This window comes from Brassica oleracea, chromosome C3, assembly GCF_000695525.1.
Source record: "Brassica oleracea var. oleracea cultivar TO1000 chromosome C3, BOL, whole genome shotgun sequence".
Classification (NCBI taxonomy): Eukaryota; Viridiplantae; Streptophyta; class Magnoliopsida; order Brassicales; family Brassicaceae; genus Brassica; species Brassica oleracea.
The window spans coordinates 12833549-12905637 of NC_027750.1; the positions used below are offsets into that span (position 1 = coordinate 12833549).

Genomic DNA, 72089 nt, shown 5'->3' on the forward strand with positions numbered 1-72089 from the left:
TTGTGTATTTTTTTTGTCATTGAATTACAGGTGGTTCTTACACATTCTTCTTTTAACGTGTATCTCATATATCGCTAAGACGCAAATAAAACTCCCTATTATTACAAGGAATAGTTAGCAATTAATTTCACGCATTGGTGGGTTTGTGTCCGGTCGTCACGGGAGAGTTACAAAAATTGTAGATTTGTAGGTTAAATACACTGCACATATTTTTTTTTAAAAAAAACTCTGCACATTGCAGTCTGTAGAAGTCATTGTTTCATGCAAAATACAGACCAGATCAACCGTTAACCTTTAATTTGTATCTGATTTTTAAAGAGATTAAAACAGAGATTTTAGCATACTAAATAATAATAAAAAATATTCATTAGTAACTAGTATATCATATTTAACTTACACAAAATATATAGACTATATACTTATCTATTGACAAAATATTTAGACTATTATCTATCGGCTCTATTAAATTTTATCACATATTTTAATAATTAAAAGCATCGGTTAATAATGACTGATGTTAAAAGAGTTCCTCAAAACAATTCTATAATTGTTTTAAAATAATTTAATCTCTCTCTTCTCTTTTTATATTTTTCTCCATTTCTCTACTTATAGAAGCTGCTTGAAAACTAATTGATCCAAATGCCCTCATAGGGTGAGGTATAAACCATTTTAAATTCAACTTTTTAAAAGAGAAGACTCCTTCCAACAAGATTTGAAATTGTGATCCTTTAGAGCAACTTTAACAATGAGTTCTAGTAGAATTCTTAAAATTAAAAGAAAATGAAAAAAATAAAAACATGAGAGAGAGTGCATAAAAGTTCTTAAGATTGAACTTTTAAAAACCTCATAGGAACCCAATATGACAGAAGTCACTCAATTGTTTTCTCACTTGATTAAAAAAAACAAATCTTAATTATGTAATTATAATAGTGATATTTTTTTTCTTTTAGAACTCAACACATATTCTTACCGATAAAGATGCTCTTAGATGATAAATAATCTAAGAGTTCTAGTGGTGTTTATCAATTTTATAGGCCATTTTTAAAGTAACGTTAGTTCTATAAATATGGTGGGTTTAAGTAGTTTATGGACGTTTCTTTTATGCAGATATTAGTTATTTTTGGCTCAATTCTTCTGTTGTGTGTTTGGAGCCCTTGGATTTCTTGTAAATCTAGAGAGAAAGTGTATTGGAAACAGTGTGTTCATTGTATTGACAACGTCGAGACAACGTCGGATACATATACTCGTTACAATATCTTCTCATAAGATTCAACTATATCTATAACTACTCAATCATTATCTCTAATACATGATACTTATCTCTACAACCCAACATATCTCGATCACCTTCTAGACTGGTTTAGTAGACCGTACTAAACCATACCACTCTTAACACTCCCCCCTCAAGTTGGTGCGGGTAGATTGCGAACACCCAACTTGTTCATTAGATAGTGAAATGTCGAGCTTCCCAACGCATTTGTCATTATATCAGCTAACTGTTGAGTTGTCCGAACATGTCGCATCGTAATCAGTCGATCTTATACTGCATCTCTAAAACTGTGGCAATCTGACTCGATGTGTTTCGTCCTCTCATGAAACACTGGATTGGTGGCGATGTATATAGCTGATTTACTGTCGCAGAAAATCTATGTAGGATCATTGTGCTTGACTCCCATGTCTGCTAGCAAGCGCTTTAGCCACTTCAGTTCTCGCAGGGTTGCCGCCATTGACCTATACTCTGCTTCTGCAGAAGAATGCAAAACTGTATCCTGTTTCTTAGTTTTCCACGAAATAGGTGAATCCCCCAACAAAACTATGAATGCATATAATGATCTTCTCGTGAGGGGACACGCTGCCCAATCAACATCGCATAAAGCTCTTACACGAAGATCACTTACCGCTTTCAACATTATCCCTTGTCATGGACAACCTTTCAGATACTTAAGAACTCTCACCACTGCATCCCAATGAGCTTCTCTCGGTCGGTGTATCACCTGAGATAAAACGTGTACTGCATAACTCAGCGCTGGCCTTGTGATTGTGAGATATACGAGATGTCCTACCACCCTGCTGAACCTCTCTGGATCCTTATACAAAGGTCCTTTATCAGCCAACAACTTGTGGTTCTGCTCCGTTGGAGTTGATACCGGCTTACAACCCAACAACCCCGATTCAGAAACTATCTTGAGAGCATATTTCCTTTGCGTGAGGAACATCCCCATCGGTCCTCTTGCCATCTCTATACCAAGAAAATGTTTTGCCTAGATCCTTCATCTTGAAGCAATCACTCAAATATGATTTGAACTTCATCATCATGCTCAAGTCATTACTCACAAGTATTAGGTCATCTACATAGACCAAAACTCGCAAGCTTCTTCCTCCTTTGATAAACGTGAACAACGAGTAATCAGAATAAGATTGCTTGAAACCAAACTTCTTGAGGGCAACAGTAAGCTTCACAAGCCAGCATCTTGGAGCCTGCTTCAACCCATAAAGAGATTTCCTCAACTTACACACTTTCGTTGGACTATCACCATAAAACCCAGGCGGCATCTTCATGTATACTTTTTCCGTCAAATCTCCATGCAGGAAGGCATTGTGTACATCCATCTGATGTATCTCCTAATTTTTCGCAACTGCTACTTCCAACAAAGTTCTCACCGTGGTTATCTTAGCAACCGGCGAGGAAGTTTCGCCATAATCTCTTCCTTCCACCTGTTTGTTCCCACATACTACTAATCTAGCCTTAGGCGTTTCCATCGTTCCGCCGACATTGAACTTGTATTTGTACACCCACCTACATGCTAATGCCTTCTTCCCTTTAGGTAGCTCCGTAACATCCCAAGTTCTTTGCTCTTCCAAGGCGAGAACTTCGGTCGACATTGCCCCATTCCATATAGGGTCTAACATCCTTTTTCCAGTTTCGCAGTTCCACATACGATGAAATCGCTGCAAGAAACGTTTGGTGTCTCTCAGAGAACACCACATCAGTAATATAAGCCGAAATGGGATAAAAGCACGCAGAGTTACCTTGACTCGTTTCTGAGTTCCGAGACGGAGCAAGATGAACTGGAGATGTGTTATGTTTATCGGGAGCGCAATGCGCATTGTATGTAACGTAGTCACACAGTTTTACGGAAGGCCACAGAACTCGTTGACCTCTCCCAAGACTTTCCTCGTGAACTTGCTCTGTTTATGCGCCTGCAGGAACTACATCGACTTGTGATTCTGTTGCTATGTAAATCTAGAGAGAAAGTGTATTGGAAACTATGTGTTCATTCTATTGACAACGTCGGTTACATATACTAATTATAATATCTTCTCGTAAGATTCAGCTATATCTATAACTACTCAATCATTATATCTAATACATGATACTTAACTCTATAACCCAAACATATCTCGATCACCTTCTAGACTGGTTTAGTAGACCGTAGTAAACTGTACCACTCTTAACATTTCTCAAGCCAATAAACTCTGGTCACTTTCTAAGTGCTTTCTAACTTCCGTTTGAAATTTTTTGTTAATCATCTTACCAAAAAGCCCGCGACAATCCATAATGCTGAGAAGAAAAAGAATAATGCTGCAAGGATATTTTAATAGGTATTATTACTTGATAATGGGCCTAGGCCCATTACAATCAAACCTTATCTCCGACTCCCGGAAGCTCCTCCTCCAAAGGCCAACGTGGATCACTCCTCTCCGCCACATACAAAATTCGAAACAAAAATCAAAATTCAGACAATGATGATCTCTCGCTGTCACTCTCCATGTCTCTAACCTAACTTACTTTCTCCGACCAATATCATGGCGTCTGTATTGCCGCCGTCACCGTCCTGCTCAACCATACGCACGCCAGTTCGACGCTCGCCTCGAACAGGAGGAGCTTTCGCCGTTTCTGAATTGAGGCGATTGAAACAAAGAAGAGCGGTTCTGCCACCTGTCGCCGTCAGTCTCGGCCACGTCGCTGATGTTGTGCGCAATGACGTTGAGTTTCTCAAGAATAAAATCGGCATCGGAATAAAATGGGCCAACGTGGCTTTCCGCGTCCCTGAAGTGACTAAGTCCGCCGAGGAAGTGTTTTGGCTCCGCCATCTTGAGGATTCAGCTTCTCCGCCTCTGGAGCAACCGTCTTTGCCTCAGCCTTCATACTCAGGTAAAAGGTTTTATTTTGAAGTATTTGTAGCATTAGCCTCTTAGTTAGATAGCTTGCAAATTGCAATGACAGCAGATTTGGGGACTTTAGGGTTGGGGTGTTAGGGGAATCTGGTTACTTGATCAACAAGAATGCTTGTTTAATAAAAGGACTAGATAAATACATTGTTATGTGTTAGTTGTAAGTGAAAGCAGTTTTGATTTGTGCTTCAAATGAGCTTAGAACTAGCTCATAGAGCTTTACTGTGCAAGAGCTAGAAAGGAAGAGAAAGAATTTAGATTGCCTTCAAGATGCAAAGAGGATTCGATTGATGTTTCATACAACAGAGGAAAGACAGTTTCTTTGTGGCAACCCTCAAACATGACATTACACAATATCATAAGAAGCATATGTATAGTATAGTAATCTACTTGGTTGAACCCCTAGGTACATGGGCTAATGGACTTGTCATGAGTAACGATTTACAAATAATGGGCTTCTTTGTATCCTTCAGTAGTAAGCATTTGCTGATGCAGTTTGAACCGTTTGGCAGGGCTCACCGGGGTGGATTTGTTAATGGCTGATGTCAAAGCCTTGGAGGCATATGCTGGTTACATTTACTGCCTTTCTAAGATGTGGTCAAGACCCCTTCCTGAAGTTTATGATCCACAAGCTGTTGCAGATTACTTTAATTGTAGGCCGCATGTTGTCGCCTTTAGGCTTCTGGAGGTATTTGTCAAGAGTTTTGTTTCATTCTGCAACTAATCACTGAATCATTTTAATGTTTGGTAATTATACTTTAGAGATATTGATGATCTCTGATGAGGTTTTCGTTTTTGTATCTTCCACTGAAACTAAAATGACCTCTAGTTACCAAACTGTTTTCTTTATCATAGTAAAATTTTCAAGAATACTAATTTCAACTCACTTTAGTATTCTTGCTTTCTTTGAGAGACAGAAGTGTGGATGTGGTTTTAATTTTAATTTTAATTCTAATGTGTAGGTATTTTCTGCGTTCATGGTTGCTGCCATCAGATTACGGACATCATCGGAATCAGACAAAGGCAAAAAATTGGAAGCTTCAGGGCAGAAATTTGGGATGGTACTGAAAGAAACCATGCTACATTTGGGCCCCACTTTCATCAAAGGTTTGGCGACTCACATCTTATTTTGAAGTATCAAACTATCTATCACTCACCATTTACAGTTGACACTTTGCTCTGTTATGAATGATGCTTCCTTCTTTTCTGCTGGTTCAGTTGGTCAATCCCTTTCCACAAGGCCAGATCTCATTGGGACTGAAACCGCCAAGGTCAGATAGAAGTTATGTTTATGTTCTTGCGTTTCTAAATCTCTGACTGTGTTGGTTTTCATATGTTATTAACTAGAATATGATTTGGAACTGCAGGCACTGTCTGAACTGCATGACAGAATCCCTCCCTTTCCATGGCCGGAGGCTTCAAAAGTCATTGAAGAGGAATTAGGAGCTCCTGTTGAATCATTCTTTAGCCAGTTCTCTCAAGAAACTGTAGCAGCAGCATCCTTTGGTCAGGTATTTACTCTGGTTTCTGTCTTGCAACAAGTAAGCATCATATGAATCAACATGTTAGAGGCAAGACTAATACTTGATATGCTATTTTTGTAGGTCTACCGAGGAAGGACCCTCGATGGTTTAGATGTTGCAGTGAAAGTTCAGCGTCCTGATCTGAGACATGCAGTGCTACGCGACATTTACATTCTGCGACTTGGGGTTTGTGTGAAATCTACCAACTGTTCTCAAATCATTCTGCTTGAATAATGCATACTTATATGATGTATCCTTTTGTTGTTGCAGTTGGGTGTATTGCGAAAGATAGCAAAGAGAGAAAGTGACATTCGTGTATATGCTGATGAGCTTGGAAAAGGTTTGGCCGGAGAATTGGACTTTACTTTAGAGGCTGCCAATGCATCTGAATTTCGGGTACTGGCCATTAGGTTCTTCTTTTTGTCTAGACAACGTTAAGAATCAAAGTTAATGCTTTCTGCGTCTTTTGATAGAGAAGTAGCTTCCTTTACCTCTAAGTTGCTAGTATCTCTATCTTCTTTCCTTTAACAGTAAGCGTCTTGTTTACTCTGACTGACTAAAGTACTATGTTTCTTGAAGGAAGCACACTCACGGTTTTCCTATATACGAGTTCCAAAGGTGTATCAACATCTAACGCGCAAAAGAGTTTTGACCATGGAGTGGATGGTAGGTGAAAGCCCAACCGATTTACAGGCAATAACTACTGGTTACTCTGAGAATGACACTCAGAGTCATGAGAGACAAAAACTGGAAGCGAGAAGACGCCTTCTTGATCTGGTAAGTTAATGTCATAACAACCTCCTGATATTCTATTTTATGTTTACTACTAAAGGCATGTGACTGTTATTAGATTTAGTTTGACATTACTACAATTGTGGTCAGTGAAAAAAAGTGGAATCAATCTTGCAGTTGCCTTCTGTTGGTGGAATCAAAATTGCATTTTCAAAGTAGTTTTGTTTTGATTTTTTTTTAGTTGTTAGAACCATTTTATTGGAATATACTATGCTTTAATGGCTTTGATATCTCTCTTAAAATTTTATTTTATAGGTGAACAAAGGAGTAGAGGCAACTCTAGTACAACTCCTTGACACAGGTATCTTGCACGCAGATCCACATCCTGGAAATTTGCGTTATACGACATCAAGACAAATAGGGTATCTCCTGACTCATTCATCAGCGTAGCTTAAAAAAATCTGACTGTGACAAAGTGAGTTTTATTTGATAACAACGTGTTTCTATGCAAAGGTTTCTAGACTTCGGTTTAGTTTGTCGGATGGAAAGGAAGCATCAGCTTGCCATGCTCGCATCAATAGTGCACATCGTGAATGGTGATTGGTCCTCTCTTGTTGAAGCGTTAGGTGATATGGATGTCACCAAGCCAGGCGTCAATACGCGTCGTTTTACGCTGGTAAATATTTGGTAACTCAAATATTGCAATGTATTGTTCTTATAGATATGAAGAAATTGCTGTTCTTATATCTGAATATGGTTCTTAAAAATGATAATACAGGATCTGGAATTGGCGGTGGGAGAGGTTGAACTTAAAAATGGGATTCCTGATATCGAATTCACTAAGGTGAGACATGTTTTTCAAAAACAGTTGTAAGTGCGCCTCCATTGACCCAAACAATATATTTACTCGTAGCTCATACAAATGACAATGAAACCAATCTTCTGAGTAAGTACTAGTGGACTCGCTAATTTTTATATGAATGCTTGTAATTTTTCCAAGGTGCTTAGTAAAATAGTCCAAGTGGCCCTGAAGTATCAGCTACGCATGCCACCATACTTCACACTTGTCCTGCGTTCTCTTGCTTGCTTGGAAGGTACTTGTAATCCAATCCTTGGTTTCTTTTTGAATGATGGTTTTGATTTATCGTGGGTAGAATAAATGAAATGCCACTCGAGCATATTTTGAATATGTCAAGAGACAATCCACCTTTTGATCTGGTACATGCATCTGCATGGATCAAATTTATGTGTGTTAATGTTAAATCATATATTTTCTCAACCTGGTGTCCCTTTGTTATATGACTCAGGTAGATAACAATAAACGTTATCCAGGAAGTGATCTTCGATGACAGTATAGTCAGATAGATAGCTTTATTTTTCATCTCTTTCTAGCTATGCTCGGTTTCCATAACATGGCGATTTGCGTCATGCTTTTAGTTGTATTCATGTTTTTCCAGGTCTGGCTGCATCTGGAGATCCAAATTTCAAGACATTTGAAGCTGCATACCCCTTTGTGGTTCAAAAACTCCTCACTGAAAATTCAGCGGCAACAACGAAAATTCTTCATTCGGTAATACCATAAGTTCTTAGTGCCAATTAAGGGACTTCTTAGATTCACAGCAAAAGGAAAAAAAACATTGTTTACAAAACTAAGTCTGGTCTCTCTGGAATTGAGGCTTGTTGATTTTCACTATGCATTCTCCTCTAGGTAGACTGAATCAATTTTTCTCAACTTTTCTGTTGGTGTCTGTAGGCAGTTCTTAACCGAAAGAAGGAGTTCAGATGGGAAAGGGTTGCTCTTTTCCTGAGTAAAAGCTCTGTGAGGTATAGTGAATCAGACATTTGACCCTCATTATTTGAATTATGTCTAGTTATCTTATGGCGCTGTTGCATACAGAGGTGTGCTATGTAATATGAGAGATGAGAATTTTGGTGCCTCTCTGTTTATTATTTTTTAGTATTTATGTCTCTGTAATAACATATTTGATACCTACTCTAGGAAAAGTTCGCCATTGTTAACACCATCAAGAGATGAAACATCTGTTCATAGCAGTTCCAATCAAACGGACAAAGATGTTGACACTGTAAGTCTGGTCATGAAGCTTTTGGCATCCAAAGACGGTGTGGTTCTTAGAAGACTCTTGATGGCTGCGGTTAGTATCAACATCTGTGGTTGAATTCAATATGCTTTATTTCTAAGGGAAATGGTCTTTACGTTATGGTTCTCTGCTTTGATAAACAGAATGGAACTTCACTGATCCGGACATTTATTTCAAAAGAAGCACATGCCATCCGCCGGAAACTTTGCACAATGGTTGCAGATACACTGTACCAATGGATGGTCGGAATCTCCGGAGTTAATTCTCTTAAATTCATCTGGCTTCCAGACCCACCACCATCTTCAGGAACCAACATTACAGTAAAAGATTTCAAAAGTTTGATTGAAGACAAACGTGTCAGAGTGATACTGAGAAAGACACTTGAATCTGCAAAGAGTGACCGAGTGTTGACGCTCAAATTCTGCTTGTCGTCCTTTGTTATGTTTCTCACCGCCTCTGCTCTTGCTTGCCATCGGTTTGTGATCTCAGTCTCTGAAGGTTACGTCAACTACTTGTCTCTGTCTGCACCTGTCGCACTTCGTACCTGAACAGAACCAGAAGCATCTGATGTATATTGTTGTCAAGCCCCCAGGTAATATAGTCCTTGGTAGAAGGGTGAGATTCCATAGAAAGTCTCCAAGATTCGAGTGTATAGATTTGGCTCCATGTATAATACTATCAAACAATTATTGTCGCAGATGTAATGAGATATGACTATTTTATTTTTTCTGAACAAATGAGATATGAGTATATGTTACTATTACAAGCATCATATTCGTGACATCAAGAACCTTTTGCTCTGCTTAAAAACGCTTGTCCACATCTGTATGTTTTGGAACATAACAATAGCAAATTTGATGAGAGAGATGTCATTTAAAATGATCTGATATCATAAAACGTTTTGATTTTTGTGCTGACAGCAAAAATAAAGAAGAAAAAAGAACGAGATGTGTTCATTTCAAAGTTTATACCATTTACTGACTGATCAAAAGTATAGAACTCGTATCACTTCTTAAAAGTAAACTCTGGCAAATCAATCTTGACATGCTCGGTAGTCTCTTTCTCTTCTTTAACAGGACTAGTTACGTCAGCATGCTGATGCTGACTAGCTATATCAGCATGCGGATGCTGACTGTTGCTGATATCAGATTCTGCAATCTCAAGGTGGGGAGAGACATTTTGAGATTCAGGATCAAAGAAATGCTGATGTCCATGGCCATGGCCACCAAAATCAGAGAATCTAGGAGGAGAAGAAGAGGCAGTGAAGCTGGTTTGATAATCAAGGCTGCGATTATGACTGTGGAGGAGATGCATAGGTGACATGCCATGTGTTGGCGTGGCAGGGCGGCTAGAGTGAGGTGTGTTGGACCCTGAGGTTCCATGTTTGGACTGTTTCTTGGCTGTCTTGTGCCATCTTTTCAATGCATTGGCTACCCTGTCATTGAATATGGTCGGCCTCATTGAAGTTCCCATCTGAAGTTACAATTAAGTGTTAGAGAATCCTACATAGACAACTTGAGACCTAACAATACGAGAAATGCATCAATCTAACGCATTGCCATTTGATGTTGAGTTAAAAATATCTAAACACGTTGACATGATATCACAATTAAATTTGATCTATACTAAGCATGTTATCGATGCTATAGTTTTTTTTGTTAACAATGGAAGTTTCGCCTTTAGGTCCATAATTTCTTCGAGGCTCGGAGTCCGCATTTAGATATTCCAATTAAAAAAAAAATAACCCTTTATTCCAAAGACGGTTTGAATGTATCAAACACAACTTTTAACAGTTTGGATTATATACCTGAGTCACAAGAGCATAGAGGGGTAGAGTGATGTAGCTGCATACAACTTGTATCAATACCCTGTCGTATACAACAAGATGAAGTTTAGTAAAGATACTTAATATATGTTCGTGTTTTATGTATTAGTTGAGGAGTTTACAAACCCCATGGTGATCCTGAGTGCAATATCTACGGTTTTGTGGTGGAAGCAGTTCTTTAGTGTGAACTCGTACTGCAAAATTAATAACAAAACCAATCATCAATTTAATTTATTGAAAACAACCTTTTAAATATATTTTTTAGAAGAGCGGGATTTTTACTCACAGTGCTCCAGACGAAGAAAGCCAGTTGAAATGCATTCTGTGAGGAAAATGCATAAAACTATATCTTATAGAAAAACCACAGCTCAAACATACATAAAACACACATATGATTTGATTAAATTAGTTAATACCGTGAAAAGAACCAAATGAATGAGGAAGAGAATAAAACGAGGACGACCAAACCAAAAGAGATCATCACCAGGTTCAACCACAGGAGCTCCTTTAACCACATCTCCTTTATCTTGAATCCTCAATCCTAATTTCGATATTATCACTTGAAGTTTTGCTCCTACTATTAATATCACCTTCATTTCATTAAACATACTAAACCCTCATTAATACTTATATCACGACTGCATAACAAAACCAAATGAAAAGTTTGAAGTGATGTGTTTGTAATAACTTACAAACAAAGGGATGAAAGGCAGCCAAAAATAGGATTCCGATCCTATTATAATTTTTAAAAAGAAACACAAGTTTTTTTTATCAATTAATAAATGATTTTATTAATTATTTAAAAGATATTATAAAGAATTAGGACCAACCATGTGTATTAGTCAGTATGAATAAGACAGCAATGCACCATATCACCGGGCTGCATTTCCATTCACAGACAATAACTTATTTAATCAGAAATTTGTAATATTTTAGAAAATTAGTTAATAATTGGAAGAAAAAATCAATTATTTTGATCTAAATATAGAAAGTGACTAACCTTATACCGACAACAGCCTTGAAATCTTCTTCCAGAGACCTTTGAATGTACTTTTGGAAATCGAAACGAGCTTCACTTCCTGCTGGCATATGCGCCTGCACCCATTCAATAATTTTAAGAAACTTAAAATTTGATTCTAGAATTGAATAAACTGCAGCTTTATATATTTTATTATAAATTTGGTGCTTTTTGGATGTAGTTATATAAATTCTTCTGTAAAATTTTGGTTGTAGGTTTAAAAAGATTTAATTATTTACTTCTAAAATTTTCAAAGTTAAGATATAACTTATAAGTTCTCTAAGTATTTTGTTTTTAAGCTAAAAAAACGATAGCTTCAAAAAATCTTTCTAAATCATAACTGGAAGAAGTTTATGCTTTAGAAAAAAAAAAGTTCACTGTAGAAATATTTTACAACATTTCTACACCACTTTCCCATCATCAGTAATATTTTTTGGGGATCAAGACTAGTAAAATGATTATTACTTTTTTGAATAAATATATATTACTCACCATTATAAAGCCATGTCTTAGTGTAAGATAATCCACTTTTGTCACTGATCCAAAGAACTGTCTGAAGAAACATGTCTGCATGCTCCCCATTTATCCATTATTTTTTGTAAGTTAAAACCAAATTATAGGGAAAAAGATAAAGTAAATTTTTAGAACATATAATAAAAACTTACAATCCAGAGGGTAAAGGAAGACTTGCTCCATATATTCAAATGTCTACGTCCAAATGATGTATCTCTTGCAAATCTGAACCTCTCTGGATCTACAATATGTAATTGCATTAAATAAGAGGAGTACAGAACACATGTCGTTAACAATAATGATGGTACGGTCTTGCGTTAATTTGTTTGTTGTAAGTCAAACAAAAGGCGTGGTATCATTGGATATTTTACACATAGATCTGATTATATAATTCAATAAAAGTATATGAGCATGAAACATATTAGCGTCTAAAAATATCAATAAATTTTGATTCGATTTGTTATTGGTTTCGGTTTGAATCGACAAACTTCAACATCCATAATTTTGCAAAGCAAAACAAATATTAATATGCAACATTCCTAAAAATTAAAGTAGATTACAAACATTAATAGTTTTGAGGAACATATATCTAATCTGATCCTACTATACATATATACATATTATATATATATATATAAATTAAATAAATAATATATTTTATGTAAGTTTTATTATTTATTAAATTTATTATTTTATTAGTGTTTTAAAAAATAAAAGTAATAAAAAAAGATATTCAAACACCAATTAACTATGGATCAAATCGGATCAGATACTTTATTATTCGAGCGAAATGAACCGACTCACAAAAACCTTTAAAAATCAGGATGTTCCATTAGAGCAGTTCCAACCATAGTATTACGAAGGAGTTCTAAAACTTAAAAAAAAAGAGATAAAATCAGGAAAATAAGAGAGAGACTTAGAAAAAGTTCTTGAAGTAAAAAAATTTAGTACCTTTTAGGAAACTAAAGCAACAGATGTAAACTTTGTTAGTTTTTCAAAAAGTTCTAAGAAATAAATATATATTTTTTTGGTAGGAATAAATATATAATTACATGATTAGAATACTAATATATTTTTTTCTTTTAGAACCCTTCACCACTTCCACCGTTAACGGTGCTCTTAGTGTCCAACCGAGATATGGATGAATAAGCAAATCCAAGTGATACGTGATGATGATGCTAACGTTGCCAAAGTCAAAACACCGACGAATACATCGTTATCTGAAAATACTCATTTTTGTTTTGTTTTCTTTGATGATTACTGCTGCCAAAAGAAACTCTATGGAGATGAGATAATGGCTTATATGTTTGTGCTTACCATTGGCATATTGGTATTCAATTGTTTTGGTCTCTCTTTCCCATGATTTCCATTTCTTCATCTGCATATTACATCACGAAGTTAAAGACATACATAATTACATATATACATACACACACACATATATATATATATATATATATATATATATAATTATATATGCATTTGTGAAAGTTGTAAAAATATCATGTACCTTGGTTTTCCCCAAAGCATAGGTTATAATACAGTAGAGAATATGAAAAACAGCGAGCACGAAGATGAATATATGCAATTGGTGGATACCATACGCAGATACTAATGCTACTTTCCCCTGAAAATAATAATTCGCAAAAAATAAAAAAATCAGATTCATATAGTATCTGTTAAACGAAAAGGAGGAAGAATTTTTTTAAAAGGTTAAAAGTATCAGTAATTAAAATATAAAACATGCCTTTTCTGCGCATTTGTCATAACCCTTGGTGGCTAAACTTCGACGAGGACTATAAAAGTCGTTGAAGTCATAGTCTTCAAGAACCTCACGACCATCGTCAATATAATCTTTACCATATTTAGCGAGCTCTTGTTCTCTACTGCAAGGATGCCAAGTCGCAGCAATTCTTTCTGGGATGCAAATTTGGGAGACTGGTGATTGCAATACAACAAGTAAAAGCGATATGAATCCCAGTAGCATCAATTCTATTTTCACCACAAACCAAAAACCAAAAACAAACAAAAGTTAGTTGGAAGTCCAAATAGAAAAAAGATAGGTCATATTGTGATACAAAGCTACATCCAAACCTATGATAAATAATCTTTATAGAAGATTAAACTTGCCTGCTTTAACCTTTTCAAGAGCTTCATATAAAGCCTTCTTGTGCTTCCTTTTAAACCACTACAAAGATTGAAAAAAAATAAAAATAAAAGACTATATGGGAGTTACGGACTGACTTTTGATTTTCTAGTAAAGAAAAAAAGAGAGATGATGTAATAAGCTTTGAAGGCCTTATATAATGAAAGTATCTTGTAGTTTCTTATCACTTGGAGAAGAGCAAACAAGAGAGAAACAAAGAAAAAGAAATATACGTACGTGACCAATAAAGTGTAAGAAATATTCGATCATGATAGAGATGAAAAGAATAACGAAGCAAACAACAGCAAGAGCCCATGTTGGTGTCTCTTCCAATGATCTATCTTTTATTGCCATTACTTTCACTTCTCAAAACTCTTTTAACTTTCTGATCATTAAAGGGCTTCACAAGTTTTGTAGATAAGGGGAAAAGGAGAGAGATAAAGTGATATGGCTTTTGTTCCTGTTATGTCCATATATATACACATGTTAAAACTTAAAATAAAACAAGGTATTTTTTATTATTAACAAAACAAGATTCATATACACAAGACTGTTATTTAATCTTTGCAAAGAGAATATACCAAAGACAAACAAGTGAAAGCTGCAATATATATTATTTATAAATAAACAGGGGAACGAAGACTTTTGACTAATTCAAAGACAATAATTTGTTAAGGTTATAATATGAAAATGAGGACTTGAGATGAAGAGGCTTTAGGAGTCTGGTCGCATTGTGTGAACGTCCACATTGCAGTAGTTGTGAAAAAGACCGAAAGTTTGTTGACGAGACCACGTTGATCATGATTGTATATGGACATGACTTCTCCGAAGATCAAATAAATGATTTTTGGCAGTTATTACGAATGTAAGTATTTGTAACTAACCAAATATTTATCTTTCAACATATCAAAGATGATTGAATGAGATTACTGCAGATAAGAATTACAATTTCGTACTAATTAGTATTGAGTATTACGTATATTCTAATTTTTTTTGTCTAATTAAACTTTTGATTGTGAACCTTGATTGAAATTTCAACAATCTTTATCTCAAACCAAATACCATACAAACTCTTGGTCTCCAACCTTCAACAGAACATGGCACACATATTATATCAATACACACCAACAGAATTATCAACTTAACCTTTGCAATACCTTTAAGAATTCTCCACCTAATTTCTTACAAGATCATTACGAACATCTAATCTTTGTATCACCATTAGTAAGAAGCTGTCGACATAACTCGTCGGTACTCTTAGTTGCGAGATCATCTTGAGGATGCTACTCCCACAACCGAACATCAAAGATCTTTTGATTGCTTTCTGCCATATACCTTTTCTTTCCATCCATGTAAAGCTCCTCGAACATGAAGAGTATTTAACCTTTTTGTAGATTTTTGTTATTTCAATTTTAATATCAATTGTTAGAGGGGTTTTCAAGTATATATTCAACTCTATCTTTACTGATTAGTATGATAATATTTATTTTTAAAAAATAATGCAAAATCCACATGGATTTGTTTTAGAACTCATTTCCGATACTCATCAGAATTTGAATTTACTTATATCATAGACATTATTCGTCTAAACAATTTCTTAGGTAACTAAACGATGCATATTAACGTGGCAATAAGAAACATTGGGGTAGCATTAACGGGAATATCCCTTGTAATTGAATATATATATAAGCAAATAAGTTACTCAATTCTTGTTCACCATAAGACAATTACGCAATCCTTATACAGTTTACAAAATATTCTTTTGACACAATGAATTACTTAACGTGAAGAATATTTTCGTTTGGGGTTGGCTAGGTAAATGATTAATGTTTCTATGCCATACCATGGATTTTACTCTCGGAAATACACTTTTTAGCAAGTTTTATAGTTTTTGATGACTCTTAACAAGTTATATTGTTCACCAGGATATAGTGCTGCAGAACTTCATTTATAAGAAGGTAAAAAATTTCGTACATATGATGATGTAATTAAATTGTAGATTTTCATTTGATAAAGAGGAAATTTCTCAAATAAAAACAACAAAGGATTTGATACAGATCATCTCCCTCTCGTTGATTCGAAATATAATACTTTTAAATTTTATTAATAAAAAGAAAAAAACGAGGAAAGTTGATTTTTTTTTTGTTTTTACTATAGAACCTCTGAGATATTCTTTAGGAGCTAGGGCAAGCTTATTGATAGTATTTAGAAGGGATATCTAAAATTTTAAAAATAAAATTTATCAAAAAATGAAGAAAGAGATAGAATTTGGGCAGAGAAAGTTCTCTTCTCAGTTTTCTAAAAATAAGTTTTTAGACCCCTTTGACATATGTCACATAATAAGTACTAGCTTTTCTTTATTTTTACAAATTTAATTGAATAATCAAATTATTATACATATAAGAGTATAATATTTATTTAGATACTACATAGGGTATGTAACTAATGGAGGTGCTCTTATTAGTCAGAGGCCAGAGCCGTGCACACCATGTACTGAAAAAACTTTTGTCTCAGACCCCTAATAAATATAGTTATTTTAGGATCTCAACTTTCAGTATATCTATTGCAGTCTAGTGGTTAAGAGGTACTCACTCCCGTTCCCGAAATAAGATTTTCTAGATTTTTTTTATTGTTTCACAAATATAAATTTTTTATATTTTTAAGATATTTTTGTATACGAGAAACATTAATTACAAATATTTGAATTGATTATGTTTAGTTGGTGAAAAATAATTAGAAAGTGTATAGAAAAATAAATAAGTAATTAAATTGTAAAAATTTATTATATTCTTAATAAGCATGAAATCTTTAGAAAATCTTACTTTCCGTACGGAGGCAGTATGTTTTTCTGAGAAGGGGCCGGTTCCATTCATCCTTCTCTATTTTTTTTTGTTCTTTTGAGTTTTGCCTTAGGCATCATTTGGCCTAAGCACGCCACTGAGCCATTTCTTAATTTGTAAATAGTTTTCTTTTTTTCTATAAACAATAAAATTAAAATTAAAATTATTTACTGAACAATATTAAATTAACAGTATTTCATGCTTTAGATATTATTAATTTTCGGGGTTGGTCTCGATAAAGATATGTCAACCATTGTCATGACTAAAATTTATTTTCTTACTTCCAATCTCGATGGAACCGTGAACATATTAGTACGTAACGTAGGGAGTACGTGATTGTCAATTCAATTATTCGGTAGGTGTCCACAAAATAGCACTTAATTTCTATTTTATCCCGCCAAAAAATTTCGCAAGCAGATAATATACTCTTCTGTCTTGGAGGCGTGAATTGGGTGGTCAACTTAATCCTAGTGAATAACACAGAAAATTTAGATTAGTTTATTGTAATTTTAATGAATATATATATTGTAGGAAAATATAAAAATCGTAACTTACAGCTGGTTTATCTGGGAGATCTAGAGGGAGTATCTGCTATTTTTTTTTTAAAAAATAACAATAAAGATGTGAGCAAAGATGTAAGATGTTAAGAAAAGTTTTCATTAGCAAACCTCTCAGATATGGATTGTAACAACTGTCACCAAATTGTTGGTTTAAATTTTAAAAGAAAAATGAAAAGTTATTTATTATTTAAAAACTATTTTTTTCTTTTAAGATCTTGCCGCTGACGCTGATCTTAGTCTATCTAAGGATGAATACAAATCGAATGTCTGAGTTTTTTGAGATTTTCCAATCCATTTCGTCTGGGTAATCAATTGCAAATCTGACTTGTAGCTACATGTATATCTGAAATTTATATTTTAGCCAGATATCCGATTTAATTCGTATAAACAAAAAAAAATAAAAAATAGTATATAATAATAATATTTATTAAAAAAAAACTTATTTACTTTTTAAATTATAATAACTAAAATAATCAATTTAATAAATATAAATATTGTAAAACTTTCATAAAATATAATAATTATATAATTTATATAAATAGTTCTTTAAATATATGTATATGCATATATAATGGATTGGATCAAATATTCGTTCTATTAGTATTTGTAATTTGATTCGTTTCTTATAGATATTATATATTATTATTTGTTTTGCTTTGAGGAGTTACAAATATTCAAATTTTTCGCTTCGACTCAAAACATATAAGAAATCGATCAAAATTTACAAACATTTTATCTAATCCTAAATTTAGTGATACATGTTAGTTTATTGCATGAGACTTGTCACGAGCTAGTTTAATAACATTAATTTTCAAAAGTTTTTTTTATTGAAAGTGGGATTTGCACTTCTAGCAATGTGCATCTTAAAAACCTTGTTTAGTAGAATTGATAACAAAATAGTAGCAATATGATGTAGAAGCTGAGACGGACCCATGTGGTAATTAGGGGTGTCAACTGACACTTTTAAAATATAGAATTTTTTTGTAAGCTAGACATGAGAACTGTAGACAGCATAAATGTTTTTAATTGTATGAACTGACATCTCATAAACATGACTTCGACCCCTCTTGTGCACCTTTCTTGTTTTGGTTTTATCCATTATATATGGACTTTGGGACCCATTCTATTTTGTCCTTTTTAAAGTCCAAGCCATAAAAAGCCAATTTTTTGCTCTTAATATGCTCGAATATTTAATAAAGTGATTGACAGAATAGTAAATGATTTATATAAAAAGTAGTATATATAAGATTTTTTTTATTTTAAAATAATATATATAATATATTTGTAATAATTATGTTTTAATAATATTTATAACTTTTTTAAAAAAAATAGAGAAGTTGCCTTACATAGTTGGGAGAATTTTAAGTTTACTACAAATTTGATAACACTTTTCAAGATAATTTTTAAAAGATAATCATTTTCATAAACACATTTTCACAAAAATCAAAATGACCAAAATATGTTTATTAAAGGATAAATGACAGTTATACATTTTCCTAGATATATACTATTTTTGTTCTTTAAAAATAGTTTTTCTAGTGTTTTCACACGTAGTAATAAAACACGTTAAATCAATTGATCTTTAAACATGGGTGTTAAAAAAAAGATGCATAATTGTTTTCGCAATTTTCTCTTTTCAATAACTTTTAACGAATAGTAATTCAATAAATTCAAAATAATTTTCTAGAATATCACAATTTCTGCATAGAAAAAATAAAACACAAATCTTTGTGAAACAATTTTCTTTTTCTAAAACATCTATGAGGTAGAACAGATGGTGTATAAAATAAATAAATATTTAAATAATAAAAAAAATCATTTTTAATTTTTTTTTTCAAAACGTTTTTTAGGAAGCGATTTTTCTTTTAGTGATTTAGGAATACATTTTTGAATGTATATGATTGGTTCGACAGTGGCGGTATGAATTTAGCTGTAAAAATTTAGTTGTAGGTAAGTTGGTTGTAGCTGTAAAGTTGTTACTGTAAATTTTCTTGCAGAGACCTTTGTTGTATTAAATTTTGTTGTAGCTGTAAGCTATAGATATTTCAAAATAAATATATGATATATATATATACATATATATATATATATAATAATTATATATATATATATATATATATATATGTTCAGAAAGATATTGATGAATATATATATTTATGAATACCTTAATGAATTTAAATTATACTAGAGATTGATCCGCGCACCGGTGCTGATATTGGTTCTTACATTTTTATACATTGATATTTGTTTTTCATAATTAGTGTTATATATTATAGATGAGTCGTAATATAATTAATTCTATTCAAAAGACTTGGACCGAATCATGTAATATGGTTATTTTTTGTAAAAATATCCGAACCCGTTTCAGATACATTTGCTATTTAGATATTTTTAGGTTTCTATACATCAGAACCGGACTCATCCAAACCCAGAACATCAAAACAAAAAAAAACGATACCTGAAAGAACAACTCGTAACTAAATGGATAGATAATGTTCATGCAAAAGTGATTTTATAAACTATTTATGAATACCGTAATGAATTTAAATAATATATATAAAGTAAGATATTCTCAAATATGAATAATATCTTCATAAGTTATATGAAACTTTTTGGAATTTGATATCTAAATTATATAAATATATTATACATATTTAAATATGTATATAAATCAAATTCAGGAAGATTTCATATATATTTATGAAAAACTTCTTAAATATACATACAAGCTAAATTCAAAAAGTCTAATTACACGTTTATAAATGAATTCAGGAATTGTTTTTACAAATTGAGGAAGATATCCTACATATTTAAGAATGTATACCTAAATTTTTCAAAGAAAAAAAATGCTTCCCAAATATAATTTTGATTTTTTGAAAAATTTAAATATTTCGAGTTTATTATTTCATTTTTATTTTTATTTATTTAATTTATTATTAAATAATTAATTAAATTAATAAATGAATGTATAATGGGGTGAGTTCTGCGTTTATCTCATTTTGAACCATCTTTTCATGTTTGCCTTCAATAGATGGTCATTGTCACAAATTCCTAAAGTGCGAGGTTTCATTAACGAAGCAAAAGACTCTTGTACCTTCACTTTATAGATATATAAATATAAATAATTATTTAAATGAATAATAGTAATTTTTTTGTAGTTTCAAATTTTACATTTTTAAATTCGAATTTTTATATTATTTGATTTTTATTTTAAATTTCAAGTATTTCTTATTTTTAAAATCTAAACCCCAACCTCCAAAACCTCACCGCTCAAATCTAAATCTTAAGTCTAGATTAGTTAACCTTTAGAGTATAAATATCTATCTACCTCTTTAAAACTAAAGGTAATTGTGGTTTAGTAAACCATGAAAAATGATATTAAAAATGTGGGTTTTGAAGTAATTTCTCAAGTATAATTGTCATTTACCTTTTTAGCGAAACTTAATTTAGTCACTTTGATCTTAGGGGTCTATTGAGGAGATTTTACTCGTGCAAATAATGAATTTTATATAATATATACTAGAGTGTTATATATTGTTTAACTCTATAATCATATTTTTTAAGTTTCTTTTTCCACTATTAATACATAGTGAATTTTTATACATTTTACTTTGTTCTTAATTGTTATTAAATACTAATATATCTTTGAGTTTGGTACAATAAATTCGTAATCTGAAATAAAAAAATAGAAAATCTCTTTCAAAATATTTTTTATAATTTCTACAATTTGCATACAATACATTTCTAGAATTGATTTTGTTATACTATATAAAACATATATTTAGGGAATTTATATCTATAATAATCTATTATTTTGGGAACAATAAGTTCAGAATATGAAAACACAAAAATATACTTTAACATCTATCATTTTAGTATTTTTGGGAGTTTATAATTAAATATATTTTATTTTTAAATAATATAATCCTATTATTTTAGTAAATTTTTATACAAAGTATCATCTATCATATTATTTTAATAAATTTTATCATATGTTTTGGATGTTATGGTATCAAATTTTCTGATTTTTTGGTATTAATTAAATTTCAAAATATTATATTATTTTTGCGTTTTACAACATAATTCGAGAATATTATAATTTTAATTTCTTCAAATATATATATATATATATATATATATATATTATTTCGGATATAAACATACTTTTTTATATTACCGAATAAAGCAAATTAATTCTTATAAAGTTATTTTTAATATTTGTATATTTTAAGTGAAAATACTCTGTCAAAAACTCCATATAGAAAAAATTAACAAAAAAATTTTTGAGTGCATTTGCATCTTCTAAATGTTTTTCTAATAATTGTTGGTTGTATAATAAAGAGCTTAATGTTTTTCCAAATTCTTTCCGGTATATATTGTGAATCAAAGTCTGGCGTGCTCTCCCTGGACCAAAAGGACCAAAAAATTTTGAGTGCATTTGCATCTTCTAAAAATTTTTGAGTGCATTTGCATCTTCTAAATGTTTTTCTAATAATTGTTGGTTGTATAATAAAGAGCTTAATGTTTTTCCAAATTCTTTCCGGTATATATTGTGAATCAAAGTCTGGCGTGCTCTCCCTGGACCAAAAGGACCAAAAAATTTTGAGTGCATTTGCATCTTCTAAAAATTTTTGAGTGCATTTGCATCTTCTAAATGTTTTTCTAATAATTGTTGGTTGTATAATAAAGAGCTTAATGTTTTTCCAAATTCTTTCCGGTATATATTGTGAATCAAAGTCTGGCGTGCTCTCCCTGGACCAAAAGGACCAAAAAATTTTGAGTGCATTTGCATCTTCTAAAAATTTTTGAGTGCATTTGCATCTTCTAAATGTTTTTCTAATAATTGTTGGTTGTATAATAAAGAGCTTAATGTTTTTCCAAATTCTTTCCGGTATATATTGTGAATCAAAGTCTGGCGTGCTCTCCCTGGACCAAAAGGACCAAAAAATTTTGAGTGCATTTGCATCTTCTAAAAATTTTTGAGTGCATTTGCATCTTCTAAATGTTTTTCTAATAATTGTTGGTTGTATAATAAAGAGCTTAATGTTTTTCCAAATTCTTTCCGGTATATATTGTGAATCAAAGTCTGGCGTGCTCTCCCTGGACCAAAAGGACCAAAAAATTTTGAGTGCATTTGCATCTTCTAAAAATTTTTGAGTGCATTTGCATCTTCTAAATGTTTTTCTAATAATTGTTGGTTGTATAATAAAGAGCTTAATGTTTTTCCAAATTCTTTCCGGTATATATTGTGAATCAAAGTCTGGCGTGCTCTCCCTGGACCAAAAGGACCAAAAAATTTTGAGTGCATTTGCATCTTCTAAAAATTTTTGAGTGCATTTGCATCTTCTAAATGTTTTTCTAATAATTGTTGGTTGTATAATAAAGAGCTTAATGTTTTTCCAAATTCTTTCCGGTATATATTGTGAATCAAAGTCTGGCGTGCTCTCCCTGGACCAAAAGGACCAAAAAATTTTGAGTGCATTTGCATCTTCTAAAAATTTTTGAGTGCATTTGCATCTTCTAAATGTTTTTCTAATAATTGTTGGTTGTATAATAAAGAGCTTAATGTTTTTCCAAATTCTTTCCGGTATATATTGTGAATCAAAGTCTGGCGTGCTCTCCCTGGACCAAAAGGACCAAAAAATTTTGAGTGCATTTGCATCTTCTAAAAATTTTTGAGTGCATTTGCATCTTCTAAATGTTTTTCTAATAATTGTTGGTTGTATAATAAAGAGCTTAATGTTTTTCCAAATTCTTTCCGGTATATATTGTGAATCAAAGTCTGGCGTGCTCTCCCTGGACCAAAAGGACCAAAAAATTTTGAGTGCATTTGCATCTTCTAAAAATTTTTGAGTGCATTTGCATCTTCTAAATGTTTTTCTAATAATTGTTGGTTGTATAATAAAGAGCTTAATGTTTTTCCAAATTCTTTCCGGTATATATTGTGAATCAAAGTCTGGCGTGCTCTCCCTGGACCAAAAGGACCAAAAAATTTTGAGTGCATTTGCATCTTCTAAAAATTTTTGAGTGCATTTGCATCTTCTAAATGTTTTTCTAATAATTGTTGGTTGTATAATAAAGAGCTTAATGTTTTTCCAAATTCTTTCCGGTATATATTGTGAATCAAAGTCTGGCGTGCTCTCCCTGGACCAAAAGGACCAAAAAATTTTGAGTGCATTTGCATCTTCTAAAAATTTTTGAGTGCATTTGCATCTTCTAAATGTTTTTCTAATAATTGTTGGTTGTATAATAAAGAGCTTAATGTTTTTCCAAATTCTTTCCGGTATATATTGTGAATCAAAGTCTGGCGTGCTCTCCCTGGACCAAAAGGACCAAAAAATTTTGAGTGCATTTGCATCTTCTAAAAATTTTTGAGTGCATTTGCATCTTCTAAATGTTTTTCTAATAATTGTTGGTTGTATAATAAAGAGCTTAATGTTTTTCCAAATTCTTTCCGGTATATATTGTGAATCAAAGTCTGGCGTGCTCTCCCTGGACCAAAAGGACCAAAAAATTTTGAGTGCATTTGCATCTTCTAAAAATTTTTGAGTGCATTTGCATCTTCTAAATGTTTTTCTAATAATTGTTGGTTGTATAATAAAGAGCTTAATGTTTTTCCAAATTCTTTCCGGTATATATTGTGAATCAAAGTCTGGCGTGCTCTCCCTGGACCAAAAGGACCAAAAAATTTTGAGTGCATTTGCATCTTCTAAAAATTTTTGAGTGCATTTGCATCTTCTAAATGTTTTTCTAATAATTGTTGGTTGTATAATAAAGAGCTTAATGTTTTTCCAAATTCTTTCCGGTATATATTGTGAATCAAAGTCTGGCGTGCTCTCCCTGGACCAAAAGGACCAAAAAATTTTGAGTGCATTTGCATCTTCTAAAAATTTTTGAGTGCATTTGCATCTTCTAAATGTTTTTCTAATAATTGTTGGTTGTATAATAAAGAGCTTAATGTTTTTCCAAATTCTTTCCGGTATATATTGTGAATCAAAGTCTGGCGTGCTCTCCCTGGACCAAAAGGACCAAAAAATTTTGAGTGCATTTGCATCTTCTAAAAATTTTTGAGTGCATTTGCATCTTCTAAATGTTTTTCTAATAATTGTTGGTTGTATAATAAAGAGCTTAATGTTTTTCCAAATTCTTTCCGGTATATATTGTGAATCAAAGTCTGGCGTGCTCTCCCTGGACCAAAAGGACCAAAAAATTTTGAGTGCATTTGCATCTTCTAAAAATTTTTGAGTGCATTTGCATCTTCTAAATGTTTTTCTAATAATTGTTGGTTGTATAATAAAGAGCTTAATGTTTTTCCAAATTCTTTCCGGTATATATTGTGAATCAAAGTCTGGCGTGCTCTCCCTGGACCAAAAGGACCAAAAAATTTTGAGTGCATTTGCATCTTCTAAAAATTTTTGAGTGCATTTGCATCTTCTAAATGTTTTTCTAATAATTGTTGGTTGTATAATAAAGAGCTTAATGTTTTTCCAAATTCTTTCCGGTATATATTGTGAATCAAAGTCTGGCGTGCTCTCCCTGGACCAAAAGGACCAAAAAATTTTGAGTGCATTTGCATCTTCTAAAAATTTTTGAGTGCATTTGCATCTTCTAAATGTTTTTCTAATAATTGTTGGTTGTATAATAAAGAGCTTAATGTTTTTCCAAATTCTTTCCGGTATATATTGTGAATCAAAGTCTGGCGTGCTCTCCCTGGACCAAAAGGACCAAAAAATTTTGAGTGCATTTGCATCTTCTAAAAATTTTTGAGTGCATTTGCATCTTCTAAATGTTTTTCTAATAATTGTTGGTTGTATAATAAAGAGCTTAATGTTTTTCCAAATTCTTTCCGGTATATATTGTGAATCAAAGTCTGGCGTGCTCTCCCTGGCGTGCTCTCCCTGGACCAAAATAAAGAGCATCAATCTTCAATCTTACTGATATCCTTTCATCCTTTCATTCTTTCATCCTTGAAAGGATAATCTTCCAACAAGAGACGAGTCAATTAAATCTTTGTCTAGAAAAAAATAACAAAAAAAAATGAATCACGAATTACCCATCGAAAGAAGAGAAAAAACTGAACCCAAAATGTATAACTTAGTAAAACTTGGTGCAGCTACAAAACTTTGGACAACTTATTAAAAATTTAACTGGTTTGGATTGTATAGGACTTCGATTGTATATGATGAGGACATGATGGATCGTATATTGATTCTTGATGTCTTTTGTTAAACTTTGATTTTGTGATTGGTTAAGTAAAACTTTGGAAATTCGTAGTTCCTTAATATAAGCAATCAAAAGAGCTAAAATCGGTATAACAACCGGAACTTGATCATTTTTTAACAACAAAAACAAACAAACAACCAAACAAACAAACAAGAGACTTATGCAACTTAATACAAGAAGAAAAAGAAAACGGTATAGCTTAGTAAAATTTAGTGCAATGGAACTCAGCTTCATCACCATCAGGCGAAATTTCACAATTCATCTAATGAGAACTTGTTCTCACAAAGAATCGCTTCTCCATGCTTCGTATCAGCATCATCCTACGGGTTGTCAATGACCTAGATATGTGACAAGGGCTGTGGATTAAAACTTTGCTAAAGAATGACACATGTAAAGAAAAATAAAAGCAAAGGAACTTAATTATCTTCAATGAGGTGACACTGTCTCAGGGAATCGTCTGAAGATGGCTTCTCTCTGTTTCTTATCCATCGCCATCTTACGAGTTGTCAATGTGAAAAAAGTTGTAGATTAAAACTTGTCATAAAACTTTTCCGAAGTTTGACAAGTTTTAATCTTTGCGTTTGTCAAACTTTGAAAACTTAGCAATCCACATTATAAGAATAAACTAGATTTTAACCCGGATATTTTTTCATTTTATAAATGTATTAATATTAAGGATTGATATTATTACAAATGTTTTAAATATATAGTGATTTGTTTATATTTCCTATTCGGTATTATTAATATATAGTGATTTGTCTAATACATTTTACTTTGTTATTAATTTTTATTACTTACTAATATATTTTCAAATTAGTTACAATAAAATAATAATATGAAATGATCAAATAGATAACCTCCTTCAAAATATGTTTTTCTTTAATTTATATATTTTGCTACAACACATTATTAAAATTTATTTATATTACATAAAATAAATTTGTTTAAGATAATTTATATTTACATGTTGTGTTTAAAAAAATGTACTTTAACATATATTATTTTAGTATTTTACGGGATTTATAATTAAAAATAATCTTTTGTTTAAATAATATAGTCTTATTATTATAGTAAATACTATACATAGTAGCATCTATCATATTATTTTAGTAAAATTTATTGATATAAGATATTTTTTGGATGTTATGATATTAAGTTTCTTTTTATTTTTAATTAAGATTTCAAAATATTATATTGTTTACAACATATATAGTTTTTTTTCGTGGTGCATTTCAAAAAGTTATTTTTTATTATCTATGATTTTATCTTTTGTAAAATTAAAAAATATAATCATTTTGGGTTTGAATATTAATTTTTAAAATTTTATATTTTGTCAAGAAAACTTTAAAAAATTACACTACTATTTCTGAGTTTGGAAGATTACATGAATTTTGAATTTTTTTTTTTGATACTACGTTAATACATTATTTTATAAAAAAAGATTTGAATTTTTGGTAATATTTTATAATTTTTTTTCGACAGATTTTGTTATAATTAAAAAAAAAACTATAATTAAATTTTGATTTGCCATATATATTTTTAATGAATTACTAAAATTTCATAGTTTTCTAATAACATATTTTTCAAATAGTATATGAAATAAAGGTTATTATTATATGCTGTTATATTGTTGTATATAAATATTTTAAAAAATATATTGAGAGTTTAATAATAAATAAAAAGATAATATATTGTTGTAGATATAAAATTTTAGTCTATGCTAATAAATTTATTTTTGTGTATAAAATATTATATAGTTTGCAAATTTTAACTCATTTTAGTGATGACTGGTAATTTATTAAAATGAAACAATTTAAAAAATAAATTTTCAAATTTACCTATTTAATATAATTTTGTCATATTTAATTCATATAGCATTTCTATTTTTATATTATACATAATATAAATATAGTATTTATAAAAAGAGTCTATAATTTTAATTTTTTTATAGTAAAATTTTAGGTAAAATTGATTAATAACAATATTATATTATTAATTACAAAATTAATTAATTTAGGAAGATTAATCAGTGTAGATTTGATCACATGGGCTTAAAATGTAGTTAGAATATTCTGCCTAAACTGACTGAATGTAGATCTTTGTAAGATATACAGATTTTTAAAAATTTGAAAATACAATAGTTACCAGTGTATGGATTTTTATTTAACTAACATATTTTTCATTTAAATATATTACTTTAGCTAATATTATAAACGTAAACGTGATGAATAGGTACGAAATATAAAGAATTGTCTAACTATCTTTGTACCAAACTGCACCTTTTGTAATGTTACTGATGAACCGGATGTAGAATTAAATGATTCTGGACAGTCAAGTTTCATGGCTGACTATATGTTCTTTTCATAATGGTAGGTTAGATAATGGTAAGCACTTGATGGTGCAGGTCTAGTTTGTGTACTAAAGATAAGCAAATATGATTTGTTTATTAAGATGATGTACAAATGATTAGCTCAGAGAAAAAGAGATGAACATACGCTTAGCTAATTATTGTTTGTGAAATGTCGGTTTACTGGTTATTTATGAAATTTGTATTGTTATTGTATCAGTAGAAAACCAAATTATGGTTTGTGTAAGTTTGGTTTGATTTAAGTGACTCGGTTGATAACTTGATATGAGGAATAATTTTGTATCATTAGCGTATAATATAAATGACACAAATTAGAACAGCTCCAAAATTTAAGTCACAACTTTTATGATAGATAAAAAATATGACTCTAAATTAATAGATCAGATAATAGAATCAAATAATAGCCGCAAACAAACATATTATATAAATCTGATTTAATAACCGGATCATCTTACGAGCTGTTAATGTGACAAAAGATGTGGAGTAAAAAATTTTCGAAGTTTGACAAAGTTTAATCTTTGCCTTTATCAAACTTTGAAAAACTTAGCAATCCATATTATAAGCATAGATAACATAATATAATCAATAAACGCAAACAAACATATTATATAAATCCGGTTTAATAACCGGATACAGCAATATTTTAATGTTAAAAGAAAACATAAATTTTTTTAAAAATTTGATTAGGGAGGGAAAGGAGGAGAGGCCACTCAAGGCTTAGTTATATAGGACTCGTCAAGCTTGTCCCAGTTAGTGTAAGGGACTTTGATAGTGTTTAACTTACAAAGCATCATTTTCGAGACATCAATCCTTTTGGTCCACTTCAAGAGCACTTGTCCACAATTTGGTGCTGTGCTTCAGTCTGAAAGGTAATAGAAGATCCATCGAGATCAATTTACCTTAGAAGAAGAACTGAATGAGCCCAGAACCCAAAACCCAAAACGTACAGGTTTGAAGGTAACATAACAAAAGCAAAGACTAAACTTGTGTCTTTCAAAATGATTTGATGTTATAGAAATTTTTGATTTGTGTTCTAACAGCTAAATATAAAAGAAGAAAGTGTTCATTTCAATGTTTATATCATTTACAAAGAATGAACATACAGGTAAAGTATAGAACTCATATCACTTCTTGAAAGTAAACTCCGACAAATCAACGTTGACATGCTCAGTAATCTCTCTCTCTTCTATAACAGGACTAGCTACGTCAGCATGGGGATTATGACTATTGCTGTTGTCAGAATCTGTGATTCCACGGTGACTAGAGATATTCTGAGATTCAGGATCAAAGGATTGCTGATGTCCATGGCCGTGGCCGCCAAAATCAGAGAATCTAGGAGGAGAAGGAGAGGCAGTGGAGCTTGTTTGATCAAGGCCGTGGTTTTGATAGTTTCCGCCAAAATCAGAGTATCTAGGAGGAGAAGGAGAGGCTGTGAAGCTGGTTTGTTGGTCAAGGCTGCGGTTACGATAGTTGTGGAGGAGATGCACCGGTGACATTCCATGTGTTGGTGTGGTGGGGCGACTTGAGTGAGGTGTGTTTGACCCTGAGTGTCCATGTTTGGTCTGTTTCTTGGCCGCGTGGTGCCATTTTTTCAATGCATTGGCTACCTTGTCGTTAAATATGGTCGGCCTCATCGAAGTTCCCATCTGCAGTTACGGTTTACTGTTAGAGAATCCTACATGGACTACTTGAGACCTCAGAATGAACTATATATTTATCAATCTAGTGCATTACAGTTTGATTTTAAGTTTATAAAATGTCTAAATACTGTTGACATGATATCAAAAAAATTTATCCAAATTATGTGTATTATCGAGGTCAGAGTTTAATCGACTCACTACTAAAATGAAGATTAATCATATGGTATACTGTATATGATTGTATCAAACGTAAACTTTTAGCAATTTGGATTATATACCTGAGTCACAAGAGCATAGAGAGGTAGAGTGATGTAGCTGCATAGAACTTGTATCAATACCCTGTCATATACAACAAGAACAAGTTTTGGGTAAAGAGATACAACACATACTTAATATATAACTTCTTGAGGATGACAAAAAAAAAGCCTTCTCGAGGAGTTAACAAACCCCATGGTGATCCTGATTGCAATATCTTCTGTTTTGTGGTGGAAGCAGTTCTTGAGTGTGAACTCGTACTGCAAAAGCAATACCAAAACCATAACCAATTAAATTATTGAAAACACCATTTTAAATGGTTTTTTTTTCAGAAAAGATGGGTTGTTCCTCACAGTGCTCCAAACGAAGAAAGCCAGTTGAAATGCATTCTGTAAGAAAAATACATAAAAACTATACTTTTTAGAAAACCATAATTCAAAAATACATAAAAACATATATGATTAATTAAATTAGTTATACCGTGAAAAGAACCAAGTGAATGAGGAAGAGAATGAAACGAGGACGACCAAACCAAAAGAGATCATCACCCGGTTCAACCACAGGAGCTCCTTTAACCACATCTCCTTTATCTTGAATCCTCAAGCCTAATTTCGATATTATCACTTGAAGTTTTGCTCCTACTATTAATATCACCTTAAATTCATTAAACAAACCAACCATATAGTTACTAGCATTAATCATATATGTTAAATCACAACTTCATAACAAGACCAATTGAAAAGTTTGAAGTATTGTGTCTGCAATTACTTACAACCAAAGGGAGGAAAGGTAGCCAAAAATAGGAACCCCATCCTATTGTAATTTGAAAAGCAAACAGAAGTTTATGTCATTACTTAAATGAAATTTGCTTAACTACTTAAATGAAATTATAAAGAATTAGGACCAACCATGTGTATTAGTCAATATGAACAAGACAGCAATGCACCAAATCACTGGGCTGCAGTTCCATTCACACATAATAACTTATTTAATAAGAAATTTATAATATATCATGGAAAATTAGATAATTGAAAGAAAATATCAATGAGTTTGATTGAAATAAAGAAGGGACCAACCTTATACCGACAACAACTTTGAAATCTTCTTCCAAAGATCTTTGAATGTATTTTTGAAAATCAAAACGAGCTCCACTTCCTGCTGGCAAATGCGCCTGCACCCATTCAACAAGTTTTAAAATTAAAAATTCGATTCCATAAATAAATAAATATATAGTAAAAGTAACATACCATTACGAAGCCATGTCTTAGAGTAAGATAATCCACTTTAGTCACTGATCCAAAGAACTGTCTAAAGAAACATGTCTGCATGCCCACAATTTATCCATTACTTTTTTGTAATTTAAAACCAGATTACAGGAATACATGAAGGAAAATTTAAGGAGAATATATAAATGAAAACTTACAATCCAGAGGGTAGAGGAAGACTTGCTCCATACATTCAAATGTCTACGTCCAAATGATGTGTCTCTTGCAAATCTGAACCTCTCTGGATCTACAATATTTAAAACAATCAATTGAATTTAAATGAATTAAATAAGAGGACAGAACACATATAATTACTTGAAAAGTGATGGTACTTTCCTGTGTTAAATTGTTCATTTATAAGTCAAACAAAAAGCCTGTTGTCATTGAATATTCTACTCATAAGTCTGATTATATAATTCAATTAAAAAAAAAAAATACGAACGTGAGAGATATCGATGAATAAACAAATCACAGTGATTTGACAAAAAAAAAAAGAAGAACAAACCACAGTTGATAAGTGATCACGATGTTTTAACGTTTTGCCAAAGTTAAACACCGACGAAAATATTTTATCCGAAAAATACTCGTTTTTGTTTTTGCTTTCTTTGATGATTACTGCCAAAAGAAGTTAATGGCGGTGAGATAATAGCTAATTAATATGTTTGTGCATACCATTGGCATATTGGTACTCAATTGTTTTGGTCTCTCTCTCCCACGATTTCCATTTCTTCATCTGCATATTTACATCACAAGATTAAAGACATACATAATTACATATGTATATGCACTTGTGAAAAAAGTACGGAAAATATCATGTACCTTGGTTTTTCCCAAAGCATAGGTTATAATGCAGTAGAGAATATGAAAAATAGCGAGCACGAAGATGAATATATGCAATTGGTGGATACCATATGCAGATACTAATGCTACTTTCCCCTGAAAATAGTAATTCACAACTAAAATAAATAAAAACACTTATTCTCAAGCATAAAGGAAGAAAAAGATAAAAGTAATAATTAAAATATAAAACACGCCTTTTCTGCGCATTTGTCATAACCCTTTGTGGCTAAACTTCGACGAGGACTATTAAAGTCGTTGGAGTCATAGTCTTCAAGAATTTTGCGACCATCATCGATATAATCTTTACCATACTTAGTGCTCTCTTGGTGGCTACTACAAGGATGCCAAGTCGCAGCAATTCTTTCTGGGATGCAAATTTGGGAGACTGGTGTTTGCAATACAACAAGTAGAAGCGACATGAATCCCAGTAGCATCAATTCTATTTTCACCACAAACCAAGAAGAAAAAACAATAGTTAGTTTGGTAATTCAAATAGAAACATGCATTGATCAGATTGTGATACAAAATGACATCCAAATTTATGATAAAATCTTTATAGAATAGCAAACTTGCCTGCTTTAACCTTTTCGAGAGCTTCATATAAAGCCTTTTTGTGCTTCTTTTTAAACCACTACACATATTAAGAATTTTTTTTTTAAAGAAACGTTTATATTTGGATTTTCAAGTAAATAAAAAAGACAGACTATCACTTGGCGAAGAGCAAAAAAGGAGAGAAATGAATAGTTTGGATAATATAAAGATGGAAACATATAGGAAAAAATATATACGTACGTGACCAATAAAGTGCAAGAAATATTCGATCATGATAGAGATGAAAAGAAGAACGAAGCAAACAACAGCAACAGCCCATGTTGGTGTCTCCTCTAATGATCTCTCTTTAATTGCCATTACTTTCACAACTCAAAACTCTTAACTTCCGATATGTAGATCAGCTTTTAAAGTTTCACAAGTTTTATCTATAAGGAGAAAACGAGAAAGAAAGTTATATGGCTTTTGTTCCTGTTATGTCCATATATATATATAACATGTTAAACTAAAACAAGATACATATATACATACATTCGCTGCTATTTCTTTATAAAGAGAATATAAGAAAGACAAGCACGTGAATGCGGCAATTATATATTATTGTTAATTATTAAAAACTAAGGAAACGAAGACTTTTGACTTATTCAAAGAGGACTTGAGATGAAGATGTTTTACAAGTAGTGCCGGGAAGCGGAATAAATCCGCTCACTTGATCTATCCTACTGTGCATTAGTAGTTTTTATCAAAAAAAATGATATGTATAATCTGTAAAAAATTTAGTATACTTACATCCGTTTATTTGAATTTGTGGCTAATCCGCGAGATCTGCATATCATAATTATTATTTTTTTAAATTAATAATTTTTTTTAAAATATTATAAAATAAGGGGAAATATGTAGTCCTGAGGTTTTCAAAAAAGGAAAGAACTGATGGCGGCACCTCGAAATTTTTTTTTACAAATTTGGACCATATGCAGTTTATTGTTAAATAAAGTGAATTAATCTACAGCTAAAAATAAAATGTCGAATAACAAATCGAGGTGCAGCTTGTACGCCTATATGTATATCTTTCGTTATTTAGCTATATCCTATTCAAATTTTGAGTCAAATCTTTTTCATACGCAAATAAATACTTTTATTATTAGAGGTTTAAATCCGACGGTCAACCTAAATTTAATGCATAGCATAAAAATTGAGATCTAAGCTATTAATTTTCAAAAATTGAAATATAGGCATTGAATGTTTACAACCGTCCCGTCCTGCACCGCAGTTAACAGTAACAAAAATCTTAGGACTATATTTAAAATAAATAGTTATTTGGATGATTAATACTCAATATGTGAATTTTTTTTTATATTTTCTCCCTCTATAATTTTTTGTTGAGGTTAAATGTTTAGTCAAAACTATAATTGGAAGTACTTTAATCCGATCTAAATCGTGAATTGTTAAACTTAAACGAAACTGAAACTTGAAGTACTTTCGTTTGACTAAGATAAGATTTTCTTAAAGCAAAAGGGTCTGCCTTTCTTGATTAATTACATAAGATGATCAATTCGTTGTGCAAGGATTTTATACAAACGTAACTAAATAACGAGAAGGCACTCAGTAACGGTATTTAAAGTTTAAACATTATAGTGATTAAAATATATTTTTCTTACTTCTAATCTCGATGACATACCATACTAATACGATGTTATAATTGTCCCAACTCATATTTTCGTTACGGGTTCGACAAATAGCAGCCCGTCTCGGAAACAAAATAGACCATATGAGTTAAAGAAAAACTGAGACCTATTTCTTTAAACAAATGTAATTTAAGAAAAAACTAGATAATTTAGGCAAAAAATTATAAACTGAAATAGACTTTCTGCAAATGCATGCCCAGCACATTTGCATGGCCGGGCCAAACAAATAATATTTAATTTATATTTAGTTTTTGATTTCATATGGGAAAAATGGAGTAAGTGTTCTGGATCGATCGAAACAAGAGTGAATAAAACGGTACAAGTGTGGATCAAACAGATTTAGTGATCCAAAACATATGTTTGAAGGTTAAAAGTAGACAAAATGGTTAAAAATAGTGTAAAAATTTAAAATAGTTTATACAAATTTTACATTACTACTTATTTTCATAATAAAATTAGATTTTGTAAAAAATTATAAATGCAATAAATATAAATGTTATTTAAAATATAATATAAAATTACTTCATATATATAAATATTTTCAGCTTTATGTTAACTATATCTAATTTTGGATAAAATAGTATCATATTTTTGAATTTTAATATTATCTACCACATAAAGTTTTTATTAAAGACATTTCTAAAAGAGAATAAAATATTGTTTAAAAAAAGTATGATGTCAGATAATAAAATATATATAGTCAATATGATTAGAGGTGGACATTCGGATTTTGTTTGGGTCTATTTTTGTTTTGGATATTCAGATTTAGATATTTAAGTTTTATTTTAGTATATATAAATTTTGGTTTTGGTTTGGTTCAGATTTTTTTTGCATGTATGATTCAGTTCATATACCATTTAAATTATATTACAAACTAAAAACAAATCCAAATATACTTTAAGAATTCAAAATACAAAAAGAAATGGGTTGATAAACCTCGTCAAATTAAACTAATTCATAATTAAATTACAATTAAAATTAGCAATTTTGGTTGGCTCGGTTCAAATAAATTATAGAATTAAAAATAAAAGACATAAATTTGAGTTTGAATAATTTTATAAATAAAAATAATTTACTTAAAAAAATAAAAACAAAAGCAAAGAACTGATGGCGGCACCTCGAAAATTATGGAGTAACTACGGTAGTTAGTAATCCATAATTTTTTTTTACAAATCTGGACCATATGCAGTTTATTGTTAAATAAAGTGAATTAATCTACAGCTAAAAATAAAATGTCGAATCGAGGTGCAGCTTGCACGCCTATATGTATATCTTTCGTTATTTAGCTATATCCTATTCAAATTTTGAGTCAAACCTTTTTCATACGCAAATAATACTTTTATTATTAGAGGTTTAAATCCGACGGTCAACCTAAATTTAATGCATAGCATAAAAATTGAGATCTATGCTATCAATTTTCAAAAATTGCAATATAGGCTTTGAATGTTTACAACCGCCCGTCCTACACCGCAGTTAACAGTAACAAAAATCTATATATATACCATATATCTATACGTTTTTATAACTGTTAAAATTGTATCGAAGTTGAACCGCTTGTCCCGCACCGCTCAAACCGCAGTTACTATTCAGAAACTGCTATATTGCAAGAGACTTGTCATGAGTGATGCTATCAATTTTCAAAAAGGTATTTTTAAAAAATTTCTCATCACTAAAGAGAAAATTAATTAAGAAAACGACTTCATCTTATTTTCTTTTTAAAACTTTCTACAAACTCTAAAACCCATAATCAATTATTTTTCTTTACACTTTCCATATTTTTGTTATTTAGTCTACTTACTCAGAGTTCGCTCATTTGAGAGAAAAAAAATGGCTTTGGGCAGCTTTTTTTACAAAAAAGATTTATAAGCATTTCTTTTAGAAAATAACTATAAACATCAATTTTAATGGTAAGTAAATAAAATAAGATAAAAAATGAAAACATGGTTTTCTATAAGAAATTAATTACAAAACATGGAAACAATTGTTAGTTGTTAAAAAAAATTGGATAAATAAAAAAGATTTTCCCTACACATTTTAGATGAGAAAAATATATTTGTTATGTGATTCTCTCACACTAAATTATAATATATATTTTTTTAATTTTAGGTATATGGTCATAATCTTACAAAACTTATCGCTTGGGGCAGCTGTAAGTCTTGGCAAAGCTCAGTAAAATATGAAGATTAATCCAATAATAATCATTGGGTTTTAACATGAAAATTTAAACTGATATCTCTTAGAGCCTTTTTTGTAGAATAACACTAAATCAATGGAAATGTAAGAGGCATGCATTTGTAAATCATAGGATAAATTTTGTATTGACAAACACTACAAAAAAACACAATATTAACCATGGCCAAATTCGTAGTAACTTTCTCGTAAAAGAAGCTTTACGAGGAATTAGCGAGGAAACACGTTTCCTCGTTATTCCTTCGTCGTAACGCATATTTCCTCGTCAATTCGTCGTAAATTAGCAAGGAAAATTTTCATCGTAAGAACGAAGAACATTATTCGTCGTAAAAACCACGTACACTTTCCACGTAAGGAGGACACTACATTTCCTCGTAAATACCTCGCAAGTGTTTCCTCGTAAATTACACGTAGATCTTTCCACGTAAAATACTCGTTAAATATTCCTCGCAATGTTGACGTAAATATTATTCTCGTTACTTCCTCGTAACTTTTCAACGTAAAGTAGTCCTAATTTAGCTACAAATTTACTTCGATTTTGATATTTCAGAATTAAAAAATATAATAAAATTTATTTAATTTTTTAATAAAAATCGAATTTAAAAATAAAAATAAAAACGAAAAATATTTTATACATAAATAAGTTTTGAATATAATACAACCAACGGAAAGTAAAAAAAAAAAACTACGGGTCGTTAATCGCCTGGTAGAATTCCTCACTCCTCCTCTCTACATCCGCGTCGTCATGTGTGTTGGATGATTACTCGCCTGGAATGGGATTTTGTCGTCGCATGTTCCTCAACAAGGACTCCCATTCCGGATTTGTGGCCGCTATAACGTCCAAGAAGCCCTCGACTCCACCCACACGAGCTGTGAACGCAGTTCGCGTCAAGTCCAACTCGTTACGCAGCTTAGTGACTTCATCTTCCCGTTTCTGACCATAAGACGATGTCGCTCTCGGAACATCGTTGACGGAACCAATCCCCAACGTACTTCTCTTTTTCTTTGGAACAACCTTAAAAACAAAAAATAAATATTGTGAGTAAAAAGTTAAAGTTAAATTAAATGAATAATAAAAAAATTTAAAATTTTAAAAAATTATCTCCTCGTAAATCTTATCGACTTCAAGTGTGGATAAAGTGACGGGTAATCCGTCGGTGGAGTGCTGGGTCTGGCGGTCTTCAACGTGACCAACCAAGTCGTTGAAGATCTGCTCGGACCTAGCATCTAGAAATTGATCCACCTTGTTCTTGTGGGTCCTCTCGTAAAGTTGCAAAAAAGACTGGAGTTCTCCCGTCTCTTTGGCCTAAAAAACATTTAAGAAATTTAGAATATATATATATATAGATATATATAAATTAATTAAATTAAATATTTAATTACCATATCCAGACGGACACCGGCGTGGGGTTTTTGATCCGTAGAGTGAAGCATCGCCTGTGGTCGTGCTCATCTACCGTTTGACGGGAGGCGGAGCAAGATTCGGCGACTCTAATGGCGTCAGGATCCCGCCAATAACGGATGAGGCCATCCCACACATCCGTGGTGAGCTCAGGGGGTTTGCCACGCTCATATCCCTTCATGATCCAGTCACCATTCCAGTTGGAGACCGTGTCCAACAAGCGAGCTTGCGCCTTCACGTTAAAGAAGGAGGGGACCGAGAGACTCTCTGAGAAGACTGAGTCTCGGGGACAGTCTCCGGACCCGAAGAACCGGGAGCTGAAGAAGAACCGTGAGCTGAAGAAGACGGGTCTAAACGACTACCAGGCTCACCGAACATCTCTCTGTAATGGGGAGTAAGTGTGTTCTTTCGAACCGTCTGGAAAAAAAATTAATTTTAAAATTAACATCAACAGTAATTAACAAATTCTATAATTAACCACCTAATCAATACTAACTAACATAAAATCCGTAAACCTATCTAAATTCCCTACACTAACCACCTAATCTACCCTAAACTAATCAAATTAGAGAGAAAATAGAGAGAGTGTACCATTGCTACGAAAGAGAGAAGAAGTTGAGACAAAATGGGAAGTGAGAAGATCGCGTGTATATATAGAAAATTAGGAATCGTCGTAAATTCATCGTAAAGTTACGAGGAACTCGCGAGGCCCGTGTTTTTTTTACGAGGACTTAGCGAGACCCGCGTTTGATTTCCTCGTAACGTCCTCGTTCATTTACGAGGAATTAGCGAGGCCCGCTTCTTTATTTTCAAGGAATGAGCGAGGCCCGTGTTTTCTTATTACGAGGTTTTTACGACTAATCTAAAATGAGACGAAGCTAATTGGTCATAAAACCTTTCGAAATTTTCTATAAATACACACCAGTTTGCTTCTCAAATCAAAGATAAACTCACCAATTTGCTTTTCAAATCAGAGATAATTACCTACCAGTTTACTTCTCAAATTAGAAAGATTTGAAAAAAAGAAGGAGAAGAAAGATATTGGAACACATGGGGGCGGAGACAATACTAGACTTACGTAGGTCTCGCCTTGTTTCTTCTCACCTGTGATTCCAGTATATCTTTCGTCTCTTTTTTTTCAAATATTACAAAGGTAATCCCTAATTGGTCGTTAAGAGAGGAAATTAGAGAGGAAATAGAGAGGCCCGCATTTTTATTTATGAAGAATGAGCGAAACCCACGTTTTCTTATTACGAGTTTTTTTATGACGAATACGGCTTACGATGAAATCACGAGGATTATTTTTAAATCCCTAAAATCCGAAACCCCAAACCCCATCTTCCTTATCTTCTACTTCATATATTCAAAACCTCAACTCCATCCTACCTTTAACCTTAAATCCATTCCAAACCCCAAATTCTAAAACCACAATTCCTTAACTTATAATCTCAATCTCTTCTTTCTAATTCAAACCACAAAATCAAATTATATAAATAGATCTTCATGATTAAATCCATCAAATAACATGCATTAAGTCTGAAAATCAATCATATTAAAAACACCTATCGATAAGATCAATTATATTAAAAACACATATTACAAATACATCAACCGGATACATCGACATTCTCGTCATCACTAGAAACAACATCATTTTCATTAAACTCGTCTTCAACAGCTTCGTCCGTGGCATCGTCGGTAAGATCTTCGTACTCATGATTATGCGGATCAATGAGAAGGATGTCATCAATTTGTTGTTCAGGTTCCTCGACTTCATTTATTTGTTCTTCTTGCAATGGTGGTTCTTCTCTACTGATGATTCATCAACGAGGTGTAACTTTGATCACGGCTAACCAATTTATTCCCGATTCTCTCATCCGAGGGTATTGAAGGAAGCTAACTTGGTCTGCTTGTGAAGCTAAGATGGAAGGCTCGAATTTGTTGTACCTGCAAAAATAAAGACAACGTAGAAATTAATCATACAAATCATGTATGCCAAAAAAGAATTTGTTGTACTTTCGTCCACCATTGACATCAACTACACCGAATTTGTTAAACCGAACACCTCTGTTGACGACGGGGTCGAACCATTCACATTTGATTGTGATCAGTTTTAATATTCATCATTCTAGCAGCAGACACATTGTCTTCCGACAAATACTTTTTAAACAAATTTGCCCATTCATTCATGCAACTTTCAGGTAGATTGTGATCAGTTTTAATATTCATCATTCTAGCATCCAACGACAATTTAGAGATACATTCTCTACAACCACTGTAAAGTGGCTGATTCGCAGCATCTAACATTTCATAAAACGTTTTGGCATCTATGTTAGGTTCTTCATCTTCATCATGAGATACGAATGCATCAGCTACCATATCATGAACCCTATCATAATCTACTATTTGCTCCTCCTGATGGTAACTATGTTCATCATGCAAATGATGATCACCCGGTTCTTTCTGAAAATTGCAATTACTACTACTAGCTTCATTCTCATAATTATAACCTTCTCCATGTTGAAACCAGATATAGTAATTTGGCGTGAAACCTCTATTTATTAAATGCTTCCAAACAGTTTCACGATTTGCCAATTTCGAATTGTTGCATTTCCGACAAGGACATAACATCTTACCGCTTTTTTGGGCGAGCAGTGTGGAATCTGCTTGATGCATAAATGTCTCCAGCCCTTCGAGGTATTCTTTCGTCACTCTCCCGTTAGCATCTCTGTGCATATACATCCATCTCCGCAACTCGAAAATATTCCCGGAGCCCGACATTTTTTTTTCTTTCACCTTTTTATTTTTTTTTCTTGTTGGTGTGTTTAAAGTGATGTTCAAACGTCCATATTTATAGGAAATTTTTGAATCTGGTTTTTTACTACGAATTTACGACGAAATTTAGTTAGGTAGCCGAAACAAAAAACGTGTTGCAACTACAAAGTTGGTGGACTTGCAATTTTCTCGTTAAGTAAACGTAAAATATTTCCTCGTAAAGTAGTCGCTACTTTTACGTCGAACTTACGAGGAAACCATATTTCGTTGTAAAAACAACGTTATGTTACGTCGTTTTTACGACGAAATCGTTTCCTTGTTATTTTACGACGAAGTAACGTTGCTTTTAAATTTCCTCGTAAGATTCCGTAAAGTCGACGTAAATTTACGAGGATTAATTTTCCTCGTTAAATTTCGTCGCTATAGTTGTATTTTCTTGTAGTGAAAGATGAAGAAGATTTGTGGTTCAAAGATCTTTCAGATTTCAATACGGCTATGTTAGGGAAACAATTTTGGCGCTTTACTGAGAAACATAATTCATTATCTTCTCGTGTCTTCAAAGGACATTATTTCAGGAATGCTTCATCCCTGGAACCGGTTCGTTCATACTCTCCATCCTACATATAGCGTAGTATTGTATCTGGTAGATATCTGGTTAGCAAATGACTAATCAAAATGGTAGGATCATGATCATCTATATCAGTATGGAACGATCCTTGGCTCCCAGCCAATCGCCCGAGACCAGCAAAAAGTAATCAACAAAATCTCTACCTAAATCTCACTGTGGATTCTTTTATCAATTCAACATCACGCACATGGAATTCTCTAAGTAATTCGATCATTGGTGGAACCAGAGGATGCAAAGATCATTGAAAGTATACCTTGAAGTAGGCATCAACTGGTTGATCAAAATAGATGGCATTTTACCATTAATGAGAAATATACCGTAAAATCAAGTTATCATGTGGAACGAATATACCCAGACAGAGAAAAATCGCTGGTTGATCAAAATGGACGGCATTTTACCATTAATGAGAAATATACCATAAAATCAAGTTATCAGGTGGAACGAATATACCCATACAGAGAAAAATCGCTGGCGTTATATTGACATACGATCAACCCATTAAAAGCTTACTCTTGGAACATTCGCTGCCACCAAAAATAAAACATTTTCTCTGGCAGTTGGTATCAGGTTGTATATCAGTAAAGAAAAAATTGCGGAGCAGGGGTATGCAAGGTGATATTCAGTATGCAAGATGTGGAGCTAGTGAGGAATCAATTAATCGTTTGTTTTTTGAATGTCCTCCAGCGGTTCAAGTCTGGGCTCTCTCTAAGATCCCATTAAATCCGCACACTTTCCCTCTCCGGCATTGTTCACAAACATAGATTATCTATATTGGAGGGTGTCCCCGTAATAAATGATCACCAGTTTGTATGGATTTTATGGTACATTTGGAAGGAACAAAATAATAAGGTTTTTAGTAATATTGATATTGATCCTAGAGATATCCTGAAATTTGCAAAGACTGAATCTTTATTATGGGCAGAGGCTCATACCTCAGCCACTGGTAGAATAGCCCAATTGCTAGAAATAGAAGAAATAAGTTTACCTTCAATTCCAGGCCACTTGTGTTTTACAGACGGATCATGGAAAGAGAAATATTTATTCTCGGGACAGGGCTGGTACAACACGCTACCAGGTTTTGAGGGACTAATTGGAGCAAGGAACACGAGAGCAAGTCTTTCGCCTTTACACTCGGAGATGGAAACCTTCATATGGGCAATGAAAAGTATGAGGAACTTACGTCAATACAATGTTACTTTTGCTACGGATTGTATTCAATTAGCGACGATGGTTTCTGCACCAGAGGAATGGTTGGCCTTTGCAAATTATTTGGACGACATCAAGATTCTTTAAGGAAGTTTTACTCACTCAGAGATCATTAATATTCCTCAGACGCTTAATACAAAGGCAGACAGTCTGGCGCGGAGTGCCAAGAAGCAAACGTCTTTCGTTGTTCATATGGATGCAGAATTACCAGTTTGGTTTGCAGAATTTTCATAGAGTTTGTTCAAGTTGACGAAAAAAAACACTAAATAATTGATGTTCTCTGCCACCGTGCATCTCTTCGCCACAAAATCGGCAAAGTTTTCCAAGTTCTCGAAAATGACTTTTATCAATATAGTTATGGTTGGAACTTCAGTCTTCCATATTTCTCTAAGATCTTTTTATGCACCAATCTTTTATCCCTTATGTATTAATCGAGAAACATTACAATATTTTTTGGTAGATACATGTCGTCACTAGAATGATTCTTAGAATCTTTAGAAAATATGTTGGTATATCTAAACATATATTATAATTTTTATTAAACTAACTATAAAATTAATTAGTAGTATATAAAAGAATATTCTATGTTCTTTCCTTAAATAAAAGCTACATAATTACCTTATATGATAACATATATATAAAAATTAATGATTATGAATAATAAAAATTTGATAACAATTTTTGTATTTTTCCTCCTTTTTGTTTAATTTTTTATTTTTAAAAGAAATTAAACAATCACATTAATCATATAATAAAAAATAATTTGTTTATATATTATATTTTAAATTTTTAAAACGACCATAAATTACTAAAAATGTCTATCACTTTTAAAATTTTTGTGATCAATGGCTTAATATTATTTTTGTTATAATAAGATACAGATGATCATAAAATCGTATGAATATGAAGTCTCATTTGACACATATTCATATTAAATATATATGTCTATTTTAATATTCGTTTAAATTAAACTATATACCATATAGAAATACATAAATATGTTAATTTAAAATTTTGCATTATAAAAATATTGATGCCTTAATATCTTAAGTTTGAAATTTTCATCGAAAAAATCTCACATTGAAATTTTGTGATTAATGGTTTAAATTTTTGTAACAGCAAATATACAAATGTTAATAAAATTATATGAGTAAAAAGTCTTAATAATAAATATTTATATTAAAATATACTATATATTTATGTAAATATCTGTAAATTTTAATTATACATCATATAAAATAAATAAAATGATATTTTTGATTTATTTATCAAAAACATTATTGTAAATAACCAAGAGTTATTGAATCATGATTTGTTTCTATAAAGTTATTCACGGCTTGTTTTAGGTAACTGAGTCATATCAGTTCTTGATTTAGGGTATTATTGTAAAATTTAAGAGCTTGAGAGTGTCCACTTCATCTATCTCTTTGGCCTATTGTTAGAAAAAGTCAAATCTAAAAAAGGAAGAAATCAACTTTAGTTTCTACGTCATTTTCACTGTAGTATCAAATTTGCCTTTATTTTTAGTTAAACCCAAGTATATTAAAGATCCAGACCTAACCTTCGAATGGAGCAGTCCACAACAAATTTGCTTTTAGTTTCTAAATATTTGGCCTTATGGGTTTTAACAATAAATTACGATGTTTTAAACTCTTTTTGCAAAAAATAAATAAATTATGATGTCTTATATTTATATATATATATATATATATTTGGTATGAAATAAATGTATTTAATACGTAAATACATATACATATATAATAGATATTTTATAAAATACTTTACTCGGGGCAAAACGCGAATCGTCATCTAGTTGATTACATTAAAACTAAAAAACCTAGTAGAATTAAACGATTTCATTTAGAAAAAAGAATACAACAAAATTAAAGATAGATGTGTTACAAATGTGGAAGGACCCTGTAGAAAAATTTCACTGTTGCTCAAAAGAACAAATGACAGTCGAAGAGATCAGCGTTGAAATGCCAACTTCACTCTTCAATATTTCTCTAAGTTAAAAATGGACCGTTTCATCAGACAATACAAATTGAATAATTTGTATTTTACATATCGATGGTTGGAGTCAACTAAATTCATATATATTGACGTTGTCGTTGCCATTCATTGAATTGTATGGATCTAAGTTCTTAAGTTCCATGATCGTTTGTTTTGCCATTTCTTGTATCTTTCTTTCGTATTCTTTTTTTTTTATAGTAACATTGTTTCTTTCATATTCTTCTTTTTCTTTTTCCATCCTTGTTGTAAAGGTACGTTGAGAAGAAGAAACATGAATGAAATATTATTAAAAAAAAGTTCGTAAATTCCTACGCGTTGACCATCTTGCTATGAAATATTATTAAAAAAAAGTTCGTAAATTCCTACGCGTTGACCATCTTGCTTTGCCCCATAGTTCCAAATTTTCAGTCTTTTTTTTTTTTGTCACTGCCAAATTTTCAGTCTTATAAAGGGTCTCAAGTGGTTTCATCTTTGAATTTTGTATTACTTGTCCACATCATCATCCACTATAATTTTTTTTTTCGCAAGTTGGACAAATAACAATAAATATTAAATAATATTCTATTCACATTTTATTTGTGCATATATGTACATAGGTTAACAGATTTAATTTTCTGCAAGTCGAAAAAAATCCCTAGATAATAGTCAATTATTTTCAAAAAAAAAATAGTATACAATTCTTCTTACGTAATTGGAATTATATTTAAGTATACTTAATTAGCTAGACTATATTAAGTAACACCACTTGACAATTTCATGATTTAAATTTTGGTTATTCCTGTTTGTCTATCGGTTTAGTTTCCTTGAAGACAAACATAATTTAGCAAGTTTCTTATCCTAGAACAACAAAATTTGGACTGAAGTTTCCTTTTGACGATATTAAACATGCTCAATTACACAATCTTTTGTTTCTATTGACTATGTAGATATTTGAAATTTGGTGCATTAGTAAAGTACATATTTGATGGATCACACGGTATATCTTTAAAATTAAGAAAATTATTCTAATAGATAAGAGTTTCTATTTTAAAATATTATATTTGAAATTATATAAATATGAGTATAATAAATAGTAAACTATTTATTCACATAATAAATTTACAATTCTAAACAGATATTTTTTCTCAATTATATTTTTTATATTTTTTTCCTTTCCATATTTAATTCACGTTTATTCACAACACAAAATTACAAAAAAAAAAAAACATTATTATAAGGAAAAAGAATAATATATATATATACAAGTTTTTCATTCGAAGCTAGATTACTAACGGAAAATAGAAACTATTTTTCAATTTATTATGCTAGTACAAAATATTTTTGATTATCTGTTATAATTTTCTAAATAATAATTTTTATTATAGATATTATGTTTTGTATGTAGGTATTTATGTTTCATGTAATATCTAATCAATTAAATTAGAGTTCTATGACTTTTTTAGGTGTGATTTTTTATTTGGACCATTCCTTAATTTTTTTTTCAAATTACACATAATTTAATTACAATACCTTTTAATATCTTAATATTTTATTTGAAATTCAAATAAATAACTTTCCTTATAAAGTTCTAATGACAAAATCTTTTAAAATCTATTTACAATTTATTTTCGTAATTAATTAATTTAAATTCTGATTATCATTAAAATATAATTAAAAATCTAATCAGTTAAATTAGAGTTGTTTGACTTTTTTATTGTGTGATTTTTTATTTGGACCATTCCTTAAAGTTTTCATAAAATTACACATAATTTAATTACAATATTTTTTAATATCTTAATCTTTTATTTGAAATACAAATAAACAACTTTCCTTATAAATTTCTAATAAAACAATCTTTAAAAATCTATTTACAATTTATTTTCGTAATTAATTAATTTAAATTCTGATTATCATTAAAATATAATTAAAATTAATTCAGTTCTGATTTAAAAATTAAAATTAAAATCAGATAAAATATTTTAGCTAAATTTTACTGATAATTGAAATTTAAATTAATTGCTTTTTGGTAATAAAATTTAAAAATATTTTGTTATAATTTTTTAAAAAATATTCATTTGTATTTAAAATAAAAAATTAAAATTAAAATACATCCAATCTATTAAATTAGAGTCATATTTTGAACTTCATATGTTATATTTTAATTTTGAACTATCAAACACGAGTTAAATTTTATCATACAGAATATTTGTAAAATATCTCAAACCATTTAAAATTGGATGAAAAATTAAGATTAAGATTAATAGTTTAGGATGACTCATTTAGAGTTAGAGTTGGTCTCGACTTTTGGTTGATACTTCATATACAACAAACTACGATATTTCTAGAAAATAGAAAAGACAAACTCAAATAATATATAGAACAAATAAATGTTTAAAATGAAACGTACCCACGTATAGCGCATATTCTATTCTAGTAACAGTTTATTTAAAAGTATTTTATATCTATTTAGAGCAACTTTTAAATATCTTAAAATAATTTTGAATCTTGATTTAAATATTGTAACTGGATATTATTTCCAGAATATGAAAGATTTCGGCAATATACTAAATTACTAATGTAAGAATTCATCATTCATTATTCTTATATTTTCAAATGATGTTTCGACCATCGTGTTTTACTTTTATTAAGTTTAAATCCATTCCGTTAGCGGGCGTCCGGTAGAAACAAATAAGCCCAGTAGCTTAAAGTGTTAACTGAAGAAGAAAGTTTCCACGACTGAAATTCTTATACTAATGTCTAGAAGAGTCTGATTTGAGTTTTACCATGTTGGCCACTTGTCATTTAACTAAACTAATAAACAACGTATCTCTGATCAATGCTTGATAATTCATATTTCTAAAGGATTTTTTCCAGATAGAGAGATTAGCTATTGGAATATGTTATGTTTACTAAACCGATATATTGTATTTCCTTATCTCATTAGGTTTAGGATCCCCCTACTTGTATATATATATACTTGACCTTATGGTCCGTGAATAATAAGTTGAACATTATACAGATCTTAACTTGTCATGGTATCAGAGCAAGCGATCTAAAAACCCTAAAATAATTACTTGTTCAACGCCCCTCGGCAAAACATCATCTTTATCCTCTGTTTTTCTCTGTTTATCTAAAAACAGAGTACTTTCTTTAACTAAATAGAACGCCCCTCGGCCTCTTCTATCCTTCTTTCTCACTATGGCGGCTACAGTCCATGCACCAAAAAGAAAGACAATCTCTCCGTATTCCAAGACCAGCTTCAGACTCAGCTTATCTCGAAGACTGGGTTGCGAATAATCATCTCCTTGTCGGCTGGATAAAACAAACGATTGAGCCAAAGATTCGTTCAACGATCTCAACTCGTGAAGTTGCTAAAGACTTGTGGGACATAATTAAGAAGCGTTTTTCCATTAAAAGCGGGGCTCGTCTTCAACAACTTCGCAACTCTCTTGCTGCGTGTAAACAGAATGGCTCGTCGGTCGATGAGTATTTTGGAAGATTGACCAAAATATGGGATGGCATATCAGAGTGTTTAAATACTAAGCGCTGTCAGTGTGGACTTTGCACATGTGATCTTAATGCTGCACATGAAAAAGAGGCAGAGATACTTCGTGTCAGAGCCGTGCTTCAAGTGTATCCAAAAAGGCTTTCGCCTAGGGCCCCCAAAATATATAGTTTTTTTAGGGCCCCAAATTTCCAAAAATTATTAGTAGTATATTGGTTTAAGTTTGCCATTTATTATTCAATACAAGTTCAATTATCTACATTGCTTTTTAAAAAATGAGTGTTTTATTTTATTGTCAATTTTCCAAATTGAAAAAAGGAATATATGTTTTATATGTCAAACTCCTAAATAAAAAGGAAAAAGTGCAGTTATACTTAATATATTTGGTTCGTATATATTCCTAAGTATTCTACGTGCAATGTTCACATCAATCTTTCTCAAGCAAGCACACACGTCTTCTTTCTTGGTTCTCAATCCTGTGCTACAGGTGTCTCTTATATTATCATCAGTTTTGTTAAAGTGGTGAATTTTTTTATTTTTTTATTTTTTTAGTTTTCAGTCTTTGTTGATTTAAGTTTAATTATTAATTTCAGAAAATATGCCTCCAACGAGATCATGTGCATCAGGAGCCAAGAAAAGACAAAAAAAAAGACAGAGTTGATGCATTGGTGAAATCAATGCAAGGTTCTATGGACAGATTTCTTGTAAAATCAGCAAATCTTAATGAATCCGGTAGAAGTGGTGATGAGTTTGATGATCCAATGGAAGATGAGAATGAAATAAATGATGAGGATGTCAATGAAGAAGATAAGGAGGTTGAAGATGATGTTACTGATGTCACTGAAGAGGATGATAATCTAAGTGAAAAGGAGAATGAAGACGTGAATGATCAAGTTCAAGATAATACTTAGTTTTTTAAAGTTATTGTCTTAATATTTTTTTTTCAAATATATATTGTACTATGATAAAAAAAAATTTATAAAGGGGCCCCATTTTTATATTGGCCTCAGGCCCCATTAAACCTTCGCACAGCTCTGCTTCGTGTGCATGACTTTCTAGCTGGGCTTGATGATTCAGTCCATGGCATTGTACGTTCTCAATTGTGTGCGATTTCTCCACTTCCTGATCTTGATAGCGTGTATCTGACGGTACTGCAGAATGAAACCATTCGTGCTACGGTGAACCAAGAAGCAGCGGTTATGAGTTTTGCTACACAAGCACAAACAACACATTATCCTCCAAACACTCCTACAGTTTCTTCTCATGATGTCTCCAAGCAGAGTGGTATTCAGGGTTTTAAGCCTCGACAGGGACCAGGGAACCGTGATATGTCTCGTCAGTGTACAGTTTGTGGTCACAAAGGTCATGAGGCAGCAGCATGCTTTCGGGTAGTTGGTTATCCGGATTGGTATGGTGATAATACTCGTAACAAACCGTCTTCTATGGGTCGTGGTCGTGGTACAACACCACGTGCGAACTCGACTCAGATTGTTAATGCCAACTCTGCTGCGATTGGCTCGAATATGGTCATAACTGAGAGTGATCGTCAAGGTTTCAGTGGCATCACAGATGACCAATGGCAACTCATACAACGTGTGATCAATGGAGGCAATACCAATGAACGTTTAAGCGGTAAGGATGACGTTTCTTGGATCTTAGATACCGGTGCTACACACCATATGACAGGCCGTATTGATCTATTAGATGAGATCAAAGACATTGATCCAATCTCAGTTCTTTTACCTGCCGGTTCAAATGTGTCCTCTACGAAACAGGGCACCATTCGCTTTACGACACATTTGTCTCTATTGAACGTTTATTATGTGCCTGGATTTCATACAAACTTGATCTCATTTGGTCAGTTAGTTACAGATAACCCTATGGTTGGTCAAGTAACAGATAAGCTTCTGATTTTGCAGGACCGCACTTCGAGGATGCTGACTGGAGTGGGTGAACGAGAGAGAGAGGGACTGTACTGGTTTCGGGGACTCCAGACTTCAACGGCATTGCATACAAGTGTTCAAGACGATCTTACTCTGTGGCATAGTCGTTTAGGTCATCCGTCTCCGCGTGTTACTAGTTTGGTTCCTGGATTGCGTAGTTCACCTAGTGATAGTGATATTTTATTTCAGAATTGTGATGTGTGCTTACGAGCTAAACAAACTCGACAGTTTTTTCCCGAAAGTTCAAATAATGCTAATGCAGTTTTTGATTTAATTCATTGTGACTTATGGGGACCATATCGTACTACTGCGTTCTGTGGATCTCGCTATTTTCTTACCATCGTTGATGATTTTTCACGTGCTGTATGGTTGTATCTGTTGCCGGATAAAGCAAAAGTAGCTCAGCACTTGCATGATTTATTCTCTTTAATTGAACGTCAATTTTCCAAGAAAGTTAAAACATTGAGAAGTGATAATGGTTCTGAGTTCATGTGTCTTACGAGCTACTTTCAGGAACATGGGATTATTCATGAAACCTCCTGTGTACACACGCCGCAACAGAATGGTCGAGCTGAACGTAAGCATCGCCACATTCTCAACATTGCTAGAGCATTGCGATTTCAGGCACACTTACCTATTGAATATTGGGGCGAGTGTATCCTTGCTGCGGGTCACCTAATCAACCGCACACCCTCGGCTTTATTTAATGAAAAGAAACCGTTTGAGCGGTTGTATGGATATGCTCCGTCTTACAAACATTTGCGTGTGTTCGGATGTTTGACATTTGCCCACAACTTAGATCATAAGGGAGATAAGTTCACATCTCGTAGTCGACGGTGTGTCTTCTTAGGATATCCCTATGGAAAAAAAGGGTGGAGACTTTATGACTTAGAAAGAAAAGTGGTGTTCTCTTCGCGTGATGTTGTGTTTCGAGAGCAGATTTTCCCTTTTCAGTTGCTTCCTACTAATCCAATAGTGAAACCTGTACCTACGTCTCCTGGTGTGTTGCATGATGATGATGACGATGCAGGTACCCAACCAGATAATGACCTTCCTGCGACTGCTCCAGCTGAAAACATCACTCCTGCAAATACACAAACTGAACCGGTTCCGGAATTACTAGGCAGAGGTCACAGGGTTAAGAAACCATCAGTGCGCCTTCAGGGCTTTGTGGCTAATACAGTGCGTCTCTCTCCTCCCTCTCTCGTTGCTCCATCATCTGCTCCACAGCATCTCTCAGGTCCACTTTACCCTCTTTCTGATTATTTGTCTGCTGCTAACTTCTCGGAAAACCACCGTAATTTTCTTACAGCCTTATCAGCTTATGCTGAACCACGATCATTTAGTGAAGCTATGAAAGATAAGGTTTGGCGTGATGCAGCAGGAAACGAAATACGGGCCTTAGAAGATCAACATACGTGGGATCTTGTTGACTTGCCGAAAGGAAAGAAAGCCTTGGGCAGCAAATGGATTTTTACCATAAAATATAATTCAGATGGTACCATCCGACGCCACAAAGGAAGACTGGTCGCTCTAGGTAATCATCAAACAGAGGGATTGGATTACACTGAGACTTTCTCACCAGTAGCCAAGATGACTACAGTTCGAGTGTTTCTTGATTTTGCAGCTAAACAAAATTATGAAGTACACCAAATGAATGTTCATAATGCATTCCTCCATGGTGATCTACATGAGGAAGTTTACATGAAGTTACCTCAGGGTTTTGGTTCTCCGAATGAAACCAGAGTATGTCGTTTGCGGAAATCACTTTATGGACTTAAACAAGCTCCTCGATGTTGGTTTGCTAAACTTACTAGCGCTCTGCTCAAGTATGGTTTTTATCAGACAAAGTAAGATTATTCTTTGTTTATTTACACGCGGAAGGGAGTATCTCTTCGGGTGTTGGTGTATGTTGATGACCTTATCATCTCAGGAAATTCTGCGGTGAAAACCATTGAGTTTAAAAAGTATATGTCGACATGTTTCCATATGAAAGACCTTGGCTTGCTAAGTATTTTCTTGGTCTCGAAGTTGCAAGAAGTCCAAAAGGATTCTATCTCTGTCAGCGCAAATATGCGACTGATATCGTTACTGAAGTCGGTCTCCTTGGCTGTAAACCTGCAGGTTCTCCTATTGATCAAAACCATCGACTGAGTCTTGCTACGGGTCCTCTTCTTGATGATCCATAGAGGTACAGACGACTTGTTGGGCGACTTATCTATCTTGCTGCAACAAGACCTGATCTTACATATGCGATACATACTTTATCTGAGTTCATGCATGCTCCACGGTCTGATCATTGGCTTGCCGCATTAAAAGTTGTACGTTATCTAAAGGGTACTCTTGGTCAGGGTATTCTCTTAAGTGCAGAAACTCCGTTTCACTTTACGGGTTGGTGTGATTCTGACTGGACTGCTTGCCCGTTGACAAGGCGTTCACTCACCGGCTGGATTGTACAACTCGGTTCTTCTCCTATCTCTTGGCAGACGAAAAAGCAAGACACAGTATCATGTTCATCAGCGGAGGCGGAGTATCGAGCCATGAATGAGATTACACGGGAACTTAAGTGGCTGCGAGCTCTCTTGTTTGAAATGGGAGTTCATCATGTTGCGCCAATGACAATACGGTGTGATAGTAAGCCAGCTATTCATATCAGCTCCAATCCAGTTTTTCATGAAAGAACGAAACACATTGAAGTTGACTGTCATGCGGTTAGAGATGAAATTCTCAAGGGTGTTATCAAGCTATATCACGTTTCTACGAAGGATCAAATGGCGGATATTATGACCAAAGCTGCTGAACCACGATCATTTAGTGAAGCTATGAAAGATAAGGTTTGGCGTGATGCAGCAGGAAACGAAATACGGGCCTTAGAAGATCAACATACGTGGGATCTTGTTGACTTGCCGAAAGGAAAGAAAGCCTTGGGCAGCAAATGGATTTTTACCATAAAATATAATTCAGATGGTACCATCCGACGCCACAAAGGAAGACTGGTCGCTCTAGGTAATCATCAAACAGAGGGATTGGATTACACTGAGACTTTCTCACCAGTAGCCAAGATGACTACAGTTCGAGTGTTTCTTGATTTTGCAGCTAAACAAAATTATGAAGTACACCAAATGAATGTTCATAATGCATTCCTCCATGGTGATCTACATGAGGAAGTTTACATGAAGTTACCTCAGGGTTTTGGTTCTCCGAATGAAACCAGAGTATGTCGTTTGCGGAAATCACTTTATGGACTTAAACAAGCTCCTCGATGTTGGTTTGCTAAACTTACTAGCGCTCTGCTCAAGTATGGTTTTTATCAGACAAAGTAAGATTATTCTTTGTTTATTTACACGCGGAAGGGAGTATCTCTTCGGGTGTTGGTGTATGTTGATGACCTTATCATCTCAGGAAATTCTGCGGTGAAAACCATTGAGTTTAAAAAGTATATGTCGACATGTTTCCATATGAAAGACCTTGGCTTGCTAAGTATTTTCTTGGTCTCGAAGTTGCAAGAAGTCCAAAAGGATTCTATCTCTGTCAGCGCAAATATGCGACTGATATCGTTACTGAAGTCGGTCTCCTTGGCTGTAAACCTGCAGGTTCTCCTATTGATCAAAACCATCGACTGAGTCTTGCTACGGGTCCTCTTCTTGATGATCCATAGAGGTACAGACGACTTGTTGGGCGACTTATCTATCTTGCTGCAACAAGACCTGATCTTACATATGCGATACATACTTTATCTGAGTTCATGCATGCTCCACGGTCTGATCATTGGCTTGCCGCATTAAAAGTTGTACGTTATCTAAAGGGTACTCTTGGTCAGGGTATTCTCTTAAGTGCAGAAACTCCGTTTCACTTTACGGGTTGGTGTGATTCTGACTGGACTGCTTGCCCGTTGACAAGGCGTTCACTCACCGGCTGGATTGTACAACTCGGTTCTTCTCCTATCTCTTGGCAGACGAAAAAGCAAGACACAGTATCATGTTCATCAGCGGAGGCGGAGTATCGAGCCATGAATGAGATTACACGGGAACTTAAGTGGCTGCGAGCTCTCTTGTTTGAAATGGGAGTTCATCATGTTGCGCCAATGACAATACGGTGTGATAGTAAGCCAGCTATTCATATCAGCTCCAATCCAGTTTTTCATGAAAGAACGAAACACATTGAAGTTGACTGTCATGCGGTTAGAGATGAAATTCTCAAGGGTGTTATCAAGCTATATCACGTTTCTACGAAGGATCAAATGGCGGATATTATGACCAAAGCTTTAGGAAGAAAGGAATTTGAGAATTTCATATTCAAGTTGGGCATTTTAAATTTGCATACTCCAACTTGAGGGGGGGTATTGGAATATGTTATGTTTCCTAAACCGATATATTGTATTTCCTTATCTCATTAGGTTTAGGATCCCCCTACTTGTATATATATACTTGACCTTATGGTCCGTGAATAATAAGTGGAACATTATACAGATCTTAACTTGTCATTAGCAGATTTTAGGAATATGATTTATCTACAATCTATAATAATTTAAAGAATATAATCTCAAAGACTAGTGCATACTTGACATCTCTTTTACCATGGCTTGTTCTAAAGAAGATAGAATTCTTGTAGTAGCCTTTTCTGGATGTGTGGATAACTGGAAATGCATCGTTGCTTCTCCCCATGTTATTCCAGGTGGAGTTCCTTAAAACATCTTACTTCTCACATTGTACTGAATGCTGCTTCCAATTTATAATTGTAGTTTTTTCTGTCGTCTACGGAGGATTACACCAAGCCGGAAAAGGAGCAATCATGCATATCACCCGGAAACTAAGAAGACAACTGAAAAGTACCTAACATTACAAAAACTAGGAAGGAACAAGGTCCCTAAGAAATTTTGAGCTAATAAACAATTATCAAAGGAAGGAAGCAAGTCTATAAGAGCAGCTGGGACAAACATGAAAAAGATGAGGGTCAAGATTATTGAGGTGATAGCAAGGCTTCAAAAAAACTTCTGATACGAACCACAAGCAACCGCCACTGACAAACAAGTTTCCACTAAGGGAAGCCACAAGAAAACGGATTTCCACCCAAGCAGCAGACGAAAAAACGGGTGACAATCAAACTACTCAATCACCCAACGCAATTGAGCTGAATCTCCATAGTCTCTTTTACCAAAAAATCCGGAAGAACCTGTCGGTTTAAAACCAAGGAATGTCACGACATCACCAAACTGAAGCTTCACAATGGATAACTCAATAATAAACCCAAAGGTTGAGCACCGAGACCTTACCGAAGATAATTCGAGAAGAAACATGACGCTATCGAGAGCAGAGGACAGAGATCGCAGCTGGGAGACCCAAACAGAAGATACAAAGAAACCAACACTGCCTCACGACCAACCAACTCTATCACTTCAAAGAACACTTAAGCTACTTAAGTTAAGCACTAACCAGAAAAAACCACACTCCAAAGATTAAAGGTCCTTCAACAAAGACGACCATTAAGCACATACCAGGGAGCCGAGAACTCATCACCACCTACACTAACCTGAAATCACCTCACCATATCTGATGGAAAAAGTAGCTACCCGTCAGAGCCGGTTGAGTCCTGCACCGTACACCAGAAAACAGATACGAATCAAAGGATGAAAGGCATCTACAATAACTTAGTTGATACCTACTCTAGGAAAGGTTCGCCACTGGTAACATCATCAAGAGATGAAACATCTGTTACGATCAAATGGACAGAGATGTTAGACACTGTAAGTTTGGTCTTGAGGCTCTTAGAAGACTCTTTTAAAAAGAGACACATGTCATCCGCCAGAAACTTTGCACAATGGTTGCAGATACACTGTATCAATGGATGGTCGGTGGAACGGCCCGGTTCCTGGCCCATAAAAATTTCCTTGAGAATATGGGCTTCTCTACGGCCTATATGGCAAAGACCTAGGGTTCCCTTCCCCTTTCCTATAAAAAGAGATGCAGCCTCCCTTTTGCCTCATACAGAAACTAAAGCGAAGCTCTGCAGAGAATTCCCGGAGACCAGAAACCGTAGCCGTCGAGCTCTCCCTTTCCGGAGACCAGAAACCCTAGCCGTCGAGCTCTCCCTTTCTCTCTTGCGCCGTCTCTCTCTCTCTCTCCTCGCCGTCGCTCTCTCTCTCCTCGCCGTCGCACGCTCTCTCTCTCCTCGCCGGCGCCGTGTGGTGGTGGTGGTGACCGGATCCCAATCTCCTCTCCCTTGTCTCTTGTTTCCAGTTCCGGATCCAGATCTAGGCTAAGGTGGAGTGTCTCGAACCCAACCTTCTTTCATGATTCTGTATACTCCTATATGTTGGAGTTAGGTTTGATTAGACCCTGATTGGGAGTTAGGTTGATAGGACATGGTATTGCTAGGATGATAGATGAATGGATCATGATGCATAAGAACCCTCATACTGATAAATGGGACTCGATGAACTGAATTGAATTGTTGTGGTGATGATTGATTGGTAGTTGATTCTAGTATGTTTGGATGTGTTGTCCCATGTGTTGTTGTGATTGAAGTTAGGATGCTAGAGAGAAATAAATGCTAGGACGATAGACGAGTAATGATTATAAAAGTTATTGAAGTAGAACTTGAATGCGATGTGTATTGTGTGTGACACCGATAGCGGGTGGCGTCTAGTGAATTGAGTCCCAAGTACAAGTATGAATGAAAAAGGAAGGTAAATGAGAATGGGAAGGGATAAGTGAAAATGATAAGGAAGTGAAAGGATAAGTAAAAGTATGAGAGAATGATGTTAAGGTTAAGCATGGGTGGGAAAGCATATAGAGGGTCTAAGGAAAGTATGTGGGGTAGTAGTCCACGCTAGGTATCCATAGGAGATGTGGCCAATCCACAAGAATATGGGGTAGAAGCCTAGTTGGGGCTACCCACTGTTGAAAAGGACGAAAAGATGAAAAGGATGTGCATTGTAGGGTTTTTAGCTCATGGTCGGGTAACAGGGAGTTAAAGGTGTCATAGGATCGAGTCGGACTGGTATGATGAGTCGGTTAAGCCTAGGGTTTGACGTGTGTGGCAATGAGTGAGATCATTGTATTGATTGATCACTAGGTTGTTAGAAATGAATGGAAGTGAATGTGGAAAATCAATAGATGACGTTAGGAAATGATAAAATGCATTAACTGATTGTAGTGGCTAGTCAGTCCTAGTTCCCGCATAGAGTAGTATAGAGTGTCATGCGGGCAGGCTGGGCTAGAACCACTTCACTGAGTAACTTGTTACTCACCCCTCCATTTCCATTTTTCCCTGTGCGCAGGACTGTAAGTAGAAGTATATGGATGTGGGTGTGACGGTATTTCAAAGAAGGTTATGCGCTCGTCTCTCGGGACCAGTAACGGGACACGTAGGATTGGCTAAATGAGTAGACACGTGTCCATAACGCCCCTTCGATAACCCCGGTCGGACGCCGGGGGATCGGGCTGTTACAGTCGGGATCTCCAGAGTTAATTCCCTTAAATTCATATCTCTTTCAGACCAACCACCATCTTCAGGAACCAACATAACAGTAAAGGATTTCAAGAGTTTGATGTGAGACAAACGTGTCAGAGTGATATTGAGAAAGTTACTTGAATCCGCAAAGAGAGACCTAGTGTTGACGCTCAGAGCCTCAGATTCTGCTGGACGTCTTTTGTTATGTTGTCAAGCTCCCAAACAAAAGTTTCCTCGGTAGAAGGGTGAAATACCATAGAAAGTCTCCAAGATTTTAGTATATAGATTCGGCTCCATGTGACCACCATGTCTATCAAACAATTGTTGTCAGAGTTGTAATGATATGACTATATGTTACTGTTATAAGCATAATATTCGAGACATCAAGATCCTCATGCTCTGTCTAATTTAAGAAGATAACAAAAGCAAAGTCTCAATGCATTAAATTTTTTAATTGATTATAAACGGTTTGGTTTTTATTATGGCAGCAAATATATATAAGAAGAAAAGAACGAGAACTGTTTATTTCAAAGTTTATATGATTTACAAAGAATGAACAAGAAGTCGAGTATAGAACTCATATCACTTCTTAAAAGTAAACTCTGGTAAATCAATCTTGACATGCTCAGTAATCTCTTTCTCTTCTGTAACAGGACTAGCTACGTCAGCATGAGGTTGCTGAATATTGCCGTTATCAAAATCTGTGATGTCACTGTAGGGAGAGACATTTTGAGATTCAGGATCAAAGAAATGCTGAGGACCATGGCCGTGTCTGCCAGAATCTGATAACCTAGGAGGAGAAGGAGATGCAGTGAAGCTGGTTTGATGATCAAGGCTGCGGTTACGATTGTGGAGGAGGTGATCAAGGCTGCGGTTATGTTTTGGCGTGGTGGGGCGGCTCGAGCGGGGTGTGTTGGACCCTGAGTTTCCATGTTTGGCCTGTTTCTTGGCCGTGTTGTGCCATTTTTTTAATGCATTGGCTACTCTGTCGTTGAATATGGTCGGCCTCATTGAACTTCCCATCTGTAGTTACAATTTAGTGTTAGCGAATTATACATAGACAACTCGAGATCTAATAATGAAACTATATACGAGACATGCATCAATCTAATGCACTGCCATTTGATGTCGACTAAAAAATATCTAAACATTCTATTGTTGACATGATATCATATTAAAGTTTATACATATTATGCATGTTATGGATGCTTCGATTCTTTTTTATCTTGTTAACAGTGGGATAATCTCCTCCAGTCCCTTAGTAAGCTTTTAGATATTTCAATCCAAAAAAGTATCCTCCGTCGCATAGGTGGTTTGAGTCCGGGTCACAAGGAAACTAACCGATTAGTCAGCTCATTACTAAACAATTAGTTTTGATCGTAACAAACACGATGTTTAGCAATTTGGATTATATACCTGAGTCACAAGAGCATAGAGAGGTAGAGTGATGTAGCTGCATACAACTTGTATCAATACCCTGTCGTATACAACATCAAGAAGTTTAGTGCAAAGATACAAAAAATAATTAATATATATTTTTATGTAATAGTTGCGGAGTTTACAAACCCCATGGTGATCCTGATTGCAATATCTTCGGTTTTGTGGTGGAAGCAGTTCTTGAGTGTGAACTCGTACTGCAAAAATTAATACGAAAGCCATAATCAATTAATTTCATGAAAACAACCTTTTTAAATGATATTTTCAGAAGAGTTGGATTGTTACTCACGGTGCTCCAAACGAAGAAAGCTAGTTGAAATGCATTCTGTAAGAAATATACAAAACTATATTATTTAGAAAAACCATAACTCAAAAATTCATTAAAACACATATTACTAATTAAATTAGTTATACCGTGAAAAGGACCAAGTGAATGAGGAAGAGAATGAAACGAGGACGACCAAACCAAAAGAGATCATCACCCGGTTCCACCACAGGAGCTCCTTTAACTACATCTCCTTTATCTTGAATCCTCAATCCTAATTTCGATATTATCACTTGAAGTTTTGCTCCTACTATTAATATCACCTTCATTTCATAAAACAGACCAACCATATAATTAATATTATGTATTCACAATCACAACTTCATAACAAAACCAGTTGAAAAGTTTGAAGTAATGTGTCTGTAATTACTTACAAGCAAAGGGAGGAAAGGCAGCCAAAAATAGGAATCCCATCCTATTAAAATTTGAAAAAGAAAATTGAAGTTTGTATCAAGTTGATGTATAATTTACTTAGTACTTAAAATGAAATTATACAGAATTAGAACCAACCATGTGTATTAGTCAATATGAATAAGACAGCAATGCACCATATCACTGGGCTGGAGTTTCATTCACACACACAATCACTTATTTAATCAGAAAATTTTAATATATTATGGAAAATTAGATAATAAAAAAATTTGGTAAAAGGAAAATTACATAATTGAAAGAAAATATCAATGAATTTGATTTAAAATAAGAAAGGGACTAACCTTATACCCACAACAGCCTTGAAATCTTCTTCCAAAGATCTTTGAATGTATTTTTGAAAATCGAAACGAGCTTCACTTCCTGCAGGCAAATGAGCCTGCACCCATTCAATAATTAAAAAGAAAAAACAAAACAGTTTCTGAATGAATAATATGATAGTAAATCTTCTTTGGGTCAAAACTAGTAAAATAATTATTACTTTTAACATAAAGCAATGATTACTTACCATTATAAAGCCATGTCTTAATGTAAGATAATCCACTTTTGTCACTGATCCAAAGAACTGTCTGAAGAAACATGTCTGCATGCCCAAGATTTATCCATTATTCTTTGTTGTAATTTAAAACCAAATTACAGGAAAAATAAGTAGAATTTTAGAAGAATGATATAAATAAAAACTTACAATCCAGAGGGTAAAGGAAGACTTGCTCCATATATTCAAATGTCTACGTCCAAACGATGTATCTCTTGCAAATCTGAACCTTTCTGGATCTACAACAATTAAAACAATAAATTGCAATAAAATAAATAAAAAAGAGGACAGAACATATATAATTACTAATAAGAGTGATGGCCCGGTCTCTTGCGTTAAATTGTTCATTTACAAGTCAAACATAAATCGCGTTCTTATTGGATATTCTACTCATAACTCTGATTATAAAACTCAATAAAAAAATATACGAGTGTGAGAGATGTGGATGAATAAACAAATACAAGTGATACGTGATCATGATGTTAACGTTGCCAAAGTCAAACACCCACGAAGATATGTTATCTGAAAATACTCATTTTTGTTTTTGTTCTTTGATGATTACTGTCGAAAGAAACTCTAATGGACATGAGATAACGGCCAATATGTTTGTGCATACCATTGGCATATTGGTACTCAAGTGTTTTGGTCTCTTTCTCCCATGATTTCCATTTCTTCATCTGCATATTACATCACAAAATTAAACAGATACATATGTACTTGTGAAAAAACGTATAGAAAATATCATGTACCTTGGTTTTCCCCAAAGCATAGGTTATAATGCAATAGAGAATATGAAATACAGCGAGCACGAAGATGAATATATGCAATTGGTGGATACCATATGCAGATACCAATGCTACTTTCCCCTGAAAATAATAATTCACAACAAAAATAAAAATAATAACAGTATTTGTTAAACAAACAGGAGGATCACTTTAAAAGGTTAAAACTAATGAGTAGCTAAAATATAAACATGCATTTTCTGCGCATTTGTCATAACCCTTTGTGGCTAAACTTCGACGAGGACTATTAAAGTCGTTGGAGTCGTAGTCTTCTAGAATTTTGCGACCATCGTCGATATAATCTTTACTATATTTAGCGAGCTCTTGTTGGCTACTACAAGGATGCCAAGTCGCAGCAATTCTTTCTGGAATGCAAATTTGGGAGACTGGTGATTGCAGTACAACAAGTAGAAGCGATATGAATCCCAGTAGCATCAATTCTATTTTCATCACAAAACCAAAAAATAGGAGGGAAATTTGTTAGAAATTCAAATAGAAAAAAATTGATCGTATTGTGATACAAAACTACATCCAAGGTTATAATATATAATCTGTATAGAATAGTGAACTTGCCTGCTTTAACCTTTTCAAGAGCTTCATATAAAGCCTTCTTGTTCTTCCTTTTAAACCACTATAAATATTGAAAAGACAAATTAAAGACTATATGGGAATTGCCGACTAGATTTCGATTTTCTAATAAAGAAAAAAGAGACATGATGTAGCTTTGAAGGCATTATATAGTGAAATTATCGTATATTTTCTTATCGTTGGAGAGGAGCGAAAGAAGAGAGAGGAAGACTTGGATGATATAAAGATCAAAACATAGAAGAAAATTATACGTACGTGACCAATAAAGTGCAAGAAATATTCGATCATGATAGAGATGAAAAGAATAACGAAGCAAACAGCAGCAAGAGCCCATGTTGGTGTCTCTTCCAGTGATCTATCTTTTATTGCCATTACTTTCACTTTTCAAAATTCTTGAACTTTCTGATCAGCTTTTTGGGTTTCAGAAGTTTTATAGATAAGGGGAAAATGAGAAAGAAAGTGATATGGCTTTTGTTCCCGTTATCTCGATATATATACACATGTTAAAATAAAACAAGAACATACGAGACATACCCACTAAAGAACCACTTCATATTTATATTTTACCAAAACGTGTATATTTATGTATCTTGTTCCCGCTATGTCTTATTTTCTTGGTATTTATAATCATATATCTTTCAGAATATTCGAGAAATACCCACTAAAGAACCACTTCATCAATTGCAAAGCAAAACGTGAGTCTAGAGACCAGAGCCGGCCCTTGGGCCAAGCCAATGAAGCCCATGCTTCCGGCCACAAAATTTAATCAAGTATTTTCGGCCACAAAATTCATAAAAACTTCTTTAGTCTAGTGGTATAGCATACAAATAATAGGCTTCTTTGCGGCGTCTTGGGTTCGAATCTGCTGTATTAAGAATTTTTTTCTTTTTTTTTGATAAGTAGCCACATTTTTTTTTTTTGCTTCCAGCCTTCTAAAACCTAGGACCGGCTCTGCTAGAGACGGTGGAACAGGAAGACAGAGAAACTGAAATCAATGGATTTGAAAACATTCATTCTCCATTGTAAGACAAAGAGTGAGTTAATTTTTTGTTTAGTAAATTAATATATCAGCGACAACTTTTAATGATTCTAGAGTGTTATGGAAATTCGTTTTGTATGGTTGACGTCACATGGGGCGACGAGTGAAACATGTGGATGGATGATCGGTTTCATGTTTACTTTTTCAGCTTTTGTTCCAATTAATTTTGCAGAGGTTTATGTCCAGTCAAAAATCAATCTTACTCATAATTTTCAGTGAAAATCAAGCCATCTAACCATTGAAAGAATCACCAACGAAAACTGGCTTGAAAAGAAGAAGGAATAGCATCTAGACACCCTAATGGCGTCTATTGAAAACTTTAAGTATCTTTTTTAAATTAACATTTCATATTGATGAGTATAGGTGCTCCTGCATGGCAAGCAACCATAATACTAGATGTTAATAAAGCAAGATAACATATACACATGCGTTGTTATTTAATATTTGCAGAGATAATATAAGAAAATCAAACAAATGAAAGCTGTAATTATATACTGTATTTATTTAAATAAAATCATGGGAACGAAGACTTTTGACTAATTCAAAGACAAGAACTTGTTGAGGTTAAGGCTCAGCAAAATATTCGTAGGTTATGATTCAGTACATTATCTGCGTAGATTCGAACAGAAAATCCGATATTCGTAACTTTACAAAACAAAACAAATACTAATATGCAATATTAACCCCAAATAAACAAATAAGCCCCAAATACTAATAATTTTATGAACGAATATCCGATCCGATCTGTTATATGCATATAAATACATATATTTCAAGAATTATATATATGTATATATGTAAACGTTATATTTTAGGTAAGTTTTATAATATTTTAATTTATTAAATTAATTATATAAGTTAATTATAATTTTAATAAATAAATATACGTTTATGTGATAAAATATTAATATTTTATATTTTTTGAATTTTTTTTTTTTGTACGAATTGAATCAGATATCCAGTTATCCATGACACCAAATATCTAGATAACTAGTAGCTACAGATTGAATCGGATCGGATAATTGATTATGCGGACAAAATGAATCATAAATACGTAAAAAAAACCCACATATTCGATCCACGCTCATCCCTAGTCAAAGTTACTATAAAAAGAGGACTTAAGATGAAGAGGCTTTGGGAGAATGGTAGCGCCGTGTGAACGACCACTTATAAATTCATACCTTAAAACGAATTGTTCAATTACAAAAATCAAATCAAATGTGAAGTCTGTACAAATCTAAACCTATATTCAACTCCTCTAAAGATCAATCAACAAAAAAAAAAATGGAAGCAAGACAATACCAATCTTTTTTACATGGTGTTCATCTCATTTTTCGATGTCAGGAGCAGCTATTCTCACTGGGGCTATACTAGCTAGCAATCCACTAGAACCAACTCAATATCACTTCGATTGGACCGTGACCTCACCCAGTTGATTAGACCATAAATCTTCAGTTCTCCACCTTGTTATTCATCAACTCTTTCCTAGTGAAATATTATTGCTAATATATGAGTAAACTAACTTATCTTATATCTCCTGACAAACCTATCAACTTTGAATCTTCTTCCTTGAAAAAATCATCATCTTCTTATCTCCATAATCTATGAACTTCAGTTTTCTTTTACCCGTAACAAGTTCAATGCTTCTTTCAACTTGCCTATTGGTAAAACTTTTGTAAAGATGTCTGCATGATTAAACTCAGTTTCAAACTTCAAAACTTATATCCATCCATTACTAGTTAAATCTTTGGTGAAATGATAGTTCACCTACATTTATTTTGTCCTTTCGTGATGAACATCATTTTTGGCCAGAGCTATTGCGCTCTGAGAATCACATAATATCTTCACCGCCTCTTGATTAAAACCAAGTTTTTCCATTAAACCTTTAACCATACTGCTTCTCTTTCCGCCTCTGACAAAGCTATATATTCCGACTCAGTTGAAAACAATGGCACAACCTTTTGTAAGCTTTATCTCCAACTTATCAGATTTTCTCCAACAATAAACACAAGACTTGTAGTTGACCTTTTTCCATATGCAACACCAACATAATCGGCATCCTAGTAACCCATACTTACAAACTCTCCTTCTTTTATGTATCTCAAACTCATCTTTGAAATCCCTTTAATGTATCTAAGTATTCATTTTACGGCACTCCAGTGCTTCTTAATGAGTTTACTTATGTATCAACATACCAGTCCAACTGCAAATGCTAAATCCGGACGAGTTCCTATCTACGAGTACATGAAACTCCAACTGCACTTTGATAAGGTATTTTCTTCATCTCTTCATTCTGATCTCTTTCTTCAATATCAGTAGCTTTCCTTTAGTTTAAAATGAATTTCCATAGGAGTTCTTGCTGACTTAGCTTGATCCATACCAAAATTTCCCAATACTTTGAGTGCATAACCTTCTTGAGCTATTGTAACTGTGCATTTTACTCTATCTCGCTCAGTCTACATACCCAATACTTTTTTTGCTTCTCCAAGGTCCTTCGTCTCGAATTTGATCCCAACAACACCTTCAGTTCACACACCTGCTTCTTGTTCCTTAAAGTTATCAGTATATTGTCTACATATATCAATAGACATATGAATTCTCCATTTCTCGGTTCCTTAAAGTATATGCAGATGACGAATTCACTTCTCTCATAACCATTTCTCGGCATAAACTCATTGAACCTTTTGTCCCACTGTCGACGGCTGTGCTTCAAACGACCTTTTTGACAAAAAAAAAAACCTTTTTAGGATGGTCATTGTCCACATATCCTTATGGCTGATTCATATAGACAGTTTCCTCCAAAAACCCATATAAAAGCCATGTTCACGTCCATCTGTTGTACCTCCATGTCAAAGTGCACAACAGCTGAAAGAAGAAGCTTGAAAGATACATGCTTTACTACATGAGAAAATATCTTCTGATAGTCAATTCCTCCATTATGTGAATAACCTTTCGCCACAAGCCTTGTTTTAAACCACCTTCAACTTTTTATATACTTTCCTTCCTTCTAAACACTCAGTTGCAACCAATAGATTTCTGCTTCTTGTTTTGGTTCCCCAGTGACCAAGTTCCATTCTTCTTTAAAGAGACCATCTATTCATTAGATGCTTCTACCCGTTTCTCACTATCTAGATCCTCAAATGCTTCTTGAAAACTCCCATCTTCTGGTTTGTCACCATCTTTCACCATACACATATCCATCAATATCTTCATCGTCAGGATAAATGTAATAGTTTTACAGCTTAGAAAGAATATGCTTCTCCATTTTTGGACGATCTCTAGCGGGCTGATAATCACTCAGATTTTCTGTCTCTGATTTTGTTTCCTCAACTTGCTCTTCTTGACATGTAGACTGTTCCTAGTAACTTCTATCCTATGAAAATCCACCTTGAAAAACCATCCATGATTGAAAATGTTCACCTGCAAGATCACCACTCACAAACATGTTAGCAAAATATTGTCTTCATAAATCTGGTACTGCATATGGTCAGCTTTTTTTTTTGGAATCTCAAAGTCTATTACTGATGAGGGAGATCTATCGATCACATATATCGAAGTTTAGACTACTTCTGCCCATAAACCCTGCCCCAGACCACTCTCAGTCATCATGCTTATGGCTTTGTTAAGAAGCGACATGTTTAAGCTCCCAACAGCACTGTTCTGTTAGGGTGTATACATTCAGGTCTTAAGCCTCACAATACCTTCATCTTTACAGTATTAATCAAACATTTGATTACAAAATTCCAAGCCATTGTCAGTGCGCAACTTCTTTACTTTCCTCTCTTTGAATCTCAACTATAGTTTTCAGCTCCACTAATTTTCCAAATTCCTTGTCTTTTGTCAAGGCTTGGAAACAAATAGCACCACCTACGGTTTTAATATATTTTGGATATCTCATACAATTTTCTCTTGGAATATTTCCAACTCATGCTCAAATCTATATTTACTGATATTTTCTATTTTGAGTTCAGGACGCGAAGTCTACAAAAATAATTTTGGAGCTGAGTTCAAAAGATCTCGTATTAAACAGAGTGGAATATCTTATTAAATAAAGTTGACATATCTGCCTTCTCAGGCGTCCACGTCGCTCTGGATAGGGGGGCTTTCTCGCCACGAGTGGCCTCACCAAACAAACGATTTCTGTGTAATCCAGTCTTATTCGAACGATTTCTGTGTAATCCGGTCTTATTCCAACTGGGCTTTTATTAAATTTTATTATTAAGCTCAATGTTATGTCAAGCCCACGTATCATTAGCTATCTTCTTCTCTCAAGCTTGCGACTTCCCCGATGCAATTTTCAGAAAATTCAATCGATGTTCCTATCTCCGTATCGTCTCAGCCTTCCATTAATCCGTTCTTAACTCAGAGTTCTTGCGTGTTTGATCCACTCCTCTCACTGGAAGCATTCAATCGATCTCTTCGCATCCACCGTAACCGGCTGGTGGTCACGCTTCTCCTTCGCATCCCACCACTAGAGTTTTTGTTCTAGGGACGATGGCGACCAGCTTTCAGCCGGTCGGGTTCTTCACAGCTGGTGGTCACGCTTCTCCTTCGTTTCACGGAGGCACCTAATCTATATTAAGAAGAAGGGAGCTAATGTGTTGACATCCTCCTCAATGATTAAAAGTTTGTCCTCCTCATCTTCCCTCGCCTTCCTTTTCCAATATAAACTGCCATCGCCTTAACCATACTATATGTAATTAGATTGAGTGGTTTTTATATTTCTTTGTTAATTACAGGTTTGAAAATTTCAAAGAGGTATTCCAAATTTCACAGAGATTCAGTCCCATGTATTCCGTTTGATTTTGGGTCTATGAATTTTTCAAAGTTTTGTTTTTGTTAGGGAAAAGGGATGAAGTCAGAGCGTGCTGCCAAATTGATGATAGAGGCGCTGCTTATGCTGTTCCTGGCTCTCGCAAGACGGTGACTTGAGGCTCGGCTCCTTTGAAATCTGTGTGTTCTTTGGTCGTTCATATTTTTAGTGCGTTAAGGTGTTAGTTTTTGCTTCTTGAGTTCGTTTTAAACAAAGTGTTGAGTATGGTACAACAATCAGGCAGAAAAATTCGTCGTTTTTAAGTAAAACGAAAGTTAGATTCTTTGATGTGTGAATCTGTGGCTATGATGTATTAAAACATATTGGTTTGCAGGGAGATACTGTTACAATGAAATTAAGACCGTATGGATAGTTGGAACCTCATTTGCAGCTGAAGAATAAGCCTGTCGGTTCAAGTTTCTTACACACAGCTCCTCATAGATGGGAACTTCGTCGACTCTGCTTCTGGTGAGTAATGTTTTCATTCATAAACATCGGAATAACAAAGGAAAATTTTGACTTTTGAGATTCAAGTTCCATGAGCACTAATGTTTGGTTTTGGATTGGGAGTTTAAGTAAGACGTTCCCGACTCTTGATCGACGCACATGGAAAGTCATTGTGAACGTAGCTGAAGGCGACACTGAAGATATCAACCAGGCGGTGAAAGCTGCAAGGAAGGCCATTGATGCGGACCTTGGCCAAAGATGACCGTTGGAATTCATGGACCATAGTCACCTACAATGTGGTCACTGAAGCGTTCGGGAGAGAAGGAGATTGAAAAAATGGAATATTTATTAAGGCTAATGCAATCAGAGAGAATAAAACAGAGATGCGTTCACCACTGTCATTTTATAAGGATTTATTACATATAACTGATTTTGAAGGGTACTTCTCAAAACTTTATGCTAATCTCAGATTAGTCTATAAATGATTTATAAACTGTACAAATGATTTATTAACTTTTATAAAATATTTATAGATCTTTATAAATTGTTATGGACTCTTATAAAAACTTTATATCTTCAAATAATGCATCGATAAGGTAGTCTTTATGTTCTTAACAACAAAAAATACATTATTTGTCTTCTACCATGATGCAATCATATCTCACTTTTTTTAAAAGTGCAACCGCCTCGACACAAATAGCAACTACAATAGTAAATTTTTAAATTAATCAAAATGGCTACTTATAAATGTCCATAAATAAATTACAACAATAGTGGTTTGAAGTCAGCAATGGAACTATCTATGCTCTCTTATTTGCGATCATATTTTCTATTTCTGCTGCATTGATCAATGGCTTCGTACCAATAAAAGTTTTTCCATATATAAGAAAAGTCATCTATATTTCAGAATTATTACAATTTATAAAGGAGTTTCTTATGTTCCAATTTTTAGTTTTATTTACATACTGTTTTTTAATTTTCATTTTAATTTTCAAACAAAATATTTTTCTCATTTCCTAATATGTTTCATTGTCAGAATATGTTTCTTACCAAAAATCAAATAAGAAGAATATATAAAAAAATTCATTATATACGTTTAAATAAAACATCAAATTTACTTTATGTTTAAATTTTAATTAAATTAACTATGTAACGACTATCAAATTTTTACTCTACTTTTATTGAATCGATTAGTCACAATCACTTATGCTATTACACTTTGAAATAAGCAATTTCAAAACAAATTAATACACTACAGTCGTTAACCACTGGACCAGAAAATATTTAATTTTCTTTCAACAAATTTATGTTTTCATATTTTTGAACATATTTTCTTTACTAAGACCATAAAATGAATTATAAATTCATGTAAAAATAAAACACATGAACCCCGGCGCGTAGCGCCGGAATAGCACTAGTTACCTATATAGTAGACATTATTTGTCTAAACTTATGATGTGAATTTTGATTTTTATTTTAGCAATCTTGCTCTCAAATAAAGTACCATATCCTTTTCCGAAAGAGATCTTGTGGGAACAAACTCTTGATCTCAAACTCTCTAGCAAAATTTGGCACACATTTTGTACCATTGTACGCCCCAACGAGACTCTTTACCTAATCTTTGTTACACCATTAGAAATTATCTACCTAACCCTAGCAATACCATTAAAAATTCCCCACCTAATATTTTGCAGTACCATTGAGAATTGTCCTCATAATCTTTGTAGCACCATTAGTAAGAGGCTTTCGACACACGTATTTGGTTCACTTAAGCCTGAAGTCACTTTGAAGGTGCTCTCCCACAACCGAACATCCATGATCTTTTAATCAGTTTCCGCCATATAGCTTCACTTCCCATCGATGCAAGGCTCTTCAAACCTAAAGAATATTTACATACTTTTACAGATTTTTGTCTATCTGATACTAATTGTTGGGTTTTTTTAAAATTCATGTCCAACTCTACCCTTATCGATTAGTATGATACTAATCATAGAATATAAAACCTGCATGGATTTATTTTATATTCCTTTCCAATACTAATCATTATTTAATTTCTTTTGTATAATAGACATTATTTGTCTAACCACTTTCTTATCTAATTAAACGATGCATATTTACTGGCAATATGAAGAAGTGGGGAAGCACTGACGGGAATTCCCTTGTAATTAAATATACATTATATAAGCCAATAATTTGCTTAATTCTTGTTGACCATAAGAAAATTACGTAATACTTATACAGCTTACAAAGTATTCTTACGACAAAATGAGTACTTAACGTAAAGAATATTTTGGTTTGAGCTTGGCTAGGTAAATCATCAATGTTTCTATATCATATACCAAGAACCCTTTTGGCAAGTTTTATTTGAAGTTTTTGATAACTCTAACATGTTATATTTTTCACCAGAGTATAGTTGTTGACTGTAGAACTTCATTTATAAGGTGTAACTTTTTCGTACATATGATGATTTATTAAAACGGTAGATTTTCATTTGATAAAAAGGAAATTTCACAAATAAAACTTTTTATCAAACTAACTTGGCCATTATCACCGTTCATGATTCTACTATATTGGATGGTATTATTTTTTAAAATAGTAAACAACCATTAAAACCCTAAACTTTTAAATTAAAGCAAAGAAATCTCAAACTCGTGTGTGAGCAAAACAATTACTCAGCTTTCAAATATTGATCTCAAATATTGGTCGTTTGAACTCTCATCTTTTGTTGACTCGGCCATTTAAGAAACTCAAATAGTCAACTGCTAAACGACCTTGAGATCTTCAAGCTGGTTATTGTAAAAAGAATGTTTCATTACAATTTCTTTTTTTTTCATTAACCTGAAGAAACAAGGGAATGATTAGAAGCTAATTACCTCCTTTGATAGAGCTTGCACTTCGGCCGACGAGTTGCTCCCACCTCCAATTGCATGTGATCTTGCTTGCTTTGGACCTAGCAGTTAGAATTTTGGAACAAAGATTGAGAGAAAGTTAGAAACTGGATAGAGAGGGAAGCTAAGTTTAAATGGAATACCAGTTGGTTTGCTGGAAGCAGTGACTGTAGGAGTATGATGTGTATTGTTTGTTTGCAATGACTTTGAGACCTTACTAGATCCCTTGATGCTTTTCTCTTTGCCACCTCTTGATCTTCGTTCTACTGGATTGTAGTTCCTACAATGGTGAAACCAGTGGAGTGAGACTTTTTTACTTTGATAATTAGAACAGAAGAGAAGGTAGCAAAAAGAATCGATACTCGTTCATAATGCCACCATTAATGGAATCGCAGAAACGTTTAAGCCATTGCAGAAACTCCAAGTTGTCTAGTGGTCGACCTTTGACAAGCCTGTTGACTTCCAACGGCTGATAGACATATGTTGAAGGTATTAGCTCTCAGATGGGATCTTTACCACAAGCAAAATGTATGGATAAAGAATAAAATTACCTTGGTGATTTTGAGTTTGGTGAAGACCTCTTGCATGACTTTGTAGTTTTGTATCATCTCGTACTCATTCTTCGCCGCAAAATTAACCTGAAAAAGTGGAAAGATTTAGAATGCTCTGCAGAAGAAGCAAACAAGAGATAATAAAAACTAATAAACATCACCTTGTGCATAGGCACAACTCCAGGAAAGGTCATGTCCAACATTTGGCATTGAACAGCACCCGATGCAACCTACCAGAACAAACAATAAGCCCACTTAGATCATAAAACACAGTCTCACAAGCAAAAAGACCACTTACAAGAGTTATCAGTTGAAATCAAACAAGTAAAGAAAACATCTTAATAATGACCCTTGAAGCCTTTTTCAATATCAAAGGCGTACAAGTATCAAGCTGACAAACGTAGATCTTTATTACACAACATAAACTGCAAGTAACACTTGTTCTTTTAAAGCTTAGCCAGAATATGATTTTATAAACCGGAATATTGAACAACTGAAAAACATATGAGTTGCTTCCAGTAGACAGAGCATCAAAGAGTCAATGTAACCAGCAAATTGCACCAGATCAACAATGCCATACATCTCAAAAACCGATCTTCATAACCCACCACCGACAACATCAAAACAAAGCCAAAGTCACGTCCTTTTTTTGATCAATCTCCCCTTGAAACCCCACATGCAGAAACAGAGAAAGAATCAAGTTTTAACACATACATCTTCGATGGGAGAGTGATTGAGATGAAGACGGTCATTGATCCAACCGAGAATCTCGTTTCTTCCAACAACGTAAGCACTGTCCACCATTCCAATGTTCGTCCCTGCAAAACCTTCCTCATCTCCTCTTATTCCCTCTCAAAAACCCCGCAAAACCCACACCCAGTATCCCAATCCGATCTCCCCTCCCC

The 72089-nt window shown here is 33.4% G+C and overlaps 5 protein-coding genes across 5 annotated transcripts; 1 reads left to right on the top strand and 4 right to left on the bottom strand.

The window, feature by feature from the left end:
- Positions 1-3676: 3676 nt before the first annotated feature.
- LOC106334647 (uncharacterized protein sll0005) lies at positions 3677-9304 on the top strand. Its single transcript, XM_013772965.1, has 16 exons — positions 3677-4156; positions 4689-4864; positions 5139-5283; positions 5395-5447; positions 5544-5687; positions 5781-5885; positions 5970-6095; positions 6279-6476; positions 6747-6853; positions 6945-7107; positions 7210-7275; positions 7432-7525; positions 7889-8001; positions 8185-8255; positions 8431-8584; positions 8674-9304. Exons 1-16 carry the CDS (start codon positions 3808-3810, stop codon positions 9076-9078), a joined length of 2469 nt encoding a protein of 822 aa, XP_013628419.1. The 5' UTR covers positions 3677-3807; the 3' UTR covers positions 9079-9304.
- Positions 9305-9399: 95 nt separating this feature from the next.
- LOC106334648 (MLO-like protein 12) lies at positions 9400-14482 on the bottom strand. Its single transcript, XM_013772966.1, has 15 exons — positions 14270-14482; positions 14017-14074; positions 13634-13878; positions 13397-13513; positions 13204-13264; positions 12039-12127; positions 11866-11940; positions 11356-11450; positions 11186-11235; positions 11048-11088; positions 10772-10945; positions 10642-10677; positions 10482-10549; positions 10338-10398; positions 9400-10003 (listed from the first exon to the last, which is right to left on the bottom strand). Exons 1-15 carry the CDS (start codon positions 14384-14386, stop codon positions 9536-9538), a joined length of 1755 nt encoding a protein of 584 aa, XP_013628420.1. The 5' UTR covers positions 14387-14482; the 3' UTR covers positions 9400-9535.
- A 14614-nt stretch (positions 14483-29096) lies between these two features.
- Positions 29097-33033, bottom strand: LOC106334649 (MLO-like protein 12). The gene is made up of 15 exons (XM_013772967.1): positions 32816-33033; positions 32597-32654; positions 32218-32462; positions 32003-32119; positions 31856-31916; positions 31342-31430; positions 31166-31240; positions 30995-31089; positions 30827-30876; positions 30691-30731; positions 30399-30572; positions 30272-30307; positions 30111-30178; positions 29942-30002; positions 29097-29669 (listed from the first exon to the last, which is right to left on the bottom strand). Exons 1-15 carry the CDS (start codon positions 32930-32932, stop codon positions 29148-29150), a joined length of 1809 nt encoding a protein of 602 aa, XP_013628421.1. The 5' UTR covers positions 32933-33033; the 3' UTR covers positions 29097-29147.
- Positions 33034-57852: 24819 nt separating this feature from the next.
- On the bottom strand, positions 57853-61888 carry LOC106332519 (MLO-like protein 12). The gene is made up of 15 exons (XM_013770987.1): positions 61702-61888; positions 61432-61489; positions 61054-61298; positions 60826-60942; positions 60693-60753; positions 60227-60315; positions 60050-60124; positions 59826-59920; positions 59623-59672; positions 59487-59527; positions 59202-59375; positions 59077-59112; positions 58917-58984; positions 58767-58827; positions 57853-58373 (listed from the first exon to the last, which is right to left on the bottom strand). The coding sequence occupies exons 1-15, from the start codon at positions 61816-61818 to the stop codon at positions 57933-57935; spliced, it is 1728 nt and encodes a 575-aa protein (XP_013626441.1). The 5' UTR covers positions 61819-61888; the 3' UTR covers positions 57853-57932.
- An 8619-nt stretch (positions 61889-70507) lies between these two features.
- LOC106329912 (microtubule-associated protein RP/EB family member 1B-like) lies at positions 70508-71502 on the bottom strand. The gene is made up of 7 exons (XM_013768515.1): positions 71483-71502; positions 71346-71414; positions 71185-71271; positions 70996-71102; positions 70777-70913; positions 70619-70695; positions 70508-70531 (listed from the first exon to the last, which is right to left on the bottom strand). The coding sequence occupies exons 2-7, from the start codon at positions 71385-71387 to the stop codon at positions 70508-70510; spliced, it is 474 nt and encodes a 157-aa protein (XP_013623969.1). The 5' UTR covers positions 71388-71414; positions 71483-71502.
- Positions 71503-72089: the final 587 nt, after the last annotated feature.

Coding starts and splice junctions, on each gene's coding strand:
- LOC106334647 (XM_013772965.1), top strand. CDS start 3,808: ATGGCGTCTGTATTGCCGCCGTCACCGTCCTGCTCAACCATACGCACG. Junction 5,448..5,543: donor TTGGGACTGAAACCGCCAAG/GTCAGATAGAAG, acceptor TTGGAACTGCAG/GCACTGTCTGAACTGCATGA. Junction 6,096..6,278: donor CCAATGCATCTGAATTTCGG/GTACTGGCCATT, acceptor TGTTTCTTGAAG/GAAGCACACTCACGGTTTTC.
- LOC106334648 (XM_013772966.1), bottom strand. CDS start 14,386: ATGGCAATAAAAGATAGATCATTGGAAGAGACACCAACATGGGCTCTT. Junction 13,265..13,396: donor ATGCTTTGGGGAAAACCAAG/GTACATGATATT, acceptor TGTAATATGCAG/ATGAAGAAATGGAAATCATG. Junction 10,399..10,481: donor GCACTCAGGATCACCATGGG/GTTTGTAAACTC, acceptor TGTATACGACAG/GGTATTGATACAAGTTGTAT.
- LOC106334649 (XM_013772967.1), bottom strand. CDS start 32,932: ATGGCAATTAAAGAGAGATCATTAGAGGAGACACCAACATGGGCTGTT. Junction 31,241..31,341: donor CTTCCTCTACCCTCTGGATT/GTAAGTTTTCAT, acceptor GTGGGCATGCAG/ACATGTTTCTTTAGACAGTT. Junction 30,732..30,826: donor CATATTGACTAATACACATG/GTTGGTCCTAAT, acceptor AAATTACAATAG/GATGGGGTTCCTATTTTTGG.
- LOC106332519 (XM_013770987.1), bottom strand. CDS start 61,818: ATGGCAATAAAAGATAGATCACTGGAAGAGACACCAACATGGGCTCTT. Junction 61,490..61,701: donor TCTTGCACTTTATTGGTCAC/GTACGTATAATT, acceptor CAATATTTATAG/TGGTTTAAAAGGAAGAACAA. Junction 58,828..58,916: donor GCAATCAGGATCACCATGGG/GTTTGTAAACTC, acceptor TGTATACGACAG/GGTATTGATACAAGTTGTAT.
- LOC106329912 (XM_013768515.1), bottom strand. CDS start 71,387: ATGTTGGACATGACCTTTCCTGGAGTTGTGCCTATGCACAAG. Junction 71,103..71,184: donor CCAAACTCAAAATCACCAAG/GTAATTTTATTC, acceptor TATGTCTATCAG/CCGTTGGAAGTCAACAGGCT. Junction 70,696..70,776: donor TGCTTCCAGCAAACCAACTG/GTATTCCATTTA, acceptor TCTAACTGCTAG/GTCCAAAGCAAGCAAGATCA.